The sequence below is a fragment of the Scomber japonicus genome, chromosome 1, assembly GCF_027409825.1.
Source record: "Scomber japonicus isolate fScoJap1 chromosome 1, fScoJap1.pri, whole genome shotgun sequence".
NCBI lineage: Eukaryota > Metazoa > Chordata > Actinopteri > Scombriformes > Scombridae > Scomber > Scomber japonicus.
The window spans coordinates 12122229-12194317 of record NC_070578.1 but is presented as its reverse complement, the minus strand read 5'-3'; the positions used below and the strand labels follow the sequence as shown (position 1 = coordinate 12194317).

Genomic DNA, 72089 nt, shown 5'->3' with positions numbered 1-72089 from the left:
CTTGGCTGGATGTGGACTTTGATTTGGAACAGTATTTAGGCTGCGACTGATGACATTTCACAAGTACACATGAACACAAGTACAGACAAGAACACAGCCTATAAGAAAAAGGCCTGATGTGTCACTGTTATGTATTATTTTAATCAAATTGTCAATATGTTTCTACAACAATGTCACCTAGACACATTATTGTATAGCATGCTTGACAATCAACGGGATTCTGATTAGAGCTGCAATTGTGAGTCTTTGCTGGGATCAAGCTCTGCTGTCAAACACTGTGGGACACAGCAAACTCGATGAAGGTCAGAGTTTGCTGTAGTTATTCTTGTCTTATTCTGCTTCTGTAAGTGTGGTGATAAAAAAAAGCTTTTAGAACTAATGTGAGCTTCAACTGAACTTTTCAGTCCAAGCCTCACATGAGGAAAAATGTAGCTAACACTTAGTCTTATTTCATGCACATTTTGTTAGTGAACTAAGCCTTTTGACAGATTTTTTTTCTCCATGTGTCTATGTTCTCTGAATAAAAGGTCAACATTTGTGTCTCAGAGATGTATAGGAACAAAGTGGGAATACATGCTAAATATCTGGTGTGAACATAAAGAATGCAGAAGGTAGGATCTCTGTTGTCTTAACAGATGGTGTAACACCTACACTGCAGCAGTCAATTGCTCCTTTGTTCTCTCGAGTATTTATAGCTTGCTCACCTAAACTTGCCAGCTTTTCATTGCCATATACAGAGAAAAGTCTGTTCAGTCATTTTAAGTTGTAAACCAGCAACTCATTCTCGATGATTACAAACAAGTTAATAGGGAGAATGGTTTAATGTCACGTTATATTGTTTATAAAGGCAACCATTACTGTTTAGAGAATGAACATTATAGACAGTGTGCTACCTGCTTTAATCGATCTTGGCCCGACTTCAGTGAACTGAATCCTCATATAGCTAATGCTAATATATGCTATCATGAGCTTGGTGTTATTTAGTAATTAGCATAAGGCAATATATATATGCCTACGTTTAGCCAGTATTTAATGTACATGATCATGGACATTGCCATGTGCTATTTGTCCTTTATTATGATGTATTGTTCTTGGAGATACTGAAGTCTCTCATGCTTTCCAAGAGTATCATTTTCAAAAACAATGATACACACTAAAAATAAAAGTGACTCATTACCACGCCAAGATGTGTGCATCCATTTGATATCTATGATGTCCCATATACTACACTCTTGATGCTTTGCAAGAACTGAGAAACTGATATAATACTGATGCTGATGTAATAGACCCTGGCTTACTGATGTGCTTGCTATGTCATATAATCAAATTAGGACTGCATAGTTGATGTTGATCCAAATACCTTTATTAGCAGCATTATTTTGTTTCTTTTCCATGAAATATCTTGTTTGCACTTGCTGGTGGACTCACTTCAATCAGTTATGGAGTGCTGAGCAAAAGTGATCATTAGACACCTATTGTCTGCCACATTTAAATATCTAGTCTTAACTGAAATCTGTTGCCTTGTGCTAAAACATCTGGTTGCTACTTCCATATGTAGGTCTGTTTTTTCAATCTCTGCAGCATACTTCATGTACAAGGCATGAGGATATTAATCAATAGTCTTCCATGATAATAGGGAGCTAAATCTTTTTTTAACAGACCCTAAATTACAGAGTCAAGATGTGATATAGGAACAGTTAGATTTTTTTTGTAAACTTACCATGGGTATAGGGTAACCCTAACCCTAACCCATTAGCCAAGAAAAAGTATTAATCTCAGAAATATGACACATGACTATACTTAAAATTGAGTGCATATTGTGAGAAAGGCCTTGATTAAGAAAAAGTCTATAATAAAAATATAACAGAATGATTTGGAATGACAAGGGCACAAAGGCGCTTTTGATGATGATGGTGATGAAGCAGTCAATGACAGTGAATTGTTTTTCTAATTGACTGAGCACAACGGGCTATGGTGAGGGATGCCTCACTTTGCTCGGTGTCCATGTTGCCACGGCAACAGCATTTGACAGGTCCTTGTCAAAAAACAAGTGTGTAATATCTCCCTCAGTGTTGAAGGGTTTGTTGCTTTGATTAATATGCACACACAAGGTCAAAAGTTAAAATTCAGCCGAAACCAAAAGAAAATGTTTGGATTTCAATCGCTCAGAGAAATCTGTGGGCATCAACAAAGGAGCCCGCTTCATACTTCATACTACCATCTTGCGCCTACCTCTCCATACTGTGTCTTCCTCTTAGCCATTTGTGTCCCTTTTCAAAAGATCCACGGTGCACTTACTGAGATGCCGCTGAGTGTGCTCATTTGCATTTAACAAGAGATCAAGAGTAAGTGGCAGACACCTCTCGAAATTCATCTAATTTGCTACATAAAACTATTGCGACCGTGTAATACATCCCACATTTCCATTATAATACGAAGAGCTGCCTAAGATTGCTATACGAGCTAATTCAGTGCATTTCATTTCACATAATCAGTGAAATCATTTGATTATTGATCCGTCTGATGAATGTGCAATGGAGGAGGAATAAATTAAGTAGCTGTCCAATAAATTACCTATTCTCGCAGTTAACTTTAAAGGCATTTTCAATCAAAGTCTAATGTCGTTTGCGGCATGATGAGGCAGTGTCTGGATGGCAATTCAAATCAATAGAAGCCTTTATACTTTATGTTGAGGTGTGTGCTTCCATCATTTCCAATACAGTATGATGATTGTTTACTTTGTTCTGTTACTGTAATGGATTTATTCACTGATAATACTATTGTCTTTTTACTACATACTGGATATTGGCCAGTCATGTCATATGCTCAAGATATAAGATTCCTGCCTGACTACAGGTATGAATAATAGCCATGAAACCTGTTGACTGTTGTCGTACATTTTGTTTACTGATTGGATTTTTCAGTTGTGGCTTTAGTAAATCTTCATTTAAAGCTAGTAATCAGTCACACAGTTCACCATGAACGGAGATGGTGAACTGCCTGTTACCGCCCAAAAAATCATTTTCGTGAACATAATGGCGTGATAAATGATTATTATACACCAAATGAATACACATATGTACAGTGTAAACACACCAAAGCGTGACATAATTATCTTTTTCTTTATCCATTTCTTCACACAGAAGATTCTCATTAGGGGTTCGATTTTTAACATCTCCACATCACATGGATCTTTGGTTGAGGATACAAGGATCTGTCCCGGCAAGGAGTCCCATCTACAGCTGATATAAGAGCATGACTGCCTACCTGTCAGTGCTACTGACAGCTGCAGCAGTAATTAGTCTGCAAAAGTCTGTTTTAGGTTATCTTATCACCAGGCTGTAACATCAGAGAGAAGCAAATGACATGAATTCAACTTGTCTGTTTGTATTATTCAAAAGCGCAAGTCATATATGAAGCCAGGAAGCTATAGCTAACTATCAAGTGAATTTCCAAAACTCTAGCAAAAGGAAGTGAAATCAGTGAGTGTGTTCATCAACTAGAGAAGAACAGGCATAACAAGATTAAATATCAGAGATTCGTTTGAGGCCCCATTGAGCATGTCATCTCTGCTCCATAACTCACCTGAATGTTCCTCTTCTATCCACACACACACACACACACACACACACACGATAAAGTATAGGCAAAGCTGGCCTTTTATGCAAATATTCCAATCATGTATAAAGCAGGAGGATAGAAATATACTAAAGGACAATGCAGAGAGAAATGATACAGTTAAGGAGTGGTACGGAAACTGTGGTGCAGAATAAGGGATTCTGTCGATGCTCACCGTCAAGCTCTAACTCAGCTGCTTGTGTTCATGTATTGAGTTGTGTGTGTGTGAGTGTGTGGGCTTATTTTCATTCCATCATAGTTCTACAGTATTTTTGTCAAAGAAGGTCTGTTTCAATTATATCAATCACTGAAGAGAACTTATTTTTAGTCACACACACACACACGCACACATGCACACACACACACACACACACACACATGCACACACCCATACACACACACACACAGACACACGCACTATAGTGATGTGTGTCCTAATTGTAAAATTGTACTCAATATTTGTATATGGGCAATACTGACTTACTGACTTAATGGCTGATATTTATATATTCATGTTCTGCTGATGGTGTAAAAGTGTGTTATTGCTGTGTGCTCATATTTTATGGCTTGTTTAAAGTCTATCTGAATCTATAATTTTTTTTATCTGAAAAAGGGCAAGTACTGCATACAGTAGAAATCAAATGCACATTTTATGTGGCTTTTGTGTTGAAGTAATTAAGTAATTGAAATAAGCAAATAAAATAATGAATGAATGAACTGTGATATAGGACACAGTTACAGTCAAATTATTATGCTTAAATAATGTAAATGGATACTAGGTACAAAAAAAACCCTATTATTATATACTTGAGAAATGTCAAATATTTGTGGGGGCTGGTCAAAATAAGACCCTTCAATATATCTGGGGATAGTTGGTTTCCTCTGGGATACACACACTCTGTGCTGGACATTCACATCCAGATGGCTGGGTCTAACAGCCATCTGTGGTTTTATCAACCACAAATAAAAAAAACCAAAAAAACAACAGAAAATTGGTTTATGATAATTGGCTGTGTGCCTAACATACAGTACATTTGCAGAAATGTTATTTCTAGATACTTGCAGTAAAAGGCACCACAGATTTGATGTGTTTTCTTATGCTGGGATGTGCAAAAAAGAGTATAACGAGATAGTTGACCTACTTGACCTTTTTTATTAGCAATGTTGTAGAGGCGGTTTAAAATCTTATCAAACAAAACATATTTAGTGAACTTGAAAACTAATGGTAGTTGTAAAACAGCTCAAGGGGTAATCTCAACAGTGGTTTAATAGCATGTATATCAAACAATCAGCCTTCTTTATCTCTCTAGTGATTATGAAGAAACTGTTCAGTATGTACTGGAGCTAAAAGCAGGGTCAAACAACAGTTGATTTCTGCGTATGTTAAATGTAAATGTTTTTCATTTGTGTAGCATAATAATAATAACTCACAGTCTTGTAAATACTAATGAATTATTAGGGAACACAAACATGATCATCCAAACAAACAAGACCTATTGTAGTGGGTAAAAAGTCCTAAAAACTAACAAATAAGCACATTATTGGACACTACTGCCAGCAGTCATGATCACGCACCAGTTTTCCCAACTCACAGGGTTTGACGTGTGTGTGTGCACGTGCGTGAGGGGGTGGGGTAGTAAGGAGGGGTTAATCACCCTTGTAAGAAAAGAAAACCTACAAACAAAAGTGTTGAAAGCCCCTTTCATATGTTTTCTATTGAAATTTGGTGAATATTCTGTCACCATGCTTTTGAAGTGACTGCTGAGCATACAGTTCAGAGAACCGCTCATTTGGGCCACTGCCTACCCAGTCTTTGTAGTCATCTTCATTGTGCTTTGCTGACCTGGTGCTTTTCTAAAGAGCAACATCCCACACCTCTGATTAATGCCTCATTAGGCCTGATACTGGCTGTGAGCAGGGGTGGCGAGCTTGTCTCACGTCTATTTAGGCACAACTCCCACACCCAAACTTCCACCACAGAGAAATTATTAAGAAGCCCCAAACCTGGGTACTGTTTAACTCCCTTTTTCTCACACCCTCCACTTTGTAGCGGGGCCAGAGTGCACCTTTGGGTCTTTTTATTTGGCAAGGCTTATCCCCAATCTCTTCATGTGATTGTTAAACAATTCTATACTGCTTTCAATCACATCAGCCTCTGTGAAAAAACAAATTTGAGTCTTGCGTGACCAGTAAATGTGAGGTTTAACTTTATGTATTATCCCATGGCCCTTACAGGCATAACATATAGTGGAGACTATAAAGAAAATATTTAATTGTGCCAAATAAATTGACAAATTCATGATTCAAGATACACACTATTTTCACTTTTAATTTAAATGTATTTATTATTATTGTTCTTTAGAGTGGATAAACAAGATATTGTGGTCATGAAAACTCTAAATTTAGCTGAATAAATAATTTAGAACCCCATAGGATTGTATGAAAATTGCACTGCAACAAAGCTAAAAACAGGGTTGTTTTAATTTATCCTAATAAAAAGTTCCTCCCCAGATATGTTTTACAACATAGAAAATACTCTGCTTTGAATAATAATTGTCTGGTGTGGTTTTTCCACAAGAAAAAAAGTTCAATTCCTTTATTAAAATCCTTAAAATGACACATAAACCTCTCCCACAATGAAACATTCAGAATCTATGAATATGCAAATATGTTAAAAAGTTTAACTGCTGGACACAAGATGTCTCCTATTTCACTGGTAAGTCCATTTTCATTGTTTGTGCACTGGAGGCTTTAGGTTTCCACATCACACTTGATTAAGTTACTGAACTATGATTGACTCCCAAGTAGTTGTGATGTCACAAATCATGCATGTACACTATATGCATGTGTTTAAGGTTTAAGAAGCACAGAAACACTTTCCATCAAACACATTTTGACTGCAGGGTACTACTGTACATAATAGAGTATATTTAGGTTCAAATCTGTAAGAACTCATTATGTAACCATTAGATAATACATCACTTGCAGTTCTGATGGTCTCACATACCTGTTATTTACAGCTGCAGTAACAAAGGCTCTTTCTAACTATAACTTGAACATTATTAAATATAACATCACTTTTAACTGTAAAAGTACATTTCTGATTAATTCTCTCTTACTGTGCATTTTTTCATTTGGAACTTTTATCAGTTCACTTCCATTTTCAAGGACATGGTCTTATTATGCTGTAAGACTCTGTGTACTGGTTTCATTTTATACACACACATATATATATATATATATATATATACACACACACACACACACACATATATATATATATATATATATATATATACCAGAACAAAGTTCTCATTTATTCATCTCTGGTGCTCCTGTGCTGACTTAAACATTTGGCTGTTGTGTGAATTGCTTTTGAGACTTGGCGCTATCAAGAAAAACTCCCATTGTGTCTCTTTTCAGTTGATCAGTCAGGATCCTTATTTAATAGTATTACAAGTTACTACAGTCCAATATCTGACTCTGGTACAAGCTAAGTCTGAAGGTTGCACTGGTGTCTGTTGAACATGTACAGGCATGTGGAGCAAAGAGGGTGAGCTGCCAGGGGAAAAATGCCAATAAGATATAAAAAATAATAATACAATTACTGTTGATGCATCTGTAAAGTACACTGGAGTGATATTTTCAGAAACTGCACAGTGGGTTTTGGTGCAACCCCCTTCATGTTAACACAGCAGAAGAACAGACCAAATAAAACTGCAATGAACAACACAGATTTCTACACTGTTCAATACCATATATTATCTCCACTGATGTATATTGATTGGGCTGTGGCAGGTGATTGGCTGGATGTGAGACATATTGTTATGTTGAAAAATGGCAGTTTGACCAAATGCCTCAGCCATCCTCCGGAGGACAATCTGCAGCTCACAAATAAACTAACTATCTGGTCTCCACATGCGCAGAGCCGCCTCTATCAAACATGTTTTAATAATCAATGCTGTGTGTTGCTTGGAAGCATCTGAGTGCTTAATAATATACTTTTATCAACATGAAAAAGCATTGTAATAAAGTGCTATCAGCTTTAAATGGTTAGGAATTAAGGACTTAAGTTTTTATTACACCAATAACCACTGTACATTATAGTTTCATAACTGCTGCTGCCATGGAAACAAGTAGAGAGTAGTTTGACCTCACAGCTGACAACATTTACTAATTTGTAAGTCATGTTAACAAGCTAAGGCTGGGCTGATTATTAACTAAAAGGGGGAAGCGTGCATTTGTTTTGGAGCTGAGTGAATCCAGTGTTCAGCAAAACATGTTGGTGTCCAATTTACTGCTCATTCAACTGTTCTGTCGTGCTTCTCTCTTTTACTCAATGTCTTGAGCGATCATTCTGTGGAAAAGATAAGAACAATGAACCTGAACAAATATTTTAAAGCGATGTACAACATCCATCAACGTCTGCACAAGCTTAACATGCAAACAGCGCAGTGCTTTTCACAGGGGAAGTGCTTGAGCAGTGCCAATCAACAGCAACTCTAGAGGATGTTAGAAAAGATTACAGAAGTCAAATGGCCTTTTCTTCCATTGTGACTGTTAAACTGATCTTGACAGCCAGTCATAGGCGTTGCGGCCTGGCGCTGCCTTCACCGCCCACCAAATCTATAAACTAAAGCAGGAAAATCTTTGAGGTGTTGGTCTGAAAGTAGTGGCCCTGAATTTCCCCCTAATCCCACCCCCCCACCATTCATAAGAATCATAAAAGCCATCCCTCAGTTCTGCACTGCATTATCCCCTTCTTTTTTTAACCGTGGTGGTCATTTGTCGTGTGATTAGCGATGAAAAAACGAGCCGAATGTGAATTAAAGAGAAATAACAGCGTGGTGAATGACCTGGATGTCGGTCAGAGGGAGGAAGAGGGGGCCGGGTCTGTTCCAGGCAACCATGCTCACCAGGACCCAGACAATGGACCCCATCGGCCCTGATGCGGCTTGACAAGTGAATGACATGCTGAATGGTTGCCATGGGAACAAATGTGTTGAATTTTATGCATGCATATTCTGTTTTGATTTTTCCCCCTCCCCCTTCTTCTTTTTTTCATGGCTGAGGAGATTTGACTAATGGTGTGCTGACTCTAAACAGTGCACTGGAAAGGCTACACAGGGAGCCTCTTTTTCCACAGCTCCACCGGACATTGTAGCCCAGCTTAATGTTAACGCCTCGGAGAGTATTAGCTTAGTGCTGCTAGAGCTCAGGAGGAGATGAGTCTGTGTGAAAAGACATCAGTGCATTAGCTCCAAGAGGAAGGGGGTTTCCAGTGCTAATGATCTAATAACAAATTCTCTGGCCCACTTTGTTGGACCTCATACCCTTTGGATTGCTGTGGATATTTGCCACAAACAGCTGCATACTTCATGCACCATAAACAGCACTGTTGGGACTTTGTTATGCATTCCATCTTCAAACTGCATCTTCCTGTTCAACACATCTGACTGTGCAGGTTCAGCCAGCACATGTTAACATCATCATCTCATGTGTATGTTTATAATAAATGTATATCTTACAGGATGATCTTTTCCAACAATACAACAATGTAATGCAAAGCAGGCATTGCTTTGATGTTTTTACACTGCATGTTACCTGGAGAAGGGAAATCTCTGTTTTCTTAGAATTTTAATTTCATTACAGTGTTTCTGTAGTTGGTGCTCTTCTAATTAACAGTTCCAGGATATTTATCAGGACACATGACAGGAGTTCATCTTCTACAATGTTTGCATAGAACAACTAGAATTTTTTCCCATTAAAAGGTTCCATCACTGAACTGTTACACTTACAAGAGTAAGTGTAACAATCTCAATGGATAAAGCTAGTTTTAGCTTTGTCTGTAGCAATTAGCCCCAAACTAATTTGTTTCCACTAAAGATGCAAATATTTAAAATTGAGTGATGATTATACACTTTCATTAAAAAAAATACCTCAAACACCTGGGCACTGTAGTTTTTAGGAAACACTACTCAAGCAATAGTAAATAATGCATTTGTTGAGGACTATGTTCAGTCATGAGTGTGTAACAGATTCAGCAATACTGCATGTTAAGACACTTCTGGCCAACAACTAAAGATTTAAAATTCTATCCTAACTGATCTAATCTACAACCAAACTATTGATTTCAACCAGTCAGTGCTGCAGTGATTGATATTAAGTAAGAAATCAACACAAATGTGTTCTGAAATCATTTGTTTTGAAAATGACAGTTCCTCTTTACACACAAGTGTTGAAACTCCAGAGTGTGAATGTTGGTTAATATGTAATGTATTCTATGGCCGGTTATCAGTAGCCAGATAACCTATCTTAATGCTGTGATATTTTTAGCCTCACAGTTTGGTTTGTCTCCAGTTTACATGTCAGCACAAGGACTGAAGCTTGGTTTGGTCAAAAGCACGGATCCCCTGCCTGCGATGGCTCCAGGTTAACTCATCCTGAGAACAGATTATATGCTGTGTTGGCTCCTCCAAAATCCTGCTGATGAGAGGGGAGAATCATCACAATCTTCAACAATACTTTGATTAAACACCTAACAATGAAATGGAGCACACGTGCAAAATAGCCCTGCGACAAAACTGACATCTGAAACATTTTTCCGCCCTGAGCACCAATTTATCATTTTCACTCCCGGATAATAGAAAGCAATCTTTCAACCCATGATTACATTTCTCAAGAAATCATATTTCATATATGGTAAGACATGCTCTGCGGACAGGATGAATATCTAAAGTGCCAATCATGGACTGTACACACTCAAAAGTCAATAATGCAAAAAGCTACATGACAGTGCATCCTCTAGCTTCACTGAGGAGAGAATAAACATTCTGTATCAGCAGCAAGATACACATATCACAACATAGCAGTGACCCGGGAAAATACATGTTTATTGTTGCAGAGCGTACACCTCACCACGTTATTCTCAGCCCACTTCACAGATAATGCTACAACATGACAATTTTAGCATGCTTCTGTAGATGAAACTAGATCATTTGAAAAACATGACATTACCTCTACAAAGGCATTCAAGTTACATTGAAGGTTAGTTTTTTTACAGTAGTAGGGTCTGTAACCATTAGTAGTTATGAAATATTGATGATTGAACATCAGACGGCAATTTCTGATGTGCAACTTTCAAATCACAAGACCTGCATTTTTAATGTGTTCCAGTGTCTTTGCAAGCTGTAGCAAATTTAAGTCAGTGACCACTTATGTGACTGGCTATAATGGCAACTGTCACATGTATGTGTAAATGTACTCAGCTGTAGCTAATTAACATTAATTCAGTGAGTACATTTTGTCTGTTTCTTGTTTAGTGTGATCTCTGCACGTCTGTGTCTGTAGTATTTATATCTCAGAGGTGTTTTTTCAATAAGAGAAAACACTGCTCTATTATTTTTAATGTTTGGAAAATAAGCAGCTTTGTCTCTTTGCTGCTAAAGCTTACATTAACTCAAGCAACTGCAATGAAGAGCTATCATTAAGCTAACATTATCATTAGAGGTTGTCAATATTGTCACACATTATTTATCAGCAGCTTGTGACCATCATGTAACTGGCCAACTATTTAGCATGTTATCAGTAAATAGAACACTGCTTTTGGATATACTGGTTATGTTTAAATATTATTAAATAATGTGATGTATACCACTCTATCTTAACACGTGATAAATGTGAGCTAATTTTTGTTACTCTTGTATTAATAAGTCTTTTTTTCAACTGTTAAAAGAAGGACCTCAAAAATGTTGTTGAAACCACATACATTTGTAATTATTCTTGGTACAATCATATCTTGTTTAACACTGTGTCTACTGCAAAAACAGGCCTGTAGTTCAATATATAGAACATTGATTGCAGTTTATATCACAGTTGCAATATTGAATATCAGAAAAATCACAATTACATATTTTTCTCAAATCGTTCAGCCCTATTTTCTATCTCTAAATTATTTATTTTGCATCAAATCTCCAGATGCCATCTTGTCTGTTTGAAATGTATATAATATATACAATAAAATGATATACTGATTGTTACTTTGAAGGAACCATGTTTAACAAAAATAATAATGATCTGATATCAAGGTTAGTAATTAAATCTGTGCATTTTCCCCCCTTTCATTCAGTAAGTAATTTCCATTAAACCCCTTGAGACTAGCTTTTCAAATTTAGCTGCTGTATATTTAGGTATATTTCTGCAATCAAGGACTGTTTACATCCTTATTCATTACAGATGTGTGTTGTGTTTATACAGACAGAGAGGGAGATAGAGGAAAGGAAAGATAGAGAGAAATATGGGGGGAGGGGGAGGAGGAGGAGAGAACACGCCACTGAATGTCCCAAGCCATTAGAACAAGGGATATTTCTGGTTGACTGAGCAATTCATTCTCGACATGTCACATTGAATTTCTTCCATTATAAAACACTGCTGCCTTCTCCACTCCAAAGGCAGATTGCCTGCACCTATTTCACCCAGTGAAATATTGCTTCTCCCCTCAAACAATCTTTTTCATCCCAAAGTTGTGAAAAAATGTTTGAATCACTGATTAGACTATGCTCACAGTGCACAGGATATTCTTAGGGTGTTTTGTACTTTTGCCGTCAACACAACCTTATACTTTATGGTAGGGATTCAACATGCAAACATGATTCCCTAAAGCACTATAAATATAATGTGTGTATATCATCATCAATTCTGATGTGCCCTCATATTAATTGCTGCATGGTCCTTGCTTCTGTCATTCCATTTTAGGTGTTATTGATGTGATATTAGACAGTGCAGAGACAACAAGAATCAATTTGTTACTGTCAACTGGTATGGGGCTTTGGTGCTGAAGTCAGAGTTTTACACTGAATCTATCTGGTGACACACAATGTAAAGAGGAGGATGGAGTCTTTTTGGCTGAGCCAGTTGTATGATCTCTCATCCTCAGCTGCATCTTGTGCTTAGCTCCGGCACTTCACAAAGCCTGATACGGGAAGCCTGACTTTGCTCTGTGCCTCCGACAGTTCTGACAGACCGGCAACAGAGATTGATGTTGCCCAGATAGAAAATAGAGGAAGAATGGCAATTATGTCAGGCTAGGAGAAACATGTGTCTGTGTGCTGCAGTACAAAAGGCCCTTGCTGCATTGTTATCGTTCTCAATAACCCAAGGTGTGTTTGGGAGTAAATGGATTGTCTGCAGAGAGCATTTCATCCTTTGTAACTCCTCATCTCGTCTTTTCTTTTCTCTTTTCTTTTCATCTCTTTAGCTCTTTTCAGTTTTACTTTGTTTTTTTCTTTTCATGTCTTACTTTTTTCTGAGTAATTTGTTTTGCAAGCATTTCCTCTTATTCAGCTGCATTTTGCAATGCCTTTTATTTCAGATATAGATGGTGACATTTCTGATTCAATGCTCTGCATCCAAAAGGGTAAAAACATACATGAACTATAAAGAACAAAAGAGCTATAATCTAGATACACATAATCTTGCAATCTTGCACTTGCAATGATCCATACTTTTCTTATTTGAAGTTAAGTATCATAAACATCTTGAGGAATAGCCCAGTTTAATCATAATCATAATCTTGCTCTTTCATAATCAGGCTATGACAACATATGCAGTCCTTATGGCCCACATGCTCAGCACAGAAATTTATCCCAAACCTATCATTATTGTAAATCCAGATTCCAACACTCAAGAACACATATTGGACGAGCTCCAGCTTGTAGCCCATAACTCTACTTTCCATAAGCCCTATTTCCAATTCCAATGAAAGGTACAGCATTATAAGAAACTTCTCCATTATATACTGTATACTGATTTCATTTACTAGCACCGTGGAGCCATTCATGCTTCAGAAAACACAGCCATTTATGAAGAATTTAACGACACAGTCCAGTGCTTGTCCAATCGAATAGAGTTGGAGGGGATGAGAGAGTTTGTCAGAGCCCTGGTGAGTCTACACTAATGGAAATGACAGTTTTGGAGAGAGACAGTAGAAGGGTCATGGCTCAGATCCAGCCACCCCTCTGTTTCTCTCCTGTCCAAACTGGTTGCCCTCCTGAGCCTCGTTTCGCACAACTTAATACAGCACTCTACTGGAAACGTGAGTCGAGTGAATACACTGCATTTGTCCTGACATAATTACTTTGTGGAAATCAATTACCCTGGAAAAATATCAGTGGTGGAAATCATTAGATTAGTTGTCACCAGGCACCAGCAGGAATTTGTTTTGACTAGTTATCTTACAACTAACATTTATCTAAGTGGTGAAGTCTCTGAAGTTGTGTCATGTTTGCTTTAGCCTACATTAGCAAATGGCTAGCTTCGCAAGGTTACATGACATGCCATTTATTTGATGGTGGTGTATTCCTTTTTCCTCTGAATGACAGTCTGGGAAGCAAGACGCTGTGAGAAATTACGGCATGGTGGATTTGGATTGAAATTAACTGCTTGCTACAAATCAAAGATGTGTCACTCAACCACGGACAGCCCCTAGTTAATTTATGAGCGTTGAGATGAGCCTCTTTCTCCTCCAGACTCATCAATATCAGCAAATGGCACATTTATATTCCGCCGAATATGAGGTTACATTTTGTTTTACACCTGTGTTGACATTTAATTCAAAAGACAACGGCCAAGAGGGCAAGGCTATTCTCAGACCCAGTTTAATGTATTTCAACATTCAGCCATCATAAAAATGAGCCTCGATTTTATTGTGATAATGGAAAAGTAGACTGGAAAAGTGGATTTGGAATTGGTTTGCACATAATATCTTGTGCTATAAAAATGAGATTTGCAGTCATAGGGGAAAACAAATCAAGATCCTTTCTTCAGTTATTGGACCATGGAAGAGAAAATGCAGTTATTTTAATGTAGCTGGAAAATGATGCTATGTTCATAGTGCCCATGCACTGTGTCCGTTTGGGTGCTCAGAGCATGATGTGACTGTCAGGCAAGAAACATGAGTCTGTAAAAGCACAGTTTGGGAGGAATTAAGAACATACAACATGTATGCATGTTTCGTTAATGAAATAGTTGACTGAAACAAAATTTTACCAAAATGTGACATTGAAGGAAATAGTGAGAAAAACACAAAAAAGCTTTGCCCAACAACAGAAACATGTGCACAAATCCAAATTAACTGGTATCTTCAAATTTGAACAGACCAGCATATTGAAGTAGCCTGCAGGTTCAAGCCTGTAGCACTTTGTATGCAACGGGCAAAATGTAGATTTAGATTTGTGTCTCAAGGCAAACAACCCTCAAGCAGCGCAGTATTTCATTTCATGCTGAGCATTCAGTTGCAGTGGGCCATAAATATTCATGAGGATTCCTCCAAACCCATGATATAAACATAAGAATATGGCCAGTGACAGGCATTAGTGAATGGTCACATTGGATCAAATAGAATAGTCTATCTTTGATGCTTCAGAGGTATCGGCATTATTACTGTGATTAGAGGACATACATGAGGCAGAATAGTACTTGTTAAAACATCTTTCCCCCTGTGATGCTCGCTTCAGAACCAGTTTCGCCATAAGCAAAGTAGAGGTCAAATATGCTGGGATGATTAGAGCTATCTGTGGTAATGGAATAGGCTTGTTCTTGATGTTCACCCTAATTGAAGACACCATTACATATAGCTACATTTCCTATAAAACCCTTTTGTTCTGTTCTAGCGGCTACAATCGGTGCCATAAACTGAAACTTACAGTACTGTACATGTAGTAATTACTGACTACCACTGACTGAAATCTTTAACTCCAACCTGAACCTCAACATCCATATTTGCAACAACAACAAGAAGCAGTATGTCCTGTGGCAGGATAAAAGGTAAGGGTGTGGGGATGGTGAATTGATATGTTGCACCTCTAACTTATGCGGTAGACTGGACCTGCAATTTCCCTTTTTATTAACAGTAACTAAACCTAAACCTATCACAACCTTGCTCTAACCTTAACTCTACCTTAGTTACCTTGTACAGACATTGTAGGAAGTGAGAACTGTGAAAACCCTGGCATTGGTTTTAAAATATAAATTGCAATTGAGCATATTTCATCTGTTCACATTGTTCTTACCATATTATAGGGTTACTTATTGTACATTGGTATAGTGTTTTGGTGGACCAGGGCTAGCGTGCCAAACTGTGGCTAAGCTATGCAGAAGACACTAATGTTGTCCCCTTGCATCCTGTCACCTGTCTACTGTCCAACATCAAACGCAAAAACATCAGAAAATACTTTTGGATCAATCTGCAAAAACAACTTCCTCCAATAAAGTAAAATCTAACATTAGAAAGCATTTTTCTGCTGCACAGCATAAGAATGCAATGTTTTGATGTTCCTTTCACAGTTGTAATGTCCCAGCATTAGCTAATAATCTTACAAGTAATAGCAAGACCAGCTCAAGTAGACACAAGTGTTAAAGAACATTGTTGAACATTGTATTTGTTTTCTTTGTTACATTTTTACCTAAAAGATTCAAAATACATTTTAAATCTTTTTTTTTGCTTTCAACACTGGTTTCTTTTCTAACTCAAATAATAGGACAAAGTGTGTTATTTAACAAAAATGTTAAGAACACACTCAATAGGTAAATTAAACATTGATGATAATTTAAGAATTCCATTTGACATTTAACATGGTGTACATTGAGTCACACTGCATGTATTTACATACATGCAATTCTTTTTTATCCACTCCCAACCTTCACGCTGTTTTCACACTCACACTGTGCTGGGAATAGATTATAATCTGTGTGACAGGTGACAGTTTCCCTTTTCTTCATGTGATAAGGTGACAATTACCCTGTGAACACTGTAATTTACATGTGAAGCAAAACAAAGAATTGCTTCTGCTCTGTTAAGAACACAAGACAAACAAAAAGAAGTTCACCACGACATGTTACAGGATAACTGATTGCATTCTACAAAATAAGAGCCCAGAGCTATTAATCATCACACATTGAATGTTCATTACAAAAAACTCATTACACTGGACCATTTAGAATATGTGCAGTACTATGGGAGACATTTATAATATTTTCTCATGAGCAAACCTCTCTCAAGTAACAGATGTCCTGTCAAAATCTACAGTAATTAATATTTTTTTGTCTCTCTGCACTGAATAAATATTTTAAAAGACAGCAACAACACATGGAGATTCAAACCTCCACATGGCACATGCTTTCATTAAAGCCACGATTATTACATTACCATTCCAGACAAAATAAATAAATAAAACAACAACACAAAGGCTTGCATCACAATTGACATTGGATTGATAATAAAGTTCATTTAGTTTAAGACAAATTTGAACAGTGTTTAAATTGAACTCAGATCACACTAAATATATTCCCTTTTAACCCTAGCAGTATTTTATTTTTAAGTTTTGAGATATCAAAAACAGCAATATATCTATATCCTTCCAATAACAATATCTCTTTTTTCTGAATATTACACCTCACTGTCTCCAGTTTCCACAAACTTTTACATTCATTTGAAAATACTACCCAGTGAAATCTGTGAGGTGGATGTGAATTCAGGCTCAAGCTGATCTATGCTCTGTTCCAGCTCAGCATGAAGACCCATTTAGGACTCTCTCTCTCCCTCTCTCTCCTCTCCCTCTCCCTCTCCCTCTCCCTCTCCCTCTCCCTCTCCCCCTCTCTCTCTCTCTCTCTCTCTCTCTCTCTCTCTCTCTCTCTCTCTCTCTCTCTCTCTCTTACTCTCTCTCTCTCTCTCTCTCTCTCTCTCTCTCTCTCTCTCTCTCTCTCTCTCTCTCTCTCTCTCTCTCTCTCTCTCTATGCTGCTTTAAATCAGCAAGTCAGTACATTTGAGTGAAGCATAAATCTGGTTCAGTACAAATGTGCCACACAAACATGTAGACACAAAATACTTCCATTAACTCCACACCAGTATGAATAGTAGTTTATTGTTATATTTTATTTTATGTTATTATTTTATACTTATTTTTTTTGACAATCTCGTAATTATGTAATATTTTGCGAAGTCATGCAATGCATGCTGTATAATTTCAATTTATGCCTTGTTCTGACAATACAGCCTAACCAACCAATGCACCTATTTACTATTAGTGAGTAACTGATAACTACGTATGCACACAGCCTGTATGTTTGTTATCTTCATTAGTGTGGAAGGATTTGTTTTTTATGTTGCTCTTTTTTACAATGTTGACATGGATACATTTAACACAAATTAAACATGAAACTCTGAAAACCTCAGGAAATCTGAAAATATTAAAAGAAAACTGAAGCATATAATGTAATTACTCCCCGGGTTTAAGGGAACGTCAATCAAGGGCATATCTTGGAATCACTTAATGGGATATTGAAATATCCTCTTCCAGCATGTGGCACGGAAGGCAAGCGCTAATTAGTATGAATGACGAGTGTTAAGATGACTAATGCTGCTGAGGACAGGCTTTAATTAAGAATAATATAATGAAGTGTCCTGCTGATTTGTCAGTATGCAGTCCTTGTTCCTTATTGGTCCACACAGGCCTAAGACTAGCAATAAAATAGCCAGCAGTATGTCCAGCTGCTAAAAGGCTTTTTTTTTCTCCTTAGTGCACAGGTGTCATTCATTATTTTTTCATTCAGGACACAAGCAAAGCATTACATTTTGTGTGCAAGTCCTGAAGGGGGTAACCAAATTTATTTACTGATTAAATTGTCTTTACTTATTGGCATGTTTCAATTCCACACACAACATACATATTAAGAAGAAATAAGACATAAAATCTACTGCTAATGTTTTGTGGATGACATTTGTCACAGCGTACCTACCAGCAGTCTCTGAGTGCAACAACATGTCAATTAATTAAAAATACACAGTGGCTTGTGGCATTAATTGTATTACAAATGTTTTCATGCAAAAAGAGATGCAGATATGATTCAGCAGTGGGTTGCAAACACAGAAAGAATAAAGGGGAGCCAGTTTACCATTAATGTCTAACCTCCCTCATCATTACTGAGGAGTGTAATATAGGAAATGGGCCCCAAGGGCTCGACATAAAATGCAAACATGCTGGTTGGAGGGAGGTAAGGGTGGATGGTGGGAGATTGCCTGAACCCATTTGCAGGATGAGATATTATAAGATATTAGGTGCTGTAGGTAGCAGCACTAATACTAGGCATTTGAACATTGCCAAATCCAGAATTGTCTCAATTGTGATGCCAAAAGAGTGACCAGTACCACCCCTGACATCTGACTGCCAGAACAATTGCTAACCTAGACATGTACATTAGCAGATGTTATCTACTTCATTGTGCATTGGGCTCTGAGCGCATCCAAAATACAGGTAACCTACACTCAACCAATAATGCTGCTATGCTGTCTGTCTAATCATGGGGTGGGAGTGCCCATTCAGTTTTTTCTGACTCTTGTCACACCTCATCCCTCTCTCCCTCTCCCTGATATGCTGGAGTCAGTCAGCATTCAGTCAGCTTGTTAATCACTGGTTTATTCAAAGTTTATCATATTGAAAGTTACTGTGTGTCCAAATTGCACCAATTTCAACATGGCCCTCCCTTGGATCCCCAGCCATAAACCTGCCAAGTTTGGAGTCAATCGGATGAACAGTTCAAGAGATACGTGAAGGACATACATACAGAGAATCCCTCCTTCAGTAGAATGATGGCAGGTACGCTGTTGGCCTCAGGCAAAAAAGATGCTGGAGGAAATGTGTTTTTCTTTTAAATACTGAAACATTCAACCATATATCTGTGGGCTGATTTAGCCCACAGAACTAACCTGAGCTATTTGATCACTGCACATTTTAATCCATGCCTGTAAACAGACAAATTCAGTTTATGTCATGTTATAGTGAATGTCAAAGCCATAAAAACATAGCTACATGATATATTAGACTTAAACCCCTTTTCAACAGAAATACTTGTTCTCTGACCTACTAAACAAGTTATCACTGCTGTAACACCATTGATTAGTTGTTGTTTTTTGCTCTTCTTTTAGCCTCACACTTCAATGAAAAGTGATGAGCATATTATCATATCTTTATATAGGACACATCTTCATTAACGCAATAGTAGTTGAAAGCAAGTTTTATAATGATTAGCTGTGAGGTTTCGAATGTGTTATCCCCTCATGTTTTCTGTGTCTAGCTGTAGGCCACTGTCTGTCTGTGAGACGGTTTGTGTGTGCGATTTAAGTCTCAGTGGAGTGGTTGTTCCCTAACACTTCACAGAAAGTCTTATAACTATGTCCATTTTAGTCTTCTAATGGCATGTATGATGTTTGTTTGAGTGGAGACCACTTCATGCTCTGAATTCAATAAAAAGGCTCTCTGTCTAGGCTATGTCAGGCTATGACAAGACATACATTTCTTCTTTGCAAAAAAAAAAAAAAAACAACCCAAAAACGATTAATACCCTTCAGTGGGAACAGATACGAATACTGTTTTTCTGTGGGGCAAAAAGGATGTTAATTAACCATTTTACATGGTTGAATGAGTAACAACGGTAAGGGAAATTGCAAGGCCTCTTCATGTCAAGGTGAAGCTCTTCCTTCACATTGTCAGTGCTGCTCAGATTTCTAATGTTCAAACTATAGGAAAAGCAAAAGTGGTTGTGGCACAAGCAGATGTTGAACCAGTGCAGTGTAATTTTACTCAGTATTTGTTGACATTATATATTCAAGCACAGTCTATTCAAATGCATGCTTGCTTCCAGAATTTAACAGGATATAAACATGAGATCTAAAAGTAGCTTCACCTGCCAAGTTTTTCTCAGCAACAACTATTTTTTCCCTCCTACTTTATCTTCTGCTTTACTTCTATAAAAGACAAAGTTCTATACAATTTGCCACTGTATGAATGGCTTCCTATTTTAATTATATTTTACTTAAAGATTATTGAATTATGTTTGCTGCTGATAAGTACCACATTTAGCTATGGCATGAATATTTTCTGCATGGGTGACGGTGATAGTAATCAATTCTTTGAGAATTACAAGTACCTGTATGATTGCAAATGTTTTTTTTGTGTACTGTATGACACCGACACCACATTGTCTTTGTTGGAACTTGTGACAAACATCTGACAGCACTTGTTTGTGAAGGTGTAGCACACTGACAGAATCACACACTCAACATGAAGGGGATCGTACAGTAAATAAAGATTATTAGGTTAATTAATTATTTTTGCATTTATTACTCTTTTGTACCTCCGTATAATTACTCTGCACTGCTTTAATTGAATCTGAGCAGGAGCCAGCCGAAGATAATTTGTTTTCATGTAACCAAATGGTTCCAGTGTTGCCAGGCTGAGAGGAAATGACATATGGTAGAAAAGCATAATTCATCTGGCTGAGACTCTGATACCCAACCATCAGAAAGGAAATTAATTCTGCTGTCTGGCTGCACAGCCAAACAACATTAAAAACAGGAATAAATAACAACAGCAACCAAAATACACACACTACACTCGTGTCGTATTGAAAACCAAGCATCCAATAACCAGGCTGAATTGGGGATGTAGTGGAGCTTGCTTATCTGATATGTGGTGTGTGGGAGACTGCGTGGGTTTTTTTTTTATGTGTCTGTATGTGCAAGAGTGAATGAGATTTGATTGGGTGGGCGTATCGGTGTGTGTAGTGTGTGAAGGCATTGCTTCGTTATGCATGCAAGACCCACTATCAAACAGGAACATGACGAAAAAAGGTTTGCATATGCATCAATGTGTCCATAATTACAAAGTAGATTTCTTGGCGACTATTATGGATTGTTGACCATCTCTAAGCAAGCACTGGAGAGTGTTCAAATGAGGATTATCTACTCCAGCACAGCACAGCGGAGTTTAGCACTGTATGTCATTGATTAAGCTCACACATATTACATGCCAGCACACATCCCACTTGCCTAGTGTCTTCTTCTGTCTCATAACAAGTGCTTAAAAACGCCCTCATCTTGGGAATACAAACAAACATACTATCTGAATATGTAAAGAAATACAGTATGGCTGATATTTAAAATGAATATACAATCAATTTATGGTTATTACACTGAATGGTTTCGTAAGTTACAAATGTCGCTGGACCCACCTGCAAAGATGGCTGTAATAACATCAGTATAGCACTCTGCGGGCTTCAGATAATATAGAGTTCAGGGGAAAGGCTAATTAGACCTTGAAAACTGTGTCTGGCATATATATATATATATATGTTTGTATTAAATGAAGTAAAAATGAGTTGAGTTGCAATTGAACTTAATTTAACCCCAGGTATTATGTCTTTAACACTAGCTGTAAGAGTATAAAGAATACAAACACATTTTCAATTCATACCGTGATAGTGGATGTAAACAAGTCCATCAAGCCTCCACAACTAAGAGAACGAGTCTTGGATGATTGTATATGTAATACAATGGTACAAAAGCATAAACGCAATGGACTGTGTCTTCAAAACATGTGTCAGAGGTACAGTACATACATGGATACAATGTGATACAATGTAATTGCATGGAGCAGGAGGTACAATTTAAGAAGCAACAAAGACAGATTACTTACAATTGTATTTAATTAACTATGAATTGCAAATTATTTCATACTGATAAAGAATAGGAGGTAACACTGAAGCTGTAACATCACAGATGCATGGATATGAGTATTAATAAACAGTAGATGCTCACTTTAGTAGAATATGCCAACCTATGGCATACAAAGATACATTTTGACATATTTCCAAACAGAGATTTAGTTGTAAGTACATGAAATGTGGAATATCACAAAACTTCATGTGTGCTCATGGCCATTAACATAGTGGGTGAATACAAAGGCTCCTTTTGTGTTCTTACCAAGCAACCAGGAGTGTAGTTAGCAGTAAATCCACCATCCTCAATTTATTCATCTCTTCCGATTGCTCACAATTTTGAATCAATGTGGTGATTTGTAATAGAAATTCTCTTGGTAGTCAATGCTATATACGATAATAAAAAAACAGTGCAGTACACTGATAAGGTCATAATAGGCCTTTTTCATTACAGACATTTTGACATGCCCGAGCAGGAAACACAAAGGTGTAATTAATAACATTAATTATGGCTGCATTCCATTCAGGTGTGTCCTTTTGAGGGTTCTGGTTTTGTGCATGCCGTCTCACTGGTATGGCTTACTGGACAATTTAATGTTACACAGCTTTCATTAATGTTATTAATTACACCTCTGTTTTTCCTATGACAGATCAAAATGACTGCAGTGAAAAGGGCTATACTCTAAATAGATTTTGGGTGGATTTTCACTTTAAAGTGATACTAGTGTCCTATTCAATTTTAGTATAGTTCCCAATGTAAAGCAACTTCCTGATTTGTGGCTATTTCTGAAAACTTCTCATACACAGTAACTTATTTCCCAACACAATGACAAATATTTTTACTGTACACTGTTTGGTTTGTATGGCTTAGCATTCTATTTCTTTATTACTTTCTTTTTACATAAACCTTTCAGTAAACAATAAACTATTTTTATTTGTTTTTACAGACACTGTACAGTACAGCTACCTATAAACCTGATGACAGAGACTTACAGTGGGTGGGCTTCTATGGATCCCTGGTGTACACCCTTTGTCTCCCAATGTTGTGAGGAACTTCTCAAAATAATGTCTCTGATCTGGCTGTCTGGAAATAACCGTTTTTCAGCAGCAACCTAAAAGTAACACTTGCACAATCTTGTCTTGTTTCTGAATCAGAAACAGAAAAAAATTGAGAAGTGTGCTGGGAGAATAGTACACAGACTTACATTTAGAGTAAAGTGGTGAAGTGCACTGGGTTGAGGCAGGTGGCCAGACACGGTAAGTGGGATGAGCTTGAATCTCGTCTGGTTGAAGGGTGTTGAGGGTTTAGGTTTGGTAAATTGATAGATTTTTGTTTTTGCTTTGTGTCTGTTGTAAAGTATTCATTTGTTGATGTTTTTGTTCATGTCAGATGGTGATATTTGAGGGACGACATCACACATTTAATCCCATTGGTATTCTAAATCTACATCTTTCATGTAAAAATAAGCAAAACTGTTCAAACTTTGGCTGAAATGATACGTCCATTTAGGATCCCATCATTCAGACTAAGAAGCTGATCAAGAAAAAAAGTTTTTCATAGCCTTTATGTTAATGATATAGGGCTGGCAGATTAGAAAGTACACATATAAGTCCATTTTGGTTAGTTTGTCAAACTGACAAACCAACATTTTGGTAGGAGGACTCTCATTAAGTTAAGAAAATAGTTTCATTTCCCAATACTACACTTATAATAACAATAACAGGGTGTATTGTTTTTTCAGTGGCCTCTAAGCACCACTACCTCCGCCCTTTCATTAACTGTGGTACTTTCTCATATTTTTCTTTTTTCCTAAATTTTTCCTAATAACCCAAAAGCGTATTAAAATTGCATTTAACCATTATTTTTGTAAGTTATCTCAAACAGGGCTGGAGCCAGAGAACATTTTTAACTGACATCTGGTTTGTGTCTGTAACATTAAAACTTCAAGCAGCAGACAAGCATATCTAAATGATTACATTGTGCTAATGTAAATAAAACTATGAAATGGCTTTGCATAGATAGTTAAAGTGCAGATCTTGTAAATGAAAGAGCAAATGTAGTTGGCTTTAAGGCTAGATTATTAGAGCCAGGGGGCCCAGGTGAGGTTTAACATCTTCGAATAAAATAGCAATGGCAATTAGCAAACACCTACAACTATCCAAATGAAAACACAGATGACTGTTAATAATAGTGCGAGTGTTACTTGGTAACAGAGATATGTGTAACCGGAGGCAGACAAAAGGCAGAGTGGTGCAACTTGGCTTTTTCAGTTTTCAAAAATGAATAACAGAACCAACTAAACTGTCTTTTTAATACAATTCAAACAGCATTTACTATAGGATCTGACAGACCCTAGAAACCTTGTTCTTTTTTTCTCTTTTTTCTAGTTTTACATATTAGTTATTAATGTTATCTCTGAAATAAAATGAGATAACTCTACAATGTGGTAGATACGATTGATCAGAACCACAGAATTACAATCACAGTCCATGTTACTGGCCAAGTATGTGTGAACCCACAAGGAATCTGACTCCAGTCTCCAGTGGCTCTCAATGTACTCACAGACAAGATATACAAAAAAACAAGTACAACAGAGTAAAAGAGATAAACAGATATAAACATATAACTATTATTAGCATGTGTATAGGTGGAAAAAGAAGAAAAAATAGATATAAAAATAAATAAAATAGAAATAATATGCACACACAACAATGGACAACGGTATACATAAAACGTCAGGTCAAACTTCCACTGCAGTGTATACAACAGTGCAAATACTACGGTTAATGTAATAAGCCCATGTATTCTCTCAGTCTTAAGCTATATAATTCCACTTGACAAATGTATGGAGACAAGAGGCCAAAGGAGAAAGACAAACAACAGAAGTCAGTTTAGAGGTCAGAATCATAGTTGACATGCTCCCTCCACACGACCAGCACATATGTTGGTAGTTTAGCTGTTTGAATGGAAAAAAAAGCAAAAACATCCCAATGGTGGAATTCACATAAAAAAGCAAGGAGAAAAATTGCAGGAAATCTGATCACCCCTGGAATGCTGAAAACCTGAATTTGAAATACACTTAAAACAACAACAACAACAACAACAACAACAACAACAACAACAACAACAATAATAATAATAATTATTATAATAATATTAATAATAATGATGATAAATAGATACTGAAACAAACTACATGAAATTCTATACAGTCCCCTTCTATTCTCAGGAGAAAATAACTGAAATAATAATATCATGGTAAATATGTATGTAAATATGTACAAACAGTGAAATTGAAATATGCATGTACTTGTACATATTATTGAATATGTAATAGTCACAGTGTGATATGGACAGTCATCCACAAAAGACATCCACAAGTCATTTGGCATGACATGTAAGCAATAGCATCATTTTAAAGTGCCTACACAGAACACAGAGGGGGCCACTGTGGTAACATGGAGATTACAATAAGAATGATATTAAAATACACACAGACATGCAAAAGAACAGTATATATATTTTTGTAATTAATTACAGAGTAATATCATTTAAATCAATTATCGTATGCCAACAGGTCACATGGACTTAAATGCAGTGTTTTCATGGGAGTGGCTTAGTGTGTTTGGGGAGTGGCTGGCTTGTTCACACATTTTGCCTTGTTCACTACGACAGGCAGAGCCGAGGGCTGAACTGGGATACTCAGTGTAGTACATCATATTCACTAATTGCACCATCTGTGGAGTGTTGTTGTGCTTGTTTTACAAACCCTCCAAACGCTGTACAGTATTTAGCAGATGGGCTCATGCGGCCAGTAAGCTACTTCTGACTCAAACTGCTTCAGCAGCTAGTTTTCTAAGTTGGAGAAATAAACTTCTCAGTCAGAGACGCGCGACGGAGGACACGGACGCAGAGTAGTGCAGTTGTTTTACGCGCGGACTTACTTTGCGGTTATTATTACCACTTTTATTACAGTCTTCATTTGTCTTTTTTTCCTGCATCTGAAGGGGGAGGAAAAGGAGGTGGACCCACGCTCAGTCGCCGGTCTCGTGGCTTCTTTGTATACAGCAGCAGCTGTGTGTAAATGCATGGGCACACAGCGCCTGCTGCTCCTTGAGGGACAGCTTATTGGGCTCAGTCCAACCTTCATGTGGGCTTCCTCTGAAATGAAGCGGCTCAACCAGGCGTAGAAGAGGAATATCGAAACTTTACCTAAACCTATTTTTTTCCGCCACCCTAGTATCTCATTCACCTCAACAAAGCCTGGGTCAGTTTCACCGCCTCTCTTTCTCCGTCTCCCTCTGTGCGCTTGGATTGTAAACGGCAGAAACAAATTGAGCTCCGTGCAGAGTAGGCTCCAGCTACAGCTGCGCGGCTACCTACACACACATACACACACATACACACACACACACCATGGATGTAAGATTTTATCCGACTGCCGGTGGAAATTCTATTCCAGGAGATCCACCAAACCTGGATTTTGCCCACTGTTTGGGCTACTACAACTTCAACAAGGTGAGAAACTCCTCTGTTTTGCGCTGTAGCAATAGTCTTGTGTGCCCACGTTGGTGCTGAAATCAAACCAGTGCGCCGTAACCCCGGTCTAATCAAAATTAAGTATATTTAAAACTAGTGCTGATGTTCTTTTTTCTAGTTGCCTCCACTTGTTACCTCCCTACTTCGACCACTAATAATCGCTGTCTTTCTGGAGTTGCTTAATTAATCCCCCTCATCCCCACCCCCCCTCTCCCTCTCACACACACATGCACCAGCACCAGCACCACCACACACATACAACCACAAACTTTGTTGTCGTGTATTAGTACTAGAAGTGAGCACAAGTGTAGTGACACTGTGCTACTTCACAGCCTCATTGCACTGCCAAACTCTCACCAGAGTGATGTGATCCACAGTCTTGGGCGCTGTTGGCTATACAGTTTCATGATCCTGAACATCAGTGGTGGGTCATTGCATCAGCACCCCACAGTCTTGCATTAGAATATGATAAAAGTAAGATACAGTGTTTCAAGTGTCAAATAAACTGCTCTGCTGGACTGTGATCATGTTTCATGACTCTGGTGATGCAGTCAAATAGCATGTTATAGAAAACACTTGTCTGTCCTCTTAGACTGCTTGGAGATAGGCTTGTGTGTTCTTTTTATCTAAACTGACAACAACAAAAGCCATTCTCTATTATATGGTAATTAACTAGCTTCAACACATCAGAGTTGCTGTTGATAACTATAATACTTCTTGCAGTTATTGAAAATGAACACTGATTATCTGGAAACTACTTACAAACACAGACACATACATACAGAAAGAGAAATAGAGCACATTTATGTGTTCAGTATGACTGTGCTCATTATCAGCATTGCGCTGTATTGTGTACTTGTCTTAAACAAGGTATCAGTAAACCTTTTACACCGTCATACTGATAAGTTCCTCTAGGATTTTGGTATTTTGGTGGTATTGCTGCCAAAGTACTTGATTTTGCAGCACTAGTACTTTTTGTGTTAAAATTGCAGGAATTGGGGAAAAATTGCAAGAGAAGGAAAATAATGATTAAAAACAGAAGAAGAAAAAACTACCAATGAGGAGTCTTTTAATCACTTCCTCTTCACTGCAATGACACAAGTTACCACGACACGAAATGCTACTGTTGGCCCAAATCACAAGCAGTTTGTTGATTTGGCCATTTCATGCAGAAAAGTTAAGGTTATTCAGAAAAATTGAAAGCTCTCACATTGATTACTGAAATGGCAACAGTGCAGTTTCCTGGAGAGACTGTTCAATGCAGAGAAATCGCAGGAATGTTTCAAAATTGCAAACTCCCTCAAATATTGCAGAGATTGGTTAAATTTGTGTTCATTATAGTCATTGCAACATCACGATTTCCTTGAGGGACTAACTAAAACAGATCGCTAACATAATGTTTTATCTGCTAACTCCCAAATAATTGACACTTAATAAGAAATGACAGAGAAAAAAAATCTGGGTTTTATTAAATTAACTGCAGTTCAAAATGTCAAGAACACGATAAAGGTAGATTAACAAAACATAAACTTCACATAGTGAACAAAACTAAAAAAAATACATTTTGCTGATGACAGGACAATTACTGTATTTCCCCAAATAGTGGCCTTTATTTACTTAAACTGCAGAGGGTATGGAGCTTTATTGGAAACCAATATGTTAATTGTTGTTATTGCATTACTGGTAATACTAGTAATCCACACCAGAGACTTCTGAGCCATCTTCTAACTTGTGTGGGGATAAAAAATGTAATTGTGTGGTCTCTTCTAGACTTTCCAAATCAGATCAGATGGATCCAATTTTGATAGTAAAACAAGTCATTTTGCAGGGGTTGTGAGTTTTGTTACGTTAGTAACATAATGAAAGCTCAACAGGCTGCTCTTGCAACTGTGACATAGGGTTGATGGGGTGGAAAGATGTGACAGAATCTCGACGGGACCGATTCTTGAGACCATGGATGTTTGTGTCATGGTTTCAGACTCGGTTTCGGCTCCGTTAAACCCCAACTTAATATCGTTTATAAGTTGTTTTATTCGCTTCCCAGCCCAGTTTCTAAGTTGCGAATGTTAACATTCCTGAGGTATGACAAGTTTATTAACTCCCTAACATGGGGCAGAAGTCATATAAAGCACAGTCGATGGTTTGTGATATGTTGTCAGTGATGTAACACTTGAACTATTGGACCCTTAGATCCATCAACAGTTTGACTCCTTTTTTCTCTGGCAAGAGGGAACATCACTGTGACAGAAAGAATCACACAACTGCTACATGCTGTTTTTATAAAGTCTAAACAACGGTACCCCCTACACCCCTCACACACACACACACACACACACGCACACACACACCCTATTTGCCCTTGCAATCTGATGCTGCTCAAAACAGTTACCAGGTTTGTCTCACTGTTTCATCAGCTCTTTGTCATGTGGCCAAGTTGTCATATGTGCCCAATTTCATCATGTCTTCATCAGCCTTGAGAAATTTTAACTACATTGCTTTGAATTGGTGTAAGAGTTGAAGTGCGATTTTATTCCTGCTCATAAATTCCCCAGGTCAAGTGAAATTTTCCATCTGTAACAGTAATTGGCTACAATGCAAAAGGAGGCAGGGCGCGAGAGGGAGGGTTTTGCGAAGGTGCTTATCCAGTATCTACCAGCTATGTTGGAGAGGGAGAGAGATCGAGCACAAAGCATGCATTTCATGCTAATTACAATGCCTTTCCATGGCCAACAAATAGACTCTTTTGCGTGCATCTTTCAAATAAGCCTCAAATTTATTTGAATCAACTCGCTGAAAGGTAGCACAATGCAGAGCAGTTAGTCATCCAAAAGATGTGTCATGCTTACAAGTAAGACAGAACTAAAGTATTACTTCTTTAATCTATTTATAAGCTGTCACAGCATCTTTACAAACAGGAAAACTTTCACTTGATTCACAGTTTTTATTTGAATCAGGCAATACCCTCTCAAAAGGCTGGCACAGGAAATGTTCAATTTTAATGACAACAGAGGCAGAAGGACCCAGAGGCACTTTGAAACATCAGAGATTCTTTTAAATTTACAGAAAAATCCAAACGAGTGGCACAGACTTAATTAGGTGCTGCAGTCATGACTAATGAAGCTTCCTGTTTTTTGGCACCGAGATGAAGAAGACACAGCGGTGCTGAAGAGAAACTTCACACAGCCGAATAATGCTTGTAAAATATATTAAGCAAGAAAAATTACCTGCTATAATGTGGTGCTCCTTTTATCAACACTGCCTTGTAAGATGTATAGGTGTATTACTGTGATTTCACTTGTAAACATGCAGTGCAGAGTGTTCAGGTGTGCGACATGGCTGTCACAGCAGGGTCCGTTTCTTTTAAACTGCCTTGACTTGAGGTTGAGCACGGATCAGCTATGCCCAAGGGCATTAACCTGCCAAGGCCCCTTTACTTCACTGATTGCTTGTTACTTTGAGAACTGAGCAGTTGCATTGTTTTCAATTTAACTGAGATAACGACTCTTGGTTTTATTATCTCTTCGGCTTGTGTTGAGAACACCTGGTTGTAGTCAGTAATGTTTCTAAGAGCCTTGGACAACGTTAAATGAATACATGGGTGTTTGTATTTATGCATCTAATTCTTATTTGTCTAATGTTTCATTTTGGTAATGTCAGTGATGTGATACAGTTAAAAGTTATGTGTTGTTTCTGGACAAGCTCTTCAGTCATGCACTGTGTTAACCAAAGACAGGGAGCTGTTTGGATTTGATTGGTTTTGGTATTTATAAAAGTCAAATATGATTGACTTTAATGGTTTCATGAAAGGGACCCAGTGTTATCCCCATATTTATGGACATCTGGTCTTTTTTTGGTGTAAGGTTTAATAATGTTTCAGATACAGTATCCATTTATTGTAGGCTTTCATTACCTCCTGGCACACAGAGACTGAAATTACCAACAGATGTTTATACAAACTCTTCACCTGCACTGGTGCTAACGTTTAAGTTTATTTGAAAAGCTAATTCCAGCACCACCAAGACATTGTAATTGTTGTTGTCAAGAATTAATATCGAGCTGCAACTGACTTCTTTTTTTCTTTTTTTTGTTTAAGTATCAATTAATATGTTGATTATTTTCTCAATTAATCAATTGGTATATCAAATGTAAGAAGATTGTGAACAATGTTGACCACTGTTTCTCAAAGTCCAAGATGCAACCTCAAATGTCTTGTTGTGTCTTGACTAACAACCCACAACCCAAAGACTATCTGTTTACTGTCACAGAGGACTAAATAAACCAGAAAATGTTCACATTTAAGATAGTGGAAATTGACCTTTGGCATTTTTTCTTAAAAAAAATACTCACAATAAATTAATAGATTATCAAAATAATTGGTAATCAATTTTCTGTTGATTGACTAATCATTGCAGTTCTACACTAATGCATAATGAGACGTATGGACAAATATATTGATAGGTAACTTCAGAGCACATGTAGAGGAAAATGTGCTAACTAAAATATAACCTAAACAAATAACCTAGTGGTGTTGAAAGCTGTGAAGGCAACATTTGACTTTTGTTTATAGTGAAACAAAAGCAAGGAGAAGTCATCAAACTTCTAAACTGACAGCTTCTTTTGGCTGTAATACAACAAAAGTCACTCGATGACAAATCTACTGCTGCACATAATGTACTTTTGAAGCACTCTGGAGAATGTATAGCTACTCTGTATTTTGTTATCCACTCACCTATGATATGGAAGTCTAACTGCTGTGGAGACAATGATTAGGAAGTTCTTCAGATTGTGAGACTTGACATGATGATGAAGGGCTGCAGCTGCAATTATCAGCAGATTTTATTGAGCCTGTAAAATGCACTGTAGGTGAAACAGAAGCCTGCTCATGGTTGATGTGGCTGCTACTGACCCATGCATATGTAAGGAAAGCAAAAGTAACAAAGACTGAAGGAACTGGGGGAAGTGAATTACTGTACTTTCTCAGCTCTAAACTCTCTAGGCAGTAACCTTTCATTGTGTCCATGCCACAGTGGGCCAGGCTTCTTTTGTCTCTGCCGTCCCTGCTGCTTTATCGGTAGGGAAGGGGTTAACACTCTGCTCAACCAGGGGGCCTTGTGCATCTCTCCAGTGTACACAGCTGGTGCCATTTCATCACACACATTCTAAACATATCCAAACACTACTTTAAATGTGTGTGTGTGTGTGTGTTAGGTGGGGGTGAGTATAACCTCAGAGGCTGTCTGCTTTGTCAAGCTCAACAGTTGATGGATATGGCTCCAAGGTACATGTTAAATGTGAAAATGTCACAAGAAGCGAATAGCTGATGTGTTTTGCTGAGTCTTTTAATTGTAGCTTGTCAGGAGATGTAGTTCAACAGATTTATTAAACACCTAATTTTCCCACTGAGATTAGAGTGTTATTTTTAGTCTGCCTCCTCCAAGACACACTATACTTGGAGTTCCTGCCACTAAGAATGACTGCTCTGTCTGACTGTTCTGTGATCTGCCATGGTACACGTATGCCTACACAGAGCAGATGTTCACATTTTGTTAATGCACACTTCTCCCATTTCCTGCATGATGTCGTAGCATGGCTGTCTGCTTAACACAGTTGATGACTGTTTGTTTGATAATACAAGAGAGAGATCGAGTCACATTGCTGGAAACTATATGTTTATGCCTTTAAGGGGTTCACAGTGATTGTTTGTGAAGAAGATATCTGCACCAGAGCTGTAACTGCTTCATATTAAACCATGAGCCTGATAGTTTCTGATTGCTGTGGCAGTGCATTTTCACAGCTGTCACTCTCTTTACTTTGTTGATCACGCTGAGACGTTGACATACGGCATGCATGCACGTGCGCGTACCAACTCCAAGCCCCTCCAAATTTAACTCATTTCTGCTTGTTTTACCTGTGTAATGTGTTGATTTGAACCAACAGTGTGAGCCTATGGGAAACCTAAGACCAGGTTGTCTGCTTTGTTTATGAGGTGGATATGACAAAGGCTCTGAAATCTTAGACAGACATAGACCATTACCCAGATCAGCACTCGTAAAGACCCTCTCTAATCCTGCCATCACTGCTCATAAATCCACTTCATTACATCTCCTTGTGCATTACTCAGCGTGGTTCATTTAGGCAGACCTCACACTCTTAAAACTGTTTCTCTTCCTGTGGGCTGTGGAGTAAAAGGGCATCATGTGTCATTCTGTCATAGCTGTAGACAGAGCATATGTTGGTGTTGTCCTATGCCCTAGGTTATGATCCCATGACCATGTAAAGCCAGTAAACAATCTCTGCTTACATGTTGTATGTCTTTATACAGTAGGCTACCATGTGTGCATACTTTATTCTTTTTTCCTTCAGCATAACCTCTGGCAGTGCTATTCCCCTCAGAGGTTTACAGGTCCACACTGAACAAAACATCCCGCTTCTTTTGGGCTATTTGTAGCTACGTGACTGTTTCAAAAAACACCTCTTTTAGTGATACAAAGAGGATGAATGCACAAGCTTTTGTTATTGGAGCTTGATCATGAATACAACATCGCTACCCCATCCATCAAACCTTGTAAGTGCCTGAGGAAAAATAGTTTATTTTGACACGCAAAGTCATAAAAGAGGAGCTGTAGCGTTTAGTGTTGTTATTTAAATGCACTGTAAATGGTTTACTTGAGTTAATGAAGATTTTAATATCAAACCATAAGTTTTCTTCCAGATTGCTTTAATAGCTATTTCATCAGATTCACAGTAGTGAGTTTATGCAGTACACTGCAATCTGTTGCACAAATGAAAATTGCTCCTTGCTTTATGATTTCTTTTCTCCAAAATATATAATTATTTGATGCCTCATTACAGTGCAAATGAACCTGACACAGTAATAATTCTAATGTTTAATTTATTTTGATGATGATTAAACCATGTACAACCTCATTCGTTTAATTGCAAAGTTGTGTGACAGAACAAAAACGTATTTAAACTGAATTCTTTTTTTTTTTCTTTTTCTTTTTGTTTTTTTATTTTAATGTGATTTCAGTCACACAAACTAAGTCCACTCCAGAAACAGCACATAAGTCATGTTTCCACACAGAGAATGAACTTTTCTAAGAGAAAGTTGTTAACCTTACTTGCAGGTCCCTATAAAAGAAGAGAAGTCAGCAAGAGGGTTTGAGGATTTGATGATCTTTAGATAAGACTGAGATACCTCTTGACTCAAGTATGACAAGCACTCGAGTAGCCAGAGTTTCTCTAAGCTGTATATACTGACATGAAAAATATTAAATCTGCTGTTTGGGTTTGTTTATCTTGTAAGTTCAAAGGTAAAATGAACCTTCTGTAGGCATTTGAAGGAGTCCTCTCATTTTTTTTGGTGAATACTGTGCCCCTTTTGTGCCCCACAAGAGATATTTTTCACCATGATAAACTGTTTTAATCTGTTTTTTGGCTCACTACATCTTTGACAGCCTCAACCTTGCTGACTTATTAAAAGGAAAGGAAAAACTCCCTGTGCCCCCAGAAACTGCTTTTACCGTGAATTAAGCAGTTTTCAAAAGGACCAGTCAATCACTTCTGGTTGGCTGATTCAATAAGTGTTGTGTCCCTATAGTGGTTAGCCTCACTGTTAAGACACATTCATTTTTAAAGCTTTCCAGAGAGGCCGTCATTCCATGTTTCATAGATCTAATGTCCAATTCTCTTAATGGGCTCACAGACTGTATCAAAACATTCAGCTGTTTTCCTTTTAACTTGACTTGCTTGACTTAAGCCCTTGGCTCTTTTCAAGGAGAATAGGCCACTGACGAATGTCCTCCATCTCAAACAGTTACGGGTAATATTTTTAGGCTGGTCCAGTTGAATTCACTGCTGCTATCTGTATATTAGACTTCTTTCCTCCAGCTGTTCCTGCCATTTGCTTTTAAGTCAGCTTCCAATTGGGTAAAAGCAGAATATCGCATTTTCAAAATTGAGATATTATTCCTGTAACAGATAAATTACTCCTGTCAACCAAACAGGAATTGTTGGCTGGGTGCAGGATTTCTTTCTATGGCCTGATTTAGCTGTGACAATTCTAAGGAAAGCAGCCTACACATAGAAATATTAGTCACTGTTCCAGCAGTTGTTCATGTATCAAGCTGAGTTAGAATTTCTCTCTCATTAAGAGTGTATGGGCGGCAGGTGTGTGTACTATTACATGTTACGCAGTGTGATTAATCCACCCTCTTTCACCTGCCCTCCCCACCACCATGACACATTCCCATAATGCAGCGTGTTACCAGGTTGCAGTAAAAGGAGCGACTATAGTAGCAGGTGTGCAAATACCCCTCAGACCCGTTGGACAAACAGCTTAAATAATGGGGGTAAAACTTTGAATGGTCAAATAGACAGCATGTTGGAACACACTGCAGCAGTGTGGGGAAGACTAACCTTAGTATAATGTGTTCATCAGCAGCACTTTGTTAAATGTTGTGGAGTGGAGCCTTTTCTATTGCAATAATTTTAACATTTGTTTTTTATTTTTCATCATCAAGGTAACAAAATAACAGAAGGTAACATAATAAAATTAATTAATGATAAGTTGTTTGGCAAAAATATTTTTAATTTAAAAAAATGAGACAGATGTAAGGTGAGAAAAATAATCTTGTTTACCGTTTTGTCTCCATTTTGCATGCTTCTGTTCACCCTGGTGAGTTTTCTATGGGTTTCATTTTGTTGTCACTGATTATCAAACGCTCCCTTCAAACATAATGTCTGTTTGTGGCAGCAGGGTAATATTAACGTCTGTCTTTGCAGTTACTGCCACAGCAATAATACTGCTGCCTATAAACCTGCTTCACCTCCTAAATGAGCTTTAATAGTCACTTAGAATTGGAAAACTGCCATCTCACCCTGCCGGTTAGACTGGATCTTTTAAATAGGTGTGTAACTGATAAGAATATGTTCTCCTTTTAAAAAATGTCCTTTTGCCATTATTCATGTTGAGTTTGAATGATAGCAAGATCTCTAAACAGTGTACTGATGGAGGAATCCATCTTAAAGTAGTTAGTTCATTTAAAATAATCACTCATTCCTAGTTTGTCTTTTTATGTGTTTTGTTTGTTTCGTCCAATATATTTAAAACAAAGAAACACATTCTTGGCTGCATTTTTGTTTCCCACAGGAGATATTTGCCAGAACAAATTTGTTGTATATGAATATGTTTTTCAGGAAACAGTATTTATGATGACTGTGACATCATTCTTACATCATTCTTTGAGCATTAATTGCCCGACAGTTGTCTTCACTTGAATGATCAAAGCCCTCAACATGTCACTGAAATATCACTGCTTTGAGAAGTCTTTGTCAGATTTACCGTTTGATGAAAATCCTCCAGTATTCATGAATCTATCCAGCTTTCATTCAGTTACATGATTAAAAGGAACAATGGACATTGCTTCAGTAAAAGCTCCAGCCACATAATAAGGGTCCAGTCCCTGAAACCTCGACTCGGGATTATGAATAGGGTCCATGAAATTCTTGAGCCGACTTCTGATATTTCAGGAGTTGAAACTGAGCCTCATTCACAGCATGTCCTTGTTTATTGTGATGTGTGTGTTTCTGCTGGCTCGTGAACTCTCGCATGTGGTCATAGTGTGGGATGGCAGAAGTAGAAACAAGATCAAGGTCTGCAGGCTTCAGGATTGGCAGGATTTCCCTCACTGGATTGCCACTGACAATTCTTTCAAATGACATTCCTTCCAAGGAAACCGATCTAGTTCCTCATCTTTGGCTCTGACTCCCAGTGTAACTTTAAAAAAAAAAAAACTCGCACAGCCTAGGAAAAGGGATCTCTCTCTTTTTTAAAATAGGCACCAGTACATTTGTGTCTCTCCCGCTGATAAACAAGAACAGAAGCTGAATGATTACACTGTTTCAAAGGCATTACAGGCAGCTGATTAAAGTGTTAGGTCGGAGTTATCCAAGGTTAACCGTCCATAATGAAACACTTTGAAAATAATGATACGCTGCATGGTTTTATGAAGGCTTGTGGCTGCTCAGCTCAGCAGTGGTGACCTTCAGCAGTTCCATGAGCTAATCGTAGCGATCCCGCAGCACCCCTGTAGATTCGAGACTCCATTAGCTTCTGATATGCATCTAGGAGAGCAGACCTCGTACAAGGTCTTTCTCTTACGCTGTTGTTGTGGCGTTAAGGTCGCTGACCATCTTCTATTTCAGCTCTCATCATGAGACAGGTCCTCCACCACATGTGGTACCGCAAGCCAAGATGATGATGATTTTACATTATGATCAATCAGCTGCTCATCCACATAAACTTATAATGAGTTAAAGAAACTCCAGTTCTGATATGGAAAAAAAACACACTAACAGCTATGAAGCATTTGAAACCAGGTTGTGTAACAAAAATAATCATTTGAACAATGTTGCATCCCTTGAGAGGATTTGTCATCTGTCATTGCAGGAAATGTGGCCTATTATCAAACACAGCTGCATATTGTACGCTTGGGTAGTCTGGATTATAGTCTTTCCAATTAATACGTTTCATATTGAAAACTGGCTGCTATTCATGTTATATGATTACCAAGTAATAACTATTTAGAAAGAAAAACAACAATATTAGGTTTGGCTAGCAAGTGTTGGATGTCAAAGTACATGTGAAACACTGCCTGTTCATCTTTATGAAAAGTGACAAAAAAGGAGGTTTTCTGAGATAATGACATATTTTTAATTTTATTCTTATGAATCTAATGGCACTCATACATTTAACCAGAAACAATGCATTTCCTCTTACCAGTTCTGTTATTATACTCTCTCATATATCTGAGGGGCAAACTGACAAATATGTGAACGTTTGCTAATGGAATTGTGTTGGGTTAGGGTTAGTGTTCTCATCAATAATTTCTCATTCAACTCTCAGTAAATTGTGTTCAAATACAATTAGTTGCAAAATAGAACTCTTTAGTCTTTTAAGTATTTTGCTGATTTGTGCTATTTTCTGCTGCATAGAGGTTGCACAGAACTGCTAAACAGATGTAGTATCCTTTTGTGTATGTATTTATTTATTTCTCCACAGGGACAATGTACATCATTATACATGTTCAGAACAAGAACTAAAAACGTAAATGCACCCAATTGCAGCCAAGGGCTGATTTCTATCCTGTTGGCATGCTGAACATATTGAGAGAAAATCCTATCAGCTTGAGTAAATTGAGCAGTGAATTGTCAACAAATGTACCTGAACATGTATGAACATGCACCTAGTTTACAGTAAGATTCCCGGTCTGGGCAAAGCCAGTGGTTTGTGTTTGATGGTTTTGCAGTAGAGATGACATGTAAAGAGACAGTTCTATGTTTGGCTTCATTATTGGTGTGTATTGATATTTTCAGGAGAATACATGCCTTACAGAAACTAATTAACAAATAAGAATAATTGCCCAGTTCTTTCATTCATCACCACAGTCTCTCATAACAGGCAAGCTTCAAGCAGAAACAACAAAGTAGTACATAAATCAAAGTAGTTTCCTTTGCCAAGCCAGAACCCCCTGGGAGGTACCTTGGTGCTTAATTAAAATCCAGAAGGATCATGTTTTAAGTGTAGGTGAGCGAGCACTGAATAACAATGACAAATCATGCCCCAGAGCATTAGTGGTGTGTTTTGGAAAAGAATAACAGCATCTCTTCTTTTTTTCTGTTTAATATAAATGAGATTTAATGCGAAAGAAAGCTGTTTTCAGAGCATTGTGGCACATGGACTGTGGTAAATATAGCCGTTCCTGGCTGCAGAACCTGCCAAAACCAGGACTGACATATTAATCTCATAATTACCCATACAGGATTATAATGAAACAGCTCATTATTAGACATTATTTGATGGCTTACCCTTTTCAGTGCACTGTTTATCATCCCCTGTTAAGCCTTGCAATCCCTCACATGTATGTGCCAGCAACAGAATATAGCCATACTTTTGAAATATTGTCACAGGTCATCACTTAGCCAATATACAGTAGATTTGATGTGACATGTGCAATGTGAGCTATACCTCAAGAGAGATTGAAAAAGGTTCCCTCAGCAATTTAAAGTAATAAGACCCCATATGGCTAGAGCAAAATAAATTAGCTTTTAAGATAATAGGTGGCTTTGTTTGGCAAAATACAAGAATGTGTAGATCAAATAGATGCCAAATAATTAAATTCATGAAATATTCTTTGCAAATGCCTATGTAGCATTTTAAAGACTTCATATTTTATAGTACAACATTAGTAGTGGCACACAGACTATTTGTATGAACTTTCTCTATATTCTGTGTATTGTAGAATGTCAGAGGCCACGGCAGTAGTCCTTAGGGCTATTGTTGTCTCTGATCTTTGAATTGCTAGATCTGACAACTCTGAAATGACCAGGCCAACCAACCCTGACTGGTCTCTGGGCCACGGCCAGGGATCCTGGGCTAAATCTTCCGATGAAACACAACACAGTCACATTTTCTAGGGACGGCAATCAGAATATAAACTGTCCTACATACTGCTGTTTCTGCAAGCGTCATAATTCTGATGTGCACTGGCTCTTAGGAGCAGCTAAAAAAAGAAAAGTACATTAAAAAGGGAATGTGTGTAGTTATCAGCAGAAAAAACCTCTCCCAAGTCAAATCCGCTCAATTACAGAGCTCTGGAGAGCTATCCCCAAGCAACCCTTCCACTGGCTAATCAGTCACAGCAAATTGCAGTGGTGAATATTTCAGACTGGACAGATTTGAATAAAGACATCATGATTATTTCACTGTTGTACTATACCCTCAAATAATTTTTAGAGTCCTTCAGCCAGAGCCAGCATAAACTGCATAACTACTGATTTAAGAAGGGGGAAAAAGTCGAAGGGAAAAAAGCAAACACAAGGGCTGTCAGTCAATGTGGCAAGCTAATTGGGTCGATCTCTTTAGCGAAGATGAATGAAGAGATTAACTCTCCCTATGTGTCCGGTGAATCTCCCCCTCTGGCTCCAGGTAAATTAGCTGATGACAAGTTGACAGTGGGAATTCTGTTTCTCACTCGAACTTAAAGCTGCTGGTAGTATTTCCAGCATGGCGCCCCCTGTTGAAATAACTGATTTACTCATGACAGGGTTTGTTTATGTTTTGATAAATTAGATTAGTGACATTTGTATTTCAGGGTTTATTGACTGAATGCACCTAACCAACGTGGGAAAACCTCTCACATGTATTCTAGTCTTTAAAAAGCTACTGTTAAATTAAAACTCTACATCTACATTTATTGCTCTAAATAAACACTCCTGGTTTAAATCTATTGACATATAATATCTAGTCAGTTTAAATGGTTGATTAGCAGTTCAGTTTGAAATCATTTGTAATCCTTTGCTTTGTGTACCTCCCCTCTCTGCATATGGACAGCAGGAGATCTGGGTTATGATATCACACGCTCTGATGCTCGCTGGCTTTATATATATATATATATATATATATATATATATATATATATATATACTCACAGACAATTGGAGAAGCGGGTCAAACACGAGCCTAATGAAGACAAATGAAGAGTGATGGCAGAACATGTGCAGAAGAAGGTGTGAGTGCAAAGCAAATTGTGCCCTTCTCTCATTTATTTTAGCAGAGAAACTCACCGCAAAGTCTTAAAATAGAGGTCAAGGCTCAAATACAGAAAACCCCTTTTTTTCAGTGACCCCTTTTTTAGCCGCCTGCAGTGGAGAAATGGGGGGCGGGGGGGGGGTGTGCTCTGAAGCGAACAGTGGTCAGAAGAGGAAATCAATACAGCTGTAAAGGGGGGTTGTACATACGATGTAATTGATTATTTTCAATTATAAAAAGACAGATTCAGGCTTGTTTGCTTGTATACTCAAGAATATTTGTAGTTACATCTACATGACTAATGGCTCTGCAAATAATTTTAATTTATATTCACTATTTTTGTAATTTCAGTTTGTTTATTCTGTGCATGCCAGTGTAAGGTTTGTGTGACAAGCTGAAATGACTGGAATGGATTTTCACTATTTTGTGTGATACGATCAATAGGGAAATTGACTCCTGGAGAAAATGGTGGCATTTTGATTGGTCACACACTGACAGGTATCATCAACAAAAGAAAATCTTTGCAAAAACCTCTCACTTTTTACCACCTATGAGCACTTTGCTAACGTATCTTGTTCTCTTTTAAAAAGCACTGCTTCAATACACAGCAGACCTCCAGGTTTCTCTGTGCCTTTCATCTCCAACCTGTCATTTTACACAGAGGAGAGGAATCATTTTTGCGTTATGACTAAAAGATGTGTAGAGTATCTTTGTTCTGAATCTCTTTAAATGTCAGTGCAATGATATGGAATCAAAGCTGAAGCTTAGTGTTTGTAATTATTCAAAGCTGGTATCTTAATTTTGCTCTGCTTTTGAAGTAGGAAATGTTAGAGTGACATTTTGAGTTTAAATACTGTTAAAAACATTAGCGAGGCACTTAGCCTGATGGTTCCTGTCACAAGAAAAACAATGTCTGCGACTCAACAGCCGTCAGGTTTGCTAATGATGTCCTGGTGTGCTGTCAATCTACCATATAAACGGACAATAGTATGGCAAGGAAAAAATGCTTGAAATAGCTAATTGCTTCTAAGAGCCTGCTCAACCATTCTGTAACTAGTATGTGTTCACAGATGTCTTTTCCAGCTGCTGTTTCATTATGGAACCTAAAGACATTACAGAAGCAATGCATTGGCTTTCTTTTATGAGGCTGTGTTGTTGCACATCAAGTCATTATGATACATCATTGCAACCACAGTGGGAGGAATAAAAGGCTTGTGCAGGAACAACAAAGTAACATCCATATCTGTGCATTTTCATTATTTCGCCTAATTTGCCCCAGTCATTCCGTTAATCTCTGCCAACTTGTTGATTGTCAGTTTGGAGACACATTTCTGGAGAGGAGCTAGAGAGTATTTGCAGCCGGACCTCTGTCAGTAGCGCCAAGCAACACAGCCACAAATTGGAATGTGGTACAGCTCTGGGAAAGCAGCCAAGATTTAAATTAGACAATAACCTCTGCTCTCTCTATATTGCCTCTCTTTTCCAGCTGCAGGCCTAGCCATTTGTTTAATACAGTCAGCCCTGTAGTATATAATAGACTGATATATGAGTCACCGCTCAGCAGTTTGTGTTTTTCAGATTTATAGAGATTGAACAACTGGTCGGTTTGTGCTTACTGTGGGTTTATGTTAGGAATAACAGAAAAGACACAGGTTGCACACCAACTTGGAAAGTATTGTCACAGTGCACACTGAAAAGAAAAGGCAAAGATGTTTGGCTAAACATTCAACTGACTGTGCACATAGCTACAAATGAAAATTCATTTTTAAAAAGTATTTTTGTAACTATTTTTCAGTGGTTTTAATAATTTCTTTAGGCCCTAGAAACAGTATCCTTCATTTTACAGACTGTTTATTTCTGGAAGTTAATGTTAATTCATCTCAGATAAGATTGAACCAAGCTAGCCACTGGGCAACGCCATTCAAAAGGATACTTTACTGTGTATTAAGGCTTTTACTGGGCTGACTATCTTAATGTATCTTATCTTAATGTTATTACTTTTAGTACACTGGGATTTTGTTTTGTACTATAAATGGGCAACATAATATGGGTTGTTTTTAATTATAAAATCAAATATTTTATTTATAATACTTCCTCTGCCATAACTTAATAGGAAATAGTAAATTGTGTTGAGTCCATCTCTAAAAGCTCTTGACTTTGCACACTCCCAAAGCCGGTTATAATGAGTGTATTAGCCAGTAACGGCACACTGGGAATAGAAAAATGCGTCTGTGCTGCTAGAGCAATAAAAGAGGACTTCACTCCTAGCAGCTTTAAATAGAGCTTTATGTGAATCCATGTCCCAGAGCTCATAGCCATCCATCCAACAAACCGAGAGAAGTAGCACAACAGTCACCGTTAGTGCCGCCAAAAACAAACCGATTTCCAGCGGCAGGAAGCTGTTCCTCTCCTGTATGACATTTAACCATATAATTTTCAGTTATTAGCCTCCTTAACCCCACAGCACCCTTCTGCTCTGTAGTGGAAGAATGGCAAGCACAGCAAAGCGAGCTCGGTTAAAATCCACACCTCTGATACCATCTTGAGTTGGAGTTGCTTCAAAGCTGCTGAGAGTAAACAGCCTTGAGACATGGCTTAGCAGTAAAAGCAAGACAACACCACCAAGCCAAGCCTCTCTCATGTTTCTTCCTCAAGAGCTGTGTGTCCATGCAACAGCAGCCATTGTGAGAAAGCTACACCATGTTTCTGAGGCCCTCTCCATCGCCTAAGCTCCTTTGTGGCTGTGGGCCAATGGCTTTGCACCCCGCCAGATCAAAGATGGAACCCCATTTAGCTTGCGCTTTCTTTTAGGATTTGCTCTTGAGAGTACAGAGCAGACTCAACAGCTAGGAAAAAAAAGAGGGATGTTGGATGTTGACCTGCATAGTGTTGAGACTACTGGGCTCAGGCTATGGGTCCATTATGACAAATGCTTAGATCATCTTTGTCTTGGCAGCATTTGCAAGTCTTAGGCCTCAAAGAAAACAGTAGCTATGGTGAACCTCAGTGTATTTTAGTTTCATTGTGTAACATGGTGGCGTTGGATGTGGCTACTGTATGCTGCAAAACTATGGTGTTAATGTTTTACTGTGTTGTCACTGTTTACTCTTAAAATCAACACTGGCACACAAAATGGAGTTATAGCGATGCTGAGGATGTAGCAAAAGCTAACACGGTTTAGGCACCATGACATTACTGTGGTCAAGCAGGTGTGGAGGTTGGCATTTTTAACTTGCTTGTTGTATAAGACTCCCAACAATACAGTGTGTGAGAAATGTAATTTTCTGTGCACCAATGTCTGAACTAATGCAATAAACTCTACTAATCTCATTCTCAAAAACTTTAAAAGAAATGCAAAGATCTTAGAAACACTGTTCACCCTGGTGTGCTTGCGTCTCCATGTTATCACTCGTGTACACCGCGTCTGTGCTGAATGTAAATTTAGCCCCAAGGAATATGCTGAACGCACAAACTATAGCTCGCCTTTTACTGTCTTTCAACACCGCCATAATGACTGGGAAGCTTGAAAAAACATAATACGTATTTGCCGAGCTGTGAAATCGCTTAAAGTTTTTCCTTTATTTTGATAGTTAAGCTTGTCGTTTTGGTTGGATATGCAAACTTACTTTCATGGCCCGTGACACAGTGGTAATGTTCCTGTACCATGTAGAGTCATTTGAGGAACAGAAACTCTGCTTTTGGGTTTATTCATGACTCGCTCCATCTTTAATTTACGATTTAAATTTGATTCCCATGAGTTTAAAGAACACACCAGATTTCAGTCAGTATAGATACCTGAATGTCAAATAAAACACTGAATAAAGGGAGTGTAACAGGGAACATAGTCTTTCGTGGCAGGTTAGATATCCCAGCAAGGGTTCAAACTGTGCCTCCAGGTCCAAATTTACTAAAGCAAAACAAACTGTGATGACACTAGCTCAGGCCACAGCGGTCAGTGTGGTGTGAGAAGGGAGATAATCAGCACACAGCCTGAACAAAACTGTCATCAGCTTGATTCGGATCTCAGATAAGACCTCCATTTTTTTTTCTCATGCTGGACTCACCTCTCTGCTGTGATAGTACTCACACTGAGAGACAGAGGCAGGATGAAATGCTTACAACAAACTTCCATTCAGTGCTACCTCGTGTAGTTGAGGACTTGCAGTGCTAATAGTGGAAGACAGTGCTGGGCTAGGGGAGTAATGATTTCAGCTTTAAACTGAATTACCAATCGATTCGGCCTGCAGATCAGAACACAGCTTGTGAGCTGGCTGTGTGGACATGCTGTTTTGTGGAGTCGCTTTAGAAAAATTGACTGCTGCACACATAGGAGGAAATATATCTATATACAGTATGTCAGCTTGGCACTGCATGCATGGTGGCCTGCTGGGCGTGAATAGGCCTCGTGAGCACCAGAGAAGCAGCTGCAGAGTGTTTATGCTGAATTGGGTTGTAAATGAGCATGTATTTTGTGAGGAGGACCTCGGGAATCAGAAGATAACTTTCCCTAGAGGAGACAACGGAGCCCGACCAGGATTGCAGGAAAGGAAACGGTGCTGCTCTTTTGAGTCTCCAATTCGCCGCACTGAATAAGAGGCTCAAACTTGGCGGTAGGCCGAGCTTTAAAGGAAATTGAATAAAATAATACATAGCAAATTACCATGGGTTTCTCTGGATTGGAGGTTGAGTTTTAACTGTGGTGTTTTCTCTGTCTTTTATGGAGACCACTGGAGAACATATTAGCACAAGTGTCATGTTCCACAGAACACATGCTAGGCTGTGATTACTGAGCTCAAGCTGAACTGTAAAAATCGCTTGTCAGCAGTTGATATGTTTCTGGAAAAGCTTGGGCTCTTGATTGAATTAGTTTGGTGGTTTTCAGTGGGGAGGAAGAATGTGTCCAATTTGCTTACCTGCTGACAGACAGCACTGATGTTGTGACTTTTTGATTGCACTGTAAAACTGAGAAGCAGACTGCTGAAGCTGGTTTGAAAATGCAGATTTAATGAAAGCTCAGTTTTTGTTCTTGAAGTTTTTTAATGGAAAACAGCTGTCCTACACATCTTTCTCAGTCATCCTTTATTATTCAATGACCATTGAAAAATCTGTATTTGATGTTCAGATGAGAAGGTATTGGCCAGTGCGTGTTTTTCTATTTGTATGCATGCAGAGATGGCAGCTGTGCTATCAGAGGCTCTTCAGGCGTGTATTCTGTGGATCTTGGTCATCCAGTTCATGTTTACTGATAGGATCTGTGTGGTTACTCCATCATATTGGGGGTGAGATGGGGTCATGTTGGTGCAATATTGTGTTCGCCCCGAGGTTGAAATAATTTTGTTTGCTATAATAGCTGTAAAACATCTTATTTCCCACTGGACATTCTTTCATACAAATATTCCTGCTCTGGGATTTAAAAGGTGGGGAAAAAAATCAACTGTCAAAATTACACTGGTTTTGGTCCAAAAAGTAAAAGGTGTGCAGTATGCATGCTGATGTTTATGATTTAAATTCTGATAGTAACTGTTTTGTCTGATCATGAATAACTCCCTATGACACAAAGAATATCCTTAAAGGATTATCTTGACATAGACAGACGGAAAAGAATGGCAGTACTGTGCATTTACAGCAAAACAGAGAAATTCATATTCATCCCATTCACTGCGAGGGTGCTTGGTTTTCTGTCTGCCTGCGATCATGCAGACAGTGGAGTCTTTTCACGTTAGGATCAGGGTCTATGTAAGCTCTTAATTCTCTCCTGTTAAACAGTTATTGAAGAAATGTGCTAGTGGTGCAGAAGGAGAAATAAAAACACTGAGTGCCCAGTGTTTGCTCTGCCATGTAGCCATGCCTGACTCATATTACAGAGCACCTTTAACCGTGAATTCACTCTGTTAATAAAAGCCTCCTTCCCCACAGCTATTTTAAAGTTGTTTTTTTTTCTCCTATGGCTTCCCTATGGTTCCCTTCTGCCAGAGGAGGAAAAGCACAAGAAGTACATGGGTGATTTTTTTTTTTGGAAAAGCTTTTTTTCAATGCATGTAACATCCCTCCCCGGGTTGGTGCTAGACATTCAAAGCAAGTTTATTGTGCTATTAGGAACAGCTATTTCACAAAAAACAAGTGAATACAATCTTTAAATTTCCCAAACTTTTCATTTATGTACATCTTTGTTTTGAAAGTGCCTTTCCGTGCATACACATGCGGTTGTTTTGCCTCTTTCATGGCCGCTGCAGCTCTCTTCTAGCTCGTCACATCATTTTAATTACAGAGCCTTCATTGTCTGTGCTGACCCATTTTACTGCGGTCCCTTACCGTCAGCTGCGTGGTCCTTCCAATCACACTTAATTTCATCTGGCATTTGACTCAATCGGCACTGCCGCGAACATGAGCACCAAATGCCCCCTCCCCTTCCCTCCACCCACCCAAAAAATGAATTGGGAATAACAATAACAATATCCCTGCGCTGGTTGTCCACCGAGGCCTCTGGCCTGGGCTGCACCAAGACATGGTACAGCTTTTAATGGTGAAGATTGATACCGGTGGCTGGGGACATTTCTTGGGATGTTAGTCACAGTTCTCTGAGGACATTTGGAACTGCTCTTAAAGGCCCCTGGAAACACAATAAAATGTGACTCACATAGACAGAGCCCAGGGAATTTCACACCACTAATTAGCACTTGGACTTAACTTGATTGTGTTTTCTCTAATGAAGCTAATGTGATCCAGATCAAGGTCTGCGCTTACAGTATGTAATTCAACCGTACCTCTTTGTGTGGTGTTTATTTTAATGACACATGGCTTCCTGACGTGTAAACACTTACATGTTCGTGAAATTGTCATCCACATTAGCCAGTGGTGCGTAATATGGCAAGTAATTGAGTTGAAAATGTGTGACTATTAATACCACCAAGACATTTACGCCGAATCTGAGACAAAGCTACCCTGCGTAACTTTCACAGTGCGCTTCCTCCCATGCAACAGGCTGAAAAGTATATTAAAAGTAGTGTTAAGATTTCAGATCTGCCTGTATTGTCAGGGAACTATTCATAATGAAGTGCAATTATATGCTCACTCTTGAAAATCGTATTTACATCCAGGGAGACACAGGGACAGAAGAAACAGAAACAGCATTGCACTATCTCCCCCTACAATCAGAACAATGTTCCTAGTGCTTGAATAGAGAGGGGGATATCTCTGAGACTTCAATTTGTTATCTAAAAGAAGAAGGGGAAGGAGTAACACTTCCAAGATAAGCCCAGCATAAGGTTAATTACAAGTGAGTGGCTGACGTAACCCAGCCATGTCATGTCTCAAACTTACACACAGCTGGGAAGTGAGGAAGGTACTACCTATTGACAGATGTTTCTCACTTGAAGCATGTAGACCTTGGTGTGCACCTTTCTTATAAGCAAACATGTGAACCCCGTTGTTTGAGTCAGATATAGTTTAGTGGGGCAGCTCCAGGTAAGATGGCACTGGAGGCCTAGAAAGTGCAAACCACCTGCTTCAGCAACTGCTAGCAGAGCTTGTGGCTCCCTTTCTCATTGGTGCATAACACTGTTAACATTGCTGCTGATTCCCCACTCTCTCTCCAGGGCATAGACTAATTAATGGATACCATTCGCAGTTGATTAGCAGCAGTTCTTTCGGTAATTACATTCGCATACTAACCACTCAGAAGAATAGGAGAGTAGAAAAAAACACAAAAGGCTAGAAAATATATTAATGCACTTCTCAGTTCTCTCTGATCTTAATTTGTTTCCACTATTGTTTGGCTTCTACTAAGATAAGAAGCCATTTCTTTCTCTCTCTCTCTCTCTCTCTCTCTGTCTCTCTCTCTGTATGTCTATTGGAGTTCGTCGTCACTCATAATGTTTTAAGAGAGTGACTTTGTAATAAACACACAAAAGAGATTACTGCAGAGCTTTGTTGAAAATAGGGAGAGTGTTCTCAGTGGAACCTCATGAAAACGCAACGCGCTGTGCTTCTTTCTCCTCCGAGCCGTGTAGGCTGGGTCTGCACTACTCACTCACAGTGAGGTGCATTGTGCTCCTGGGCCCAGCTGCTAGCCCATAATTCTTCATTCTATGTCCTATTGTTCCTACCTGTCAGCATGGTTGTGTCTCCGAAGAAAGGAAGTGGCTGCCATTTTGCCAGCAGGCTATGTGTGGGTTGGGAGAGACGGGGGGATGTTGTGAAAACATGTTATTTCTTACCAAAGTACATGGTTTTAATAGCTTATCAACTGTCTTAAACACTTAAGTGTCTTCACAGTGTGGCACCACCATCATTACTCTGAGACCTACTCTGATATTAACCAGCAAAGACAATGATTGCAAATGAGATTATTCATAAGCATGGATACATGCAAAAAATATGCTGATGTAATAAATTGTTTAAACCAGCTCCCATTAACCAAAAATGTACTCCTCCCATATTAAAAACACTCTCGACCTCCTTATTTCCCTCAGTATCACCACTCTCCCATAGGTTATTTAAAGTTAATAACCTGCCACCACATCTTGATACTTGGCTTTGTGATGCAAACATATCCTTAATTGCCATCCCATAAGAGCTGAATAGCCAGACCAGATTCTCATTACCCTGGTTTGAATTGGCCTGGGCCTCTCACATGCCTCTCGTCATGTCACAATAATGGCAAAGTGGCAGAATGCACTTGTGTAAGTGGAGAAAGGGGTTAACCCAGTGTGTAAACATTCACTGCCAAGTGTGACAATCCGTCTGAGTGACAGGTGTCCATTATGAAAGGGAGAGCTCGAGTTACACTGGATGTTATCTTGACACTAGCAAGCTGATAGTGTTTTTTGTCTTCATTCGCAGTTCCAGAACAACAACAACTACATGAACATGGCGGAGGCCAACGGTGCCCTGCTTGCTGCTGGTGATGTGAGTATATCTTTACCTTTTCATATTAAAATGATGAACATGGAAAATTAAAGTAATTAAGATGTACTTTTCAAATCACACACAGCCAAGTACAGTGGGGTAAATATTTCTTTCCTGGTTTCTTACTTGGTAATACCTAAATATAGTTTTCATTTAGTTAGTCCTGTTCGTAGGTGTCATAATATAAATAATATTGCTTTTTATCGCTTTTTAATATTTCTCTGTGTCTCATGATTCACTATTAAACGAAATATACTAGTATCATAAAGCATAAGCCACATATTTCATAAAGCCTTCCATAATATCCGCAATAATGAATTCCAGTTTCTCCATATTTGTCACAGGTAACATTATTTTTATTGCCAGAAATGTTGCCACCTCCTTTTTTGTCTTGAGACCCACACAAGAAACTAAGCTTACAGAAAGATGAATTAGGCTTATCCTATATTGTCTTATAGTAACTTCTGAGAGCTAACACTCATCTGATCTGTCTTTACTGTACCCAGTAAGATTAAACGATATCCCAGAAAGGTGAGGATACAAACCCCTAGTTTCTTAGACATAATGAAGGAGCCCAAAGAGATTCTGTAGCCATGTCGCTCTCAGAGCCACTTTATCTGCTGACACTTATAAAAAGTGAAATGTCACCAACAATCTGAGTCTGCTGAACTGCTGGAATAACTCTGTGTACTGTACTGTCACGTTAAAAAGGAAGAGGGGAATAGTTTTTGCTCTGGAGGTATATAACCGCCTCTCTGAGCAATAGTAGTCCTAACAGTGTGCTAAATTTACCCACTTTATTCCCCCTCCACCCACTCTGCTGCCCTGTCATTAGAGAAAAGTGCACCAAAAATACCCGTCATCCTCTGTGGTTCAAACGGTCCAATCTCATCCAGTTTAGCAGGGGAGATTGATCTGGCTCCAAAACCCACAGCAAAGCGTCATTACACAGCTCCAAAATAGTGAGATACATATCATTGTTAACCTTATTGTTTTCATTCACGTCAGAAGGGCAGTTGGGATCTAACTGTGACATTCAAGCTAGGGCAGCTACACAGAAGTGTTTGGAGCGTGTGGCCTCATGTTCATAGAGTTGCCGCCTCACAAAGGCACAGTGTATTGTGGAAGAAGTTTAATTTTCCCCCACATTTACGCTGAGTGGGCGCATCCTCTGTATCCACGGGCTGCTGAGGCCCACTGCAGCGGGGACCACGCCGACACAAGCTGCTTGGAGAGCGTTCAGCCCCCAGCTGTAAGGGCCCACTGTGGCAGTCAGGGAAGGGGGGGATGGGCTGAGGGGGACTCCTTGATAAAAAGAGCCCAGCTCATTTGCATTTTATCAAAAGGAACAACTGTTTCCAGTGTTAGGGCACAGATGGTATTGTGCCTAGAAGGAGGGAGAGAGAGACAAGAAGAAGTCTTATTCATAGATTTTTCCTTTCAAGCGATGGAGTGTCCAAAGTATTTGTTTGTAGCAACCTGAGCTAAAGTAAGATTAAAGTGACTTCCACTTTGAGTTGTGAGGTTTCACACTATCTCTTCTGTGATGCTATTAATCTACTTTATGTATCTGCCTTGGGCTGAGCGTACAGTGGGAAAGGAAGTCTTCCATAAGAGGGCTCCATGATTTTGACAGCTAAGCTAAATTTATGTCACCACAGTTAGCTAGCTATTGTTTTCAGATCAAACCAGAGAGGTACTGTATTGAAAGAGGCACCCTTTATTTAGTTAATGAAGATAAACTCCCTGTTTTCTATGGAGCAACACCTCTTTCTCAAATTAGGTCTAGAAAAAAATATCATTAGAGGATGTCAAAAAAATAAATAGCAGGGGACAATGGCATCCTATGACTTTGTTTTGAATAATCAATTGGATACTTGGATATTTTATTTAACATTCAACTAGTCTATCTATAATGCTACAACATGTCCTCTCTTGTACCTCACTCTTTAGCCTTTCTGGACCTAGTTGCTCTACCTGATTTTTCATACACAGCATATACAGTAATTATTTTTGTGCTAAATATCAAGCTGATTATATCAGGATATTATTGGTCTGCATAATACACACTGTATAGTTAAAATGTGCATGTTTTGTGTAAGAGGCAAAATGCTTTTGCATCACAACAGCAGATCTGCTTTGCTGTTTAGATGTCCGGTGTATCATTTACCTTATGCACTTAGAGGATGAGATAAGATGACCTTGGTGTGCCTGGTAAAGCATACATCCTAGCAGGGAAAGCTTGACTGCTTCCCTCAGTGAAAAAGATACTGTACACTGAGATTGTGTTCCACTCAGATGTATCATTTTACTCTCTCAATCAAATTAGAGACATGTAATGAACTATAAATATGTAGAAATGGACTACAAATGATCCAAATTTGAAATAATGTTGATTAGGGGTGCCATGGTTAATGTTGTCATTTGAGTAGCTGCACTCTGCCTGTCTAGATATTTGAAACTGGATCCCCAATTCAGCCCCTATTGATTCCGAGGCCTATTATATGCAGTAATTGCATGCTGCTGCCTTTAACATGTCTTGGTTATTGCATCTGTGAATTGCATTACTACGTTTATTGAAGGACTGGGAATATTGCCTGAAAAGCTTTCTCTTGCTCTTTGTCCTGATATTGAAAGAGAACCATGGCAGCAAAGGGATGTAACATCATCGTAAGAGAAAATTCACTGATAAACATCTTCTAGTCATCTCCCTGTGTGTCTATTGTTGTAAACATTGTAGTAGGGTTTCATTTATTATATAGAGTTAAATAATGTGCATACTTTACATAAACCAACAGATATTATTTACCACAGAGATTTGTAAAGACCATACACACTTTTTCTAATATTTTGTATTTACACTAGTAACAGTACATTTTATTGTACTGTATAAAAACCAGTAATTATTAGGTATAATCTGGCAATCCTACAATATGCCTTTTTGTCATAGGGCAGCAAACTAAGCACATTCTAGGGAGTCTATAGTCATTAAAGCATATTTTGTGTAATTGACTTTTGCTTCCAACTTCTATATTTATGAGGAAGTAGATAGACCCTGCACTTTGATTTTAATTTGATTTCTCAGTTTGCAGTACACTATAGTTGATCTAGGTTTACCACCTTCAATCAGCACTGATGCCTGCAGATTTCCCACACACCTGCTCAGGATGGTCGTGCTGGTTACATCAGACCTCTCTGTAACAAGCCCTGCTCTGCCCTCATACCACTGAACCCAGTGTCTGCCAATGGAAACACACATACACACACACACACACAAACACACACACACACACACTACTCTCACTCCCGCTCTGTTGTGTGCTCTCCCTTGCCCACCCCTTAACATGTACATGCCTGCACATCCCAAGCCAGCATCTGGTTTGGCACTTGGCTCTGCTGAGCCTTTCAGAACAATTCAAATGGATAATCAGGCTGGTGATGCGAAGAAAGTGGATTGTGCATCTCTTAATCTCCAATCAGAGCCCCCTAAGCTGCTCCTGGTGCAGAATTAGACTGGCTTTATGTGAAATGACACCAGACAGTGTGCAACACTGTAACACTCTGTGGGTTCCAGTAGGATCTGGCACCTCTTCCCCGGGGAAACAGCCTTTCTTCGCGGCCAGCTGACATCTTCCATACCTCCCCAAATGAGACACTAACGCCATGTCTCCATTATCAGCACCCCTGATGCAGATGTTAATTTGTATCATCATTAACATGAAGAGGTGATGCACACAAGCCCAGTCTTTGATACTGATCTTGCTCCATCTTCCCTCCCCCACTGTCATTTTTTTCTTTCTCTCTCCTCCACTTCAGTGCTGTTTAGCAGACACTAAACAAACGCATTCCTGCTCCCCAAGTACATGTCTGTGTTTCACTTAAAGGTCATGGTGAGGCTTGTGCTGCTCTCTTAACAAAAGTGTAGTCTACCTCAGCCAGCACTCGTTTCACGTTTACCTTGACGTTTGTCTCTTGGCTGGCTATGTAATTCAGGCCACGAGGCACCAGCCTATAGGATACAATGACCTATACAATCTCCCAAGCCATTGGCTATTCTCTGACAATGATCTAGCCTCTGATGGCAACAGCCAGTGTTTCAGTGTAAGGCTAAACTGGATAGGATCTGGACCAAAACTTCCTTCTCTGTGCACCGATCAATCTCAGTTAACAGTTTAAAACCATAACAACAGCTTTGTTTAAGGTATTGGCTTGACAAATGCTAGCTCATGTTTAATGTTGGCTTGATATACCAGACATGGTCAATGCCATGGTCACTGCTAGCCAAACAAGCATACTTGCTGAATATGCTTCAAAACCAAAATACAGATGAAGACATTGCCAAGAGACTCATGTCCATCATTTTTAGTTCCCCTGAAACATTTGGCAGAGAAAGCGATCCATACTGTCGTTCAGTGGTAAGTCTCATTGTCATTGTTCTGTTGTGTCTATATAGTCTCCTTCGAAGAGACCCAGTAAGCAATAGCCATGATTTTAAAATCCAGACTAGAGCCCTGATTTAGTCCACTTCTAGCCAAAATTCTCATAAATTGGTACAATGTAGTTTTTGTTTTGACTGTTATGTATAGTGATCCTAGTTTAATCATTGATTGACTGTAAACACTTTTTTAAATCTTCACCAAGTCAGTCTATGGAAAACTGAACATTTACTTGCACGTCCACTGAAAATAGGGACATCACAACAGAAATAATCCCAGAAGTGACAGGAGCAAATCACATTCTATTCACAGTGGATTTTCTGTAATGTTCATGCAGGGAGTGAAGAAGCACGTTATTTTTGATGTTTTATCTGAGGTGTTTCAGAGCAATGAATCTGACTGGGAGGAGGATGATTTTTCCAACCCAAGGCATTTGGAGACATTTCCCTCTGACTCAGCAGACAAACGAACACAAGGTTCAATGTAAAGAGACAAGCGGAATGACATCATTTTTCTGAACCAGTGCAGTATCACTCAATTGACCACCGAGATGAGATTTTTCAGGAAGATTAGAACTTTAATTGTTTGCTTTTTAACAAATATAATACTCACTGAAGGGCAAAAAAATCTACATAAACTAAATCAAAAACAATTGCTATACTATAGGACTAGTGCAGTATGTATGAGGCGAGGTAGCTTTGTTTCAGTGTGCAATTTATGACACATGTTTAGTAGTGCAAGTCATTTACATTGAATGAAGCCTTATTTAGGCTTTTTCTTAATTCAAACATTTTAAAAGTAGCTGCATCAGTAATAATGTGCAATGTATGTCTGAACTGCAACCTTTTTTTTTGTTAATTTTGAATTTAAAAACATACTCAACATAACACATTAACACATTAATTCAGTTCACAAGATCATCTGATTTGATCCTGTGCAGGGGGTTAGCCTGTTGTTTTATGAAATGTGTTTAGAATCTACCTTCCCTGTGAGGAAACACATGTTGCTGATGTATAACCCAAACCATTGTTATAATGTCATTCTGCTGACTCACAGCTGTGTGTCTCTGTGCTGCACTAACACCAACTGATCTACTATTAGATCTGTCCTGATTTACACTTTTATAAAGTTACACTACAGGAAACCTACTTACCGGTACCTCAACAAATAGCATCCATAGAACAAGAGAGAAAATATTGTATGTAATGTTTCTCTCCTCAAAAGCATCACTGCAAAGGCTTATGTGGATAAATGTGGCAAATATATCCCAGACTGTACTGTGCATTTGACTGTACTGCACAAGGCTGAGACTTAACTGTCAAATAAATTACAATAGCATGCCCATGTTTACAGATTGCTGGATCATATGATACAGATGAGACTGGGACCACAAGGTTTAGGTCTCAAGGCTGGTGTTGTAGATTGACCGTGCGCCACCGTGGAGTTGAAACAGATGAATGAAGATTGTGATGATGGAGGACCTGTGATCCCATCTTTGTGCTACTAGAACTTTTTGTCCATGACTCATGACAGTTTTGTTTTATTAACTTTCTAAACACGTTGTGTTTTGATTCACATGCTGCTGAATAGGCATTATTGTGAACTAAGTTCCAGAGGTTTTTGAGTGGACTGAAGCATAATATGACAGCAGAGGACTCATAGTAAATGGTTCCTACTGAAGGTGCTCATAATTTATTCTGCACTCTGTGAGCCAAGGGCCAGGGCTGTGATGAATATGACCTTAGCACCTTCTGAAAGGAGAACTGATTCTCTAGCTGTGAAACAAGCATTGGAAAGTGAAACAGTGGTTCGAAGCCGGAAGAGAGAAAGAAAGGCGGGAATGAAAACTCTATTAGCTGTCTCTGCCAGTGGAATTCATCAGTGCTTGTCAAGACAGCTGCCCTGAGTAGGCAATGAATTAGTTTCAAGTGTCTGTGTGCTAAAGCAAGCAAGGGGAACATTAATACTCCCTAATCAAGGGCTATGTTGGCATATTTCCTCCATTGTCTCCCTTCTGTTATTCCATCCCCTACTGGAGACAGAGAGACAGAGCCAAGCAAGATGGGGAAGACAAGCTTGGTTAGCTCTGTTGTTGTTGTTGTTGTTGTTGTAGTTAGTTCTGCTGTAAGGTCATGCAACTCTTGATATCAGGTTTGATGTTAGTACAATGTCACCTCTGTTAAGCTTAGGAGTTCTGTTCCTATTTGGACAAGTCATGCTGAAAATGCATGGTATTGTATGTATTGTATGATGTTTTACATGTGACTTAATGCTGTAATGTTGTCACATTTGGTAAGAATGAGCGAGCAATGATTTTGAGAGAAAATGGCTTCCCTTTCAACAAAGCTGGATTTATCTCAAAAAGTGATGCAGGATCAACTCCAGGACTCACAATCCCTCTGAAAATGAAATGCAGGTGTGTGAAAAGGTGAATCGACATGCAGGAGAGTCATCGGTGTCTTGCTTGAATTGGTCTAAATGCCTATTTACCCTCGTTTTGGCCTCCAAGCCAATTATTTTCATGCCAGGATTGCCTGAGAAATTTCAAGTAGTAGAGGCACCTCTTAAACAGTGCTGTTAAAGTGACCCATGGCAAAGAAAGAAGTGTTTGAGATCAACCTGAAGCACTTTGTGTTTTCCAGTAGCCTGTCCATGCAGAGTCAGATTCATTTTTATCTTGATTTCCAATAGAAAAGACATGCTGCTCATCATTTATAATAGTGCTTGGTTTCTGAGTTAAACACAATTGTGCACTATGCCACAATGACAGCCAGAAAGCCAAGTGCTAGAAGTTAAAATCATTTCATTTTTAGTAAGAGACCTATGCTTTGAAGAGGTTGTCAGTAATTTAACAGCAGCAAGCCAAGCCTGGCACCTTAGATACCATGCTGTTTGGCCCTGTGTTCAGCCGCATTTATGTGGACCTGCAGTGTGGTCATTGTGAGGATATGAATATATTTGGTTTTGGAGAGTTGCTTAATGCAATATGTGGATGAAAACAAGACCCAAGTAGGTGAACAGTCCCATCTCCAAGAAGGCACATAAGCAAATTAAGTGTGACCAAAAGCTTTAATTCGAAAGGCAGAAGGATTAGGCTGTTTGATGAGCAGATTTAAGGGTGCAGGCAAGGGGAACAAAAAGAAACACTTCTGGCCAAGCGTAATAATCTTTGAAAATGTTCTTTAAACCCATCTCCCTGTGACGTGTATTTTCACTGCACTTCAACCCAACATCTTCCATCCCTTAGATTAAGGGCTTTTATCATGTATCCCCTCTCTCTCATGATTGCTGCTTGATATTTTTGCTTTTGACGTCTTCTTCTACACTTGCCTTTTTTCCTTCTTTTCCTCAAAGTGAACTTTAATAGGTTTAGGAAATGTTACATCTTAGTGCACTTACAGACAAGTGTATTACCACTCTACTAAAACACTCCCTCTCTTAAACAAAGTTGTCTGATTTAATCCCTGAAGGTTTCCTTCTAGCATGTCAAATAAAGCCCAACAATGTGAATGCTTCCTGGTTGTTTTGTGATGTTGGATTTGATTGGACTTTCCTCTTCCTTCCCTTTCTTTTAAAGACATTTCATACGCCCAGTTTGGGAGATGAGGAATTTGAGATTCCTCCCATCACACCTCCACCTGAGACGGAATCTGGCCTGGGCCTATCAGAAGTGGATTCCCCTTACCCACCAATGCCAGAGCCTCCAGCCCAGCACAGGGGTCACTTAATCCCTCAGTTCCCCCCGCAGAGCCTGGATCTGCCATCTATTACCATCTCACGCAACATGATGGACCAGGAAGGGATGTCTGTCAACAATGGCCAACCTGTGGTGAGCACTGCCATGCATACACACCTCTAGTAAATCCAAGTCTATTTATTTGCTGCCATGTGAACTGATCATGGCTGCCTCATTTGTCAACACAAAGAAATCCTGCACTAGTGCTGCAACAGTGTGTTTCCTACTTGTAGTGGTTATTCCAGATGTGGTTTTCTGAAGGTGTATCCAGTGTTAGAGATATGATTTAGAAGTATACTACTAGATACACCTGAGATCAGAAGCATACAATTCTTAAATGAACCCTTTTACTGGACCATAATGTCACCTTCACAGTTTTTGTAAGCCTCCTGTTGTCAGTACATCTGGCACAGCATCTGGACTTGTTTACCACACAGGAGGTATATGATCACATTGAGTAAATGTCATGATATTATGTTACTTACTGTGAGGATTTTTTTTAAATCACACAGACTGTGGATGATCCCCTCTGTAAGGTGAGCAGATGTGAATAGATCACAGGTGTCAGAGTACAAAGCACATTCAGCCCCAGAAGGACAGCGAAAATGGGACCCAAAAGTGCCACAGTTTCACATACTCATATTTAATTCATGTTGCCTCTAGAAACCTTTTTTTCTACTGTAAATGCTGATGCATACTTCTGTCCAGTGTCACATAGGGTCTTGGAGAAAAAAAAAGACACACTGCTTTGTTTGGAGTTGAAGTTCAGCTCTGTGTGTGCAGAAAACCTTTGTGGTAGAGAATTATAGTGAGAACATGATGAACATAGTTTTAGCTTAATCCTCCTTTCCTCTGATACGGATGGTCAAACATCCAACAGTAGACTGAGTAATCACTCTCTTTATGTTGATACTGTTATGTGCTATAGATTGTGAGATTGTTGTCTCGGGGTGGAAAGGCGTTTTCAAATGCCACAATCATAGAAGCATTGAGGAGGAAAAATGGAAATGTCACTGGCTGACTAGTTGTCTTACAGACCTATTACAAAAAGGGAAGATTCATTTAGGAGAAAAGAAATGAAAGGACAAAAGCATGAGCGGAGAGATGATGATATTGATGCTGAATTTGCTTCGTGAACCACAAAAAGCATTGCACTGAGAAGTGGTACCATGACCATTTTAACTGTGTGAATAAATGAAATGTGTTTTAGTCCCCCCCCCCCCCACCCCCCCACCCCAACGCCCTTTCTCTCCAACACATTTGTTGAATCACACTGATATTACAGATATTTATTTACATTCCATATGAGAAGGGGCTATAAAATTTTACAGCTCTCTTTCCTGCTTCCATGCTTCTGGCATGTAAAATAATTGCAGCTTTTAAAATATCTCTGCTGCATACAGTAAGTGAGCCCCAGAAGGCTTTTGCCTAAAGAATTTTCATTTCATGGTCAGTTAAGCTTTCTACATCTGGAAGAAACGGAACCTTGACACAATTACATTCCTGACTGTTCTCACGACTTGCTGGAGGATTAGATTTGATTCTCAAACATTATTCCTCTTTAACACCATTTGCATGGCTCATGTCTCTGATTGTGTGGAGACTCTATTAAAAACTGAGGGGAGAATGTGGGTTTCTGCTCCTTGCCTCGTGGCATTGTCGTCAGCACACTACTCACTTGTTATCAGTCATCGCACATTGTACAGCAGGACAGCTTGTGGTGGCCCTTCATTTTTCCTGTAAATGGGATTGATCCCCAAAAGTGTGGTGACAATGCCTATAGAAATTCTATTCATCTACGGTTTTATCTCCGCCTTGAAAAGAGAACGCAACTTTAAATGAGATAAGTAACAGTGCTGTTTTCAGTGCATTCTATATACAGAGACAATGATTTACGAAGGCCCTAAGAGAGGTGTTTTGTCATTTTTGTCAGCACACTGATAAAGGAATGACAACCTTATATACATGATTACATTCTGTGTTATTTGTTATGGCTGCAGGGGCAAACAAATAAACCGTGCACTATTGCAATTACATTTTTCATCAAGCCACTATGCTCATATTTCCCAAACACTTGTCTTGGTTTTCTTCCTCTATACTAGCTTACTGGTAGAGCATATTTAGTGTGTGCAAAAGCCTGTCTCTTATCAGAACTTAATGAGAAACCCAACCAGTGAATATACCTGGGCTATTTTCAAAAGCTTCTTCCATGTCATTGCATTGCCAAGTGTTCTGCTAATTCCTCTCCCATAATGTTCAGCGTATGTCTTGCAAATTGGCCACAGATGCCGGGCTTCTACAAAGAGAAATACATTTTCTCAGCTGCAATGTGCCTGGCAAGCCCTGAATCTGAAGTCATTATTTATTTAATCTGCTCTCCTAACAAGCTTCTGACTCTCATTTTTGTCTCCCAGCATGTGTCCTCCTGATTTGTGATTGAGTCTCAATAGTGCCAAATAGTACTGGAGTTAGAGCTGCCAGTATTGCTTTATTCACAATTTCTTCTCGATTTTCTCCCTGCTGCACAGCAAGGGTCTTTGGGTTCCATTTCAAAAAACACCTGGTGCCTTCACCACGTTTTAGGTTTTTCTTGACACATGCAAGCTTGTACTGAAATGGGCTCTGTGTCCTCCGTGATTGAATTCGAAACCGACAGTAGTAAACTTGTTGTATTAGATGTTAGAATCAATATTTAGGAGATATGAGCCCTGCCGTCTTATTACATTTACCACTGTGTGGTGATGTGTTTTAAATTTTTCATTACCAGCTAGCTGTTTCACATGTCATTAGCTTTACAACAGCAAAGATATGCTAATATCCAATATAAAATTGTGTGTTTGGATCACGCAAGATGAAACTGAGGCTGAAAAAGCCATTTGCAGTTTGTTGTTCACATGATTTGATATGCCTTGATATTGTGTAGATTGCCAGTGAATATAATACCTTCAGTTTTGACTGGTCAAAAACCACTATATCCTGAATCAAATGGAAAATGTGAGCACTGTTGCAGAAAGCATGTTTTTCTACACTTCCCTCTTATCTCCCTTCCAAGCCAAGAAGCAGTGACATGAGTTGTACATCAATTTAAGAGAGTGGATTTTTTTTTCGCTCCGTTTCTTTTTTCTTCTCTCCCTAGACAGACAGCTATTGTGACATATTGGGTCAGTCAGAAATGAAAGATATTCATGCAGGCATGCAATACTTGTAATGAAGTCTCAGCTTGACCTTCTGCATGATTGATTCTGTAATTTACTTTTCTCAGGCAGCTCTCAAAATGAAGTGATGTCATGTTGGACAAGTTTTAAATACCCACAATGCATCAGAAGAAATAGTGGAGAGGGGTTTGGGTCATTGGCTGTACCGGACCAAGGGGAGGGAACCTACTGGCCCCTCAGTCTGAGGGGTGGAGGAGAGAGAGAGAGATTTGTTTTTAAGTAAGGGTTAGAGGTTGGGAAGGTAGATAGACTGAGTTTGCACACCACAGACAGAGAAAGAGAGAGAAGTGTGTTTGACTGAGACAGGGCAAGGGAAAGAAAAACAATTTATCTTCATGCTATTATAGCCTTTACCGGCATTCAAAATTCCATTTTTCTCATTTGGCTTAAGCACAGACTTCAGCAGCTTGCTGAAAATGGAGGAAAAAAAATAAAACGATGTACCCGTTTAGAAGCCGAGTAAAGGAATATGTGCAGAGCACTGATAAACTATCTTTAATAGGACTGACCTTTCATGCTGGCGAAAGTTACTGGGGGATTCATCCTTATAATTACCATATAGATGATTTTACCCCTCTCCTGCCATGGAACATTTCCAAGAGCTCTGGCATTGATTGAATGGAAATTGAACTTGTTAACATTCTTTTCAGCCTGTTACAGCTTAGTACATGGTGCCACTGTTCATAAATTCTCCCCAAATTCTGATTTCCAATATCTTAAAGAACAGACTCAAGCTTGCTTTCATTGACATCAGTGTTGAGATTTTTATCACCACACTTGGTGAATGCATAATGTTGCATTTCGAGTCCAGCTGCTGTGTTTATTGGCCAGTGTTTATTGCGGAAAGGGTTTCACACATTGTCAATCGCATTTTTTTTTTCATCTGCTAGTTTTCAGGCTGCTTTATGTGGCTCTGTGTGGAGTGTTTTCTGTGTTAAGAGCAGATGAGGCCAACAACAAATGTACAAAACAAGTTATTTTTTTTCAGCATATTGTTGACAGCATTATGTTGTGGCCAGTTCTTTCAGCTTTCACGTTAAAAGCAATACAATAGGGAATACTACAGAATGAATTTCCATTTTAAAAACCTTTATTGATTATGGAGTAGATTTCAGTTTGTTAATGTTTGATGTGCAAACATATGCACAGACAGACAACGCACCTAGGCACATACACACTGAAACCTGACTAAGGAGGGCACATCTGGCCACTGTGTACTCAAGATAAGGACTTATTTGCAGATTTACGATGACTATCAAAATATCTAGTTAGATGTCTGCTGTGACTGCTGACAATACTGCAATCAAAATGCAAATGAGAAGGCAGAGGGAATAAATAAACATCCCAGTAACAGATTTATATTCACAATCAAGGCAACTGTTACTTAAGATGATTTCTTTTGCTAGTGTGTTATTAGCTGTTATCTTTCAAATTAGACATGTGCTAATGCTGGTGTTTGTCTGATGTAAAGAGAAAACTACTCCGGTTATTGCTAAAATATGTGGTAAAATTAGACATTTAGCAGGCTGTTGGGTGTGATATGATTAAGTGTTGGATATTTAACTGTGGTCATCAGTGCCTTTTTTTAATGCACAACATCCAAAGGCCATTTTAAAGAAATCACCATATTCCAAACAAATGGCAGAACGGGCCATTGCTCTAAGTCAAAACTGCATCATTGGGATTGGGCAAAAGTGTTATTTTACAGATGGCCACGACTAATGAGCTCAGTGTGTGCGTCTTTGATGTTCGCAGCGAGCAGAGAGCAAACTGCGAGCCATCGTGTTCTCGGTAATGAAGATGACAATAGCACTTGGAACATGGTGGGTTGCAGATATGTAAATCACAGTCATTTGGTCACAGGCTTGTTTATTTCAGCTTTTATTTCAGAGAAAACTGAGAGCTTCCATATTTGAGGAATCATAACAATATGTCTTCAATTTCTTTCCTACCTTTACCTCACCTTTGCAGAATCTTCCTCGCACATGTAAATATAAAATCCGCTTTGCACTTCATAGATTGTATTTATGATAAGCAGTAGACATGGCATATGAGAAAGAAATGGATTGTAGATCCAATATGTTTCTGTCTGAAATGGTGTTATATTATTGTTTTTGAAGACAGGCATTCATAAGGTTCTTTCAATAAAGCCAGGTGCGTGGGTTTATGATGTGTTGATGTTGGGAGAGATTGAGTTTGTGCTGCTGAATACCAGATGGATGTACCGAGGGAGAACAAATCACCTTTTCTGTTGTGTTCACGTCCCCTTCTCTGTTCCATGTCAGCTCTGCTGGCTCTCTGATCAGTCTTCCCTCTGGGGAGCTGGCAGGCCTTGTAATTTCATCCTCGCCACAATCAATGCAAACATGTTGCCTGCACCTTCTCTAAGACTGTTTCAAGAACCAAATGTTTTGCCAGGAAAAAAGTAAAAGTGAATGAAAATGTTATTACATTATACTCTTGATGGTAGAGGGAAGGGGACCTGTCTAAAGCTCTTAAGCGTCATACCTTCAGCCAGTTGATTTATGGAGTTGATTATAGAGAAATATTTTTTCCACTCTTTGGCAGTCAAACATGATCTATGAAAGGTGCCTCTTTCACAGAGTTATAACCTTAAAGTTACATTACATCAAAATGTATGGAGCTCCTTAGGCTGCTGGGCCCCTCAAACTAAACTGACATGTAGGTGCATGCATACAAACTGCAACTCGAACAGTCTTTTTATTGTGGCATTTGAAGTTATGTACCACAGTGCGGGGAACTGAGTCCACCGTTACCCTCCAGGGACTGGGCAGTCAAAAGCTGTGTCACAGATTTCCATACAATAGAGTTTTGAAATGAATCAAGTGAGCTGTGTAGCCATCTATTACTGGCTTATAAAGTTGGCTCCTTGGGTGTCAAGATAATTTATTATGGCCTGTAACCGAGACATTTAAGACCCAGGACATTCTGACATGTGATCTGCCACATAACAATCCACAGAATCCAATGACCCGATTTTCTCTCTGGTAAAAGGATACAGCTTCATAAGCTTCATACCCTGGATAGTAGGGTGTCATAGTGAACGCAAATACAGATCTTTCACCTGGAGAAATGAGGTGCAAGTCTGTACAGTTACCCCTGGCAAAGTTATTTTATTATTATTTTATTACAATCTTAACAATCCCCCACTTTTCTTTTGTATCATTTTTGCAGAATGTTGGACCAGGCCATCTTCGCCAGTACCCACCCAACCCAGCTATGGTGATGAAGTCCATCATCAGCATGAACAGCCCCAATGGGATGCTCTCACGGAATCAGTTGACCACCATCAACCAATCCCAACTCAATGCACAGTTGAGTCTGAATATGACAGGACCCAACATCACCCACACTTCCCCATCACCACCTGCTAGCAAGTCAGCCACTCCGTCTCCCTCCAGCTCCATCAATGAAGACGACCAAGATGATGGCAACAGGGTAAGCATAGAGTTAGAAATTTGGATGCAGTACAAGCCATATGGTGGACATATTTATTAGAAGTACCTCGCTTTACAGTGAACAGCTGTGCCTACTTTTACAACAAATGTATTCACTGAAGGGGATTAACTGCTCATGTGAGGGACATTTATGTAAATTTCTTTATCTCAGTGAGATCATTGCAATCATTGCAGGTCATTGGAGAGAAGCGACCAGCCCCCATCGATGCCACAAAGAAGCCCAAGACCCCTAAAAAGAAGAAGAAGAAGGATCCCAATGAGCCTCAGAAGCCGGTATCGGCTTATGCGCTGTTCTTCAGAGACACACAGGCTGCTATCAAGGGTCAGAACCCCAACGCTACCTTTGGAGAAGTCTCCAAGATTGTGGCATCCATGTGGGACGGTCTGGGAGAGGAGCAAAAGCAGGTACAGCAAAGTTTGATTATTTAAACTGTAGCTTAATTCAGCTGTAGCTATATTCTGGCAAGAAAACAATACATACAACATTGATGTATATAATGTATCCTGCCTAAGGTGATAAAAAAATGTTGTTAAAAATAAGCTTTATTTGTACATTCACATTTATCTTTGTGTCATCACAGGTTTACAAAAGCAAAACAGAAGCTGCCAAGAAAGAATATTTAAAGGCCCTTGCTGCATATCGTGCTAGCCTGGTTTCCAAGGTGAGAAACTATTTCTTCTATGCACCTGAAAAATGTGTGAATTTGACTGTAACATGAATTACATTTCTAAGAATTTATTGTATCATATGATATGTTATGGTTGTTATAGACAGGTCTTTTGTAAAGATAAAAACAACCAAAGCAATTTGAGGTTTCACCTTTTTAAAATAAATTTTCTCCATCCAGGCTGCAGCAGAATCAGCTGAGGCCCAGACTATCCGCTCAGTACAGCAGACCCTGGCCTCCACCAGCCTGTCCCCAGGTCTGGTTCTGCCTTCACCCCTCAACCAACACCCTTCCATGCCATCAGCTGCCCAGGCTCTTCAACAAGCCATACCACGGGCCATTGCCCCAAAACCCCTGCAGATGAGACTAGGAGGCAGTCAGATTGTGACCTCGGTCACAGTTTCTCACCAAAACATGTCCTCCGGGATGCCTCCGCAGATGCTTGGCCAGATGGGTGCTGGAGGGGCCATGGTAGCAGGTGCCCAGTCCACAGCGGTGTCTCAGATGAGCCCACCCATGCAGCCAGTGCAGCAGCATGCGATGCAGCAGCTCCAGCAGCAGCAGCAACAGCAGCAGCAAATGCAACAGCACCTCCAGCACCATCAGATGCAGCAGCAGCAGATGCATCACCAGCAGATCCAGCAGCAGATGCAGCATCAGCATTTCCAACACCATCTCCAGCAACAGCTGCAGCAGCACCACATGCAGCAGCAGCATCAGCAGCAGCAGCAGCAGCAGCATCAGCAACAACAGCAGCAGCAGCAGCAGCAGCAGATGCAGATGCAGCATATGCAGTTGCAGCACCAACTGCATCAGCAGCAAATCCAACATCTCCAGCAGCAACAGCAACAGCAACAGCAGCACCAATCCCAGTGTTCCCCACCCCAGCATTCTCCTGGTACACCCCATTCAGTGGGAGGCTCTGCATCGCTCGGCAGTCCCCAACCGGCTCCACAGCAGCAACCACACCCTTCCCAAATCCAGGCCCATGCCCAGGTCCTGTCCCAGGTCAGCATTTACTGAGCCAAATGGAAATCCTATCTCAAAGAACAGGAATAGAATAAAAGCATCATTCCACGTTGCTTTTCTACGTTGCACTTAAGAAGTGTGTAAGATTTAGAATGTTATACAAAGAACTTGTCCATTGTTATAGACGGATATGCACTCGTGTGTACAGGGGGTATAAACATGTTTGCTGGGTTTTTGTCTATAAAATAGGCTGAGCTATGACAGAAGCCTGTGAGCGGGAGCACCCAGTGATTGTTTATTTGTTTGTTTGTGAGGTCTTTCAATTGTCAATTTAAACTGACTGGGTGCACAATATGTTGAAAGACGTGTGTCTTTCACTGTTTTATTTAACAATAAAGCTTTATTTATGAGGCCAGAGTTGTCAGTTCAGTGCAGCGAAAGGACATTTTGAATGCATCTCAACAAAAGGATTTTTATCAGCTCTCGCCTGGACTGAATGACTCACAGGATCCTTGCTGGAAACCAGTAACCCACACGTCAGTCTTTGTTCCCACACTGGCCAGTATATAGCAAGACTTTCTTCCCTCCAACCTTTCTCTTTCACCCATCATTCTCTCAGATTTAACTGTTCAACAATGCCGCAGGGGAAATCGTTGATCAAATCATCACACGTTGGTAGCCGAGTGATATTTGAACACATTTAAACCATGTCACAAATGCAGACAATGTCTTGAAGAGTAAGGGGAACTGAAAGTAAAAGGTCTTGGGACACAGATCTCTGGATGAATGACTGAACAGACTGAGACAGAAACTGCCATAAATCATTTATGTCTTCACATCATCATCAAACTGTAGCTGTAATCTGCTGTACATGATTTGTAGAGTGGGGAGAGATGAGACCTCCTTTATCCCGTAATCTACCCTCCAGATGATTTGCCCAAAAGTGTGTAACTGGCACCCCAAAAAATGATTCTTTAATCTATTTGTTTTTACTTCAGATGTTTAACAATTAAATTATGTTTTTATTTTGTGTAACAAAGGGGATATTTTATGGTAAATACAAATTTCAGGATCAAGGCAGATGGTTTGGGGATTGATGTATTTTTACTCTGCTCCTTGATACCGTCATTGTTTTAAAAAAGGAAAAAGAAAAACTAGCAGAGCCAGTTTGTTGCACTGCCAAAGCCAACAGAAAAGGCATCGGAGGTATTTTTGCCAGCTGTACAGAAGTCCCTGGAAAAAAAAGAAAATGTTGTACATTTTTCATATCACCTGTTGTAAAGTTTTAATATGTGAGGCTTTAATTAAAACATTGTTAAACGACCTGTGGATTGCTATATCACATAGTGCATTTCTGCTCTTTTATACTTTTTTATGAGTTACAATAGCAGCGATTAATTTTGTTTGTATTTTGCTTACAAACCCACTGCTTATGAAAACTGTCCATAGAATAAATGCATATCGATATGGAGTTCTTGAAAAGTTGTTTTCAGCTCATAATAGGAAACCGTGATTTAATGTTTGAGTTTTGCTCGGCCATAAAGACGAATCCAGAGACATTCCATCACTAATATGATAGTAGCCATAATTTTGTATGAAGTATTATATATTTCTTTGTGTCTCTGTTCAGAATTAAACTATCAATCACAAATATTTATTTGAAGGAATTGGTTTATTTCAAAAGTATTTCTTCACCTTGTTAGATACTGAACATAAAACGCTGATACATATTAATAGAACTAAATTCTTTACAAGATATAAGAAATACATTTGTATGTTTTCTATGGCGTAATCTGGAGTAAGAGGAAAAAAAAGATACTTTGCAGGGATATACAACCATTCACGTTGGCATTATTATAGTGTGTGCTGTTTCTCAATGATTTGAATGGAATTCCATTGTATCTGTGTGTAAAGACAGTGTTGATACTGGACAAGGTCAGCATGTAACTGGTACTTGTCTCAATAACAGTCCCCTTCTCACACACCAGTGCATTGGATTCTGCCTCTTTCTTACTCCCTTCAAAATCGCTTCATTTCCAAGACATCCCCAGGGGTTTGCTGAGCTCCCTTGAATAATATGGTGAGCGGGGGAGGGAAGGCAGGCAAACAATAATTATCATATCTTCACAATAGGCTGTGAATCCACTGGCCCAGAGAAGGCCCTTTTTTCCAAAGGCAGCTGAGACATTTTAAACATGGGTTAATGTTAGTTACAAATTAGGAGAGAGGATCTGCTCCTGTGCTTCTGTGATAGCGGCTTGATAGAATTTTCACATTTTGGTTTGTTTTCAATTAGTTAGTTTTAGGAAAGCATTTGTAATTTGGACCGAGGCTTGCCGCTGCTGCTGCGGTGATTGGCTCTTCAGCCTGGTATGGAAACGATGCCCATTTCTCTGCCGTGATTAATTGCAGCATCTGTCCTGTCAGAAGCCTGAGTGAAGAGGTCTGCAGGAAAACTGCAAATAAGCACTGGCAACAGTCTTAAAGTGCTTATGATGAAATGAAAATTAAAAACAGCAAGTGCCGTGCATGACCTGAATCTCAATACAGGGGGAGAAGAAGAGAATGTGAGAGTGGGTGTCCATGGATACCAAACACATGCTTTAAAAACACACAGTAATGAGGCTCTGGGAAATCGCTGTTATTATTCTGAACAGATTCACAGCAGAGCCCATTAATAATGCATGGAGCTCCTTGTTATTCCATAACCCCTCAGTACTGCGGTCACTGTGTGTACAAATATCTCACAGCCAGGGTTGGAGTTATGGGACTCTGCAATAAAAAGGTTACAGATATTTTCAAAACACTGCTATACACACACACATAATTTACAAGGATAATACACTACTCCTCCAATAATGGGGATTGGTTTAATTTGAATAGGTGAATAAATAAATATCACCTGCTTAATGCAGTAGACTGTGCAGTATCTGCTTGATAAATATATTTTTTCATAGTGCGACATGATATGATCATAGAAGCATGAAGCAATCAATAGCCTCTGTGCTCTTCTTTCTTTCAGTCCTCATCGTTAACTAACACTGATGAAATGCATTAAGGGTACTGTGACATTAATATGTCATTTGAGTAATGCAATCATGAGGTGACCTAATTGTCCTCCTCCTCCCTACTGAGGTCAGTTGCTCGGCAGTACGCCGAGGATGACTAAGGAGTCAGATGTGGAAGCTAAGGGATTCTGTATTTTAATGATTTATTTGGTTCTTTTGTTGTTTTCCCGTTCAGCGCACAGATACAATGTGAGCATAACAAAGGCCCTGCTGACACTGACCATCTGACCATCAGACCAACGCTGCAGCCAATCTCACAGTCTGGACTCAGGTCACAGATGCAGGACCTGCCCCTCTGCTCTGACAATAAACTTTGTCTCTTTAAGAAAAAGAAAAGCAAAGCTCTCTGCTGATAAGACCTGGTCCAGGGGAGTGCAGAGACAGTTGACCCTACAAGTCCAATGCCAAGCCTTGTTTACAGAGAGGAATTAGGCATCTAGTCAAATGGCTGACCACGTTTCAGGAATTCTTGACCTTGTGATGAAGAGCTTCATGGAGAAAACTATTGACCTCTGAGATGAATAGTGAACTTTGTTTGGGGGTTGCTGGCTGGCTGGATTGTTGACATCTCTGACCAATGGTAACGTTTGTTTAGAGAACTTTTGACCTGCTAGACTAAAGGAGCGCCACAGACGATGCCTCCAAGCAAAGTTAATAGCATATTCAGGGGGGCTAATATAAATATTATGATGCCCTAGCACAACCTCTTGGATAATCTTATCTAAATCTTTGAATTATGGCGTTAACTCTTAACTCTTAATAAAACATAAATAAATCAAAAAACCTAAATTTGAAAATAGCCCTACTAAATTCCTTACAATGAATATACATGAACTCTGCTGCAGAAAATATGAGTTGAAACACAAATAATCTCATATGCATTTTATTGCTTTATCTCCTTCTAACCTTCTCTCTGTCTTTCACAACCAAATGCATGCACACACAACATGCAAACTCACACATACACATATTTTCCATCCTTGGATTTCTGTGCAATGATGTTGCCTTGGTGACGCAGTGATTCAGCCATTAGGCTTACACCCCCCCCCCCCCCCCCCCCCCCACCCCCCCTTTTCTGAATTCTGTTATAGTGAGGCTGATCTGCCAGTCTATTGACCTCCGTTAGCCTGCGCACTGGCTCCACTATCATAATTCTGACACAGCCTTGCTAACATATAGCAAACCAGTGATCTGTGAATGCATACCTGAATGATTGATACTCCAGTTAGATGTTTCATATTACAGGAGGAAATGGTGCTGCTCTGAATAGCTGTAGATAATCCTCAAAATAGTTCATGATTAATTGTATGTAATCATAATCAATGCAGCACTGAAAAGGCTGACGTTCAAACATACTTTTGAATCTTGCAACACACTCAGTGAAAGAAACAAGATCTGATGTTGAGATAAACCTACCTGCCTTATGATTATTTTATTATCTTGCATGAGTCTTTAGATACTTGCAATCAGGAATTCAAATAAAATTATTTCTCTAATACCACTGCCCTTTAAATATATTTGAGCAGTTGAACACACACTAGACTGAGGGCAGATAAGCAAACCACTATTATCCTGCTGTCAGCGTCATAAAGGTCATGGAATAAACATCTAAAGCAAAAAAGAAAAACTGTTTATTGGAAGCAGTTGTCAGCATAACAATTACATCAGTGAGCATAGGAGGAGCTGGTTTGCTTCAGATTGTTATGTTTAGCTCAGTATTTCATTGTGCATTGTCAATATTTAGTAGACCAAATGCATCTGGAGCATTTATTCTCCGTTGAGTTATACAGTGTCTCTAAAAAAAAAAAAATTGCGCAGCAAGCTGTCAGTGATTTGAGAGAGCTTTCTTTATTGTGACAGATCATCATGCCCCAGAGGTTGACAGATGTCCCTGTGTTGCATGGAAACGATAGCAGTTTCTTTTTATTTGGACTTATTTGGTTTAAGAATTTAAAATCCAGCTTGCTCTCCCCCCACCACCACTTTCCGATTTATTTCATCAGTATTTTATGGGCTTTGTGTTCAGCAGAGGATCCCAACTCTGAAATTGCCTTTTATTGCAACTTACTTAGCCTGTTAATATAGGCTATTACAGAGCCAACATGTTTCTATGGCAACAAAACTGATAAAGTGTACCAGGAGACTAGAGTGATAGATTACACGTGCACGCTGTGTCACATCCAATTAACTCAAACTGACTGTACACCACATTATGCCACGACTTGCAGGAAAATCAATAAATATGGACGGTACCCAACAAGGTTCCCCCTCTGTTTCTTTCTTTCATCCCTCACGATGGCAGCGAAGCCAAGACAGATCATGCCACTAGGATGTCCCTGCTGCTATAAGAGGCAGGTGCTGTGTAGACACCATTCAAAACTTGGCCTATTCAGTCCAACTCCTCTAACGCTCCATTCATGCATAGCAAAACACCATCTGCTCCTGTTTTGCCCGGAGCAATCACAGCTGACCAAAAAAAAAAAAAAAAAAGAAATCCATGATAACAGCTGTTGCCAAACAAAAGCCAAACAAAGGGGGTAAGAAAAGGTTAGAGACAAGTTAGACACCAAAAATTACTCGTTGGAAAGGGCGAAGGAAAACATTTACTCTTGGTAATAGTCAGGGAAATGGGATGCCATCCAGCAGGGTGATGGGGAAGGGGTTAAACGTTAGGCAGTCAATCTGTGTGTCTGGCAGACTTGAAACAGTACAGGATCAGGTGATAATAGATTCAAGCTGAGGATGATTCTTTTACACAGTCAATTCTCAGGGTACAGGAGCAGAGGCAAATGAGCCATAGAGTCTCCTCACAGTGTATGACTGCTGATTGAAGTGCATACAGATGCAGGTAGATACTGTACATAGAAGCCATCCAGTTACCATGTGCTGCTACTGCTCTCTCTGACATTATTACTAGAACTGCAACTAATGCTCATATTCATTATAGATTAATCAGTATCAGAATATTTTCTCATAAATTGTTAGAAAATACAGTCAATACAATCCAATTTGACTGATTCAGTTTACTTTCATACAACTAACCAGCAAATTTTCACTTCTGAAAGAATGTATTTGGTTGAACAATTAATCACTTATGACAACTGTTGCTGATTATTTTCTATCGATTGTCTAATCAATGATTCTGCTATTTTTTCTGCTGAACTGTTTCAGTCTGTAGACAGCAGACTGTTGAAGGCAATCCAAAGCAAATTTGGTATATAAATATTTTCTATATGTCTTATATTTGATATGTCTTTAACTTATAGTAGGTTTTAAGTAATTAAAGGGCAGTTAGTACAGAGTATTTTAAATG

General features: G+C 39.0%; 1 protein-coding gene across 1 annotated transcript; it reads left to right on the top strand.

Annotated features, from left to right (window-relative positions):
- Window positions 1-26556: 26556 nt before the first annotated feature.
- On the top strand, window positions 26557-65762 carry tox3 (TOX high mobility group box family member 3). Its single transcript, XM_053319679.1, has 7 exons — window positions 26557-26686; window positions 49140-49205; window positions 57219-57470; window positions 63788-64051; window positions 64246-64476; window positions 64653-64733; window positions 64920-65762. Exons 1-7 carry the CDS (start codon window positions 26585-26587, stop codon window positions 65760-65762), a joined length of 1839 nt encoding a protein of 612 aa, XP_053175654.1. The 5' UTR covers window positions 26557-26584.
- Window positions 65763-72089: the final 6327 nt, after the last annotated feature.

Excerpts from the sequence above, each read along its gene's own strand:
- tox3 (XM_053319679.1), top strand. The coding sequence starts at position 26,585 with ATGGATGTAAGATTTTATCCGACTGCCGGTGGAAATTCTATTCCAGGA. Across the intron at positions 57,471-63,787 it reads TCAACAATGGCCAACCTGTG|AATGTTGGACCAGGCCATCT; the intron begins GTGAGCACTGCC and ends TCATTTTTGCAG. Across the intron at positions 64,052-64,245 it reads ACCAAGATGATGGCAACAGG|GTCATTGGAGAGAAGCGACC; the intron begins GTAAGCATAGAG and ends CAATCATTGCAG.